The following is a 72,089-nucleotide window of genomic DNA, read 5'->3' as shown; positions in this document are numbered from 1 at the left end:
ATTACATATGTACCCTCAGTTTACATATAATTTCGGCACTACCCTCCGCTCTTCGTTTTCTTGATGATTTCTAACGGTTTCTCTTTGTGTACCGGCTCTTTTGATTGCTGCAGTTTAATTCGAGTTCTGTCATGTACATTGGTTTATGTGGCGTGGAGTAGGGTCTCAGTTCTATTATGAACTGGAGAAAGAACTTGAAGGGGAGAGATAGATTCTTTGTAGACAGGTATTTTGTTGTGCCTTTCGTATGTGTTCTTTATTTTTTTACTGTTGTTTGATATATGTGCTACCAATTGCTCTCCTTTGATTACTTAGCTGCTTCATCCTTGAAACTCTAAGATCCAGCTTGCATTGGACACATTCCATATATATCTATTGATATATCGGAAGTGTTTAAGAAATGCATATGTTCCTATATTGACCTCCATGGGTTTGATGAAAGTTTCGTGAGAGTTATTACACTATATGACAAAACTTATGCGTTATGCTCTTTATTGTCCTCCATGTGTTTGATGGAAGTTTCCTGAGAGGTACCTTCGTTAGCCTATTATAGAAGCTCCCTTTTCATTCCTATAATCACAGAGTAAATTATGTTGAAGCTTATGCAACTCCATCTTAATCCAACATAACAAACAAATAAATTATTTTATAATGGAATTCATTAGGAACTGAGTTCAATATTCTGTATGACATTGGTGGATTTACAGAGCATTATAGTTGCAATATGTATGATGATCTCTGCATTAGTTCTACAAGTGCCGACAGGACTGGTGAATAACATGTGCAAACAACCCTATTGCACAAGGCCTCAAAATGTAGAGGGCCTAAATTTTCAAGCGTACAACTTCTAGTTAAAAGCCAATCTGTGAAATATGTGTTTCCAAATGTTTCTATCCTGATAAGAGTATCTGATATTCTGAGACCAACTTGTTCATGTGGCTACAGGTCACGGATAATTCTGGAGGAGTCCTTTTTTTTTCACTCTTCAGACAACCTAAAAGGGACTAATCTCCATCAAAGGAAGCAGTTGCAGTAATTAAATAATCCTCTACAAGAATGGCAACTCAATCAGAACGCCTGGGTTATGAATTGCTAAGTGGCTAGGTGTCCTAACTCCTCAAGTCAGTGACCTGTACTAGAGTAATGACCTGATCCTTAGCATCTGGCACCTGTTTATGGCCTTCTAATATTGCACCATATCAACCTTGCAGGCTCGAGTTGTACACAATCTTAGTCATGAGTGGTTGCAGATCAAGGAAGCTGCAGAAAGGGTACGAGATGCAGCAAATGCAGATGGTGATAAATGGAGAAATGATATGTTTAGAACTATTAGAAGCTCTTGAGCTGAGCGATACCTTTTTCTTATGAAGTATGTTTAGAACCTGCTAAGTGATATCTAATGTCATTTAACAACTAAGCAATAATTTGTAACTTGCTAGGATTTATTACTTCTTTTTCTGGGTTCTTTCTCTGACCTTATAGAAAAGTCTGTTTTTGCAGCTACGCACATGGAAGTCCTCTACTGGAAAGTTCAATTGCATTTGATTTACGTGAAGGTGCTGCAAAAATCGCAGCAGCCCTGGGCCGAATTTTGCTGTTGGATCTTGTCATCAGAAATGAAGATAAACTTCCTTGTCAGCAGCTGAGTTGGCGTGGAAATTTTGCAAATTTACTGCTAGCTGACAAGATTGCCTCAGTATATGTTGATGAAATGAACGAACCCTTTGAATCCGTTATAAATAAATATAGACCAACTATAATCAAAGCCCTCCAAATAGAGCTAAGAACAACTTCAGTTGATGGCAGACTAAGCACTCATAATGCGGTACTGGTATCATAGAGCTCTGATCTTTCTGACATTATGGAATCTCCGAAATGAAGCAAAGAAATACCTAAAAGCCAAATTCAACAGAATTAGCACTATCGGACTTTCATATCGTGGCTGTTGATTCAGGTCTCCCCCGTCGACCCCCTGCGGGAAAACGTGCTAATGATTGGGCAAAGTATCCGAAGCTGGTGGAGCTTCTTATCAACAGTTCTTGATACGCAGCACAAGTTCTCTATGAGGTAAGTGGAGGAAAATTAGGCTCTTCCCTGGAGAACACTGATCCAGTGTCTGGTTCTCATTTGACTGACATGTCTTCAGTTGCTCATCATTTCCAGAGTGGATTCCGTGCAGCAGTTCGTGATTTGCAGGGATTTCATATATTCCTTCTTACTCTTCACCAGAAATTAGACAGCCTTCTAAAGATATTTGTTAATATAATAGACAAAACTGAGGTTAACAAAGAGGATATTGACACGTGGCTTCCGGATCCTCAGCTCAAGCTACAGGCTGTGTTCATTCTCCCTGTACTCCGAGTAAAGAACGTGCACCCATTGATAACCAATCAGATTTAAATCCAGAGGTGCAGAGAGGTACTCCTAAGGCGTCATCATCAGGGGCAAGGCTAGCTCTTCGGGTTCCCCCAAGTTTTGAGATGGTGTCCCTGGGAGGTTCAACAAGGGAAATTCAGAATCCCTTCGTAACATGCATTTCACATCCAAGCTACGTGACTTCCACAAGTTGCTAATTAAGGTCAGTATTTTTACCCGCCCTGTTAGATCTCATACCGGAGGAAAACCACAACACAAAAGTGCAATACGATGCAGTGTTACTAAGTCAATGTATGATACTCAAACTAAATTGTGTTTCCAGGATGATGTAGAACTAAACAAAGGAATCGAGCAGTGGGATGAAATGCTTAAAGTTGAAGCAGTAAAGCTGTGCCAGGAGAACATTTTCAGTACAGGGTTCTTTGAGAGTGGCGAGAGTAGTAATGTAATTGACGCTTATGAGTTAAAGGTACAATTTCACTTGTTATGCTTCTGTGGAAGGCTTTCTAACTTATGTTTCTCTTCCTTATGATTTATTATATTTGTTGCTACTTGCAGGTTAGGCTTGAGCACATTCTGGAGAGGATAGCATTAACATCTGATGCGGCCAACACAAAAAAGCCATCGTTGATTTCAAGTACACTGTTCATTGGTGGTGCCCTGGCTGCGAGGTCTCAGTACACGCAGCAACATTTAGGAATCACACATTTTGTGCCTGTGCTCTAATGAAATCGGCCAGTCAGATTCTCAGCATCCTGATATTTTCGAGTACAAAAGTTTCTCAGTAAGTGCTTTAGATTTTTATATACTGTTCCATTTTAGCCAACCTACATGGATTCTGTGGTTGAGTCACCATCTACCTCTCCATTCTTCTACAGAATAGATACTATGTATCTAAACTTATGTAAATTGATATTATATTCAAATGTCAATGTTTTATGTTAAATTTAATTATTATTTTTTGAATATCCAATTTGCCAAATATTTTATTGGATGATTAATTTATAATTTATATTTCTTAAAACAAATTATATATTATAATTATTTTTTTTCTATGTTATATACGTTAATATATTTAAAATTTATAATATTACCTTAAAATATTAATTGTTCAGATTTGCACAGGACCTCCGAGATAATTGAGCCGGGCCTGGTAGCCGAATACTCCTATTTCTTCGCTTTTGGACCATTGAATTAACTTCTCAACTGCTAATACTTCTTACACGTTATGTACGTAATTTAGAGTCATTAATTTATGATGTAATTTGTAGTCTGCAGATAAAATAATCAATCTTATCGGATACCAATTTACAATTGCCCTGAGACCGAAAGCTTCAAATATGAAATCAGTTGCAATTGTGGGAATTTGGTTGTTGTTTCCATCATCTACGGATGCCAATACTATAATTGCAAAAACTTTGGTTTTAGTAGTTCTACTCATTAGCATTATAACCAATTCAGCTTATATTATAAATACTCATTTTCTATGTATGAATACCATCTACTTATATATATTAAAGCAGGATCTAGGGCGAAAAATATCACATCAAATTAAAGCATGCCATCAGCTCTGCGATGTTTGCAAACTAGCGGTGCACATATATAAATAGTTAACTTTGATAAATATTAATTTGTTAGTATATAATAATAATTATTTGTGGGGAGTTGTGATAAATAACCACCAAAATCCAGTGCTTGTACTGGTGACAATAGTTTAAGATATGGTTAGCTAGCTCCACTATCCACTGAATGGTGCATTACATTATGAACATGCCTTTGACAAATTAATACCCCTTAATACAATCTTTTTAGAGTAGCAACTAATTGATGATGCTTTTGTGTTTTGGTAGTTGAATTTAGTTTTCTCTGCTCTATTATTCTACGTTGTTATTTTGTTTGACAACCTCTCACAATCTTTTACCCGAATGCTTTGTCTGTATTGTAGGTAAAATTCACCTGGTGTACTACCTATCCTGACATCATATATTTGGAAAAAATTAGCCGCTGAAGTTTGTTGTATATTCTGGTACTGGGACAACTACAGCTGGTTTATGAATTGCAACCTTATGTTTAGGGTAAATGAAAGGCATATGTTCAGCCTATTTGTATTTAAAGAGGTACAACTCAACTCAGATAAGAAAGCTCAGTAAATAGCAAGTCATCGGAATCAGTACGAAGAACGTCAAATGATTTATGGAAATCATATGTCAGATAAGTTCCAGGATGCTGCTGCACGCCACTGAAAGAAGTTCATTAATATGTTCAAGCCTCAGTGCACAAATAATCTTTTGTGGCACGTCCAGGAATTCAGAAGACATAAAGTTTCTATACTTTATTTCATCAGAAGATTCCATTTAATGAAGATGTACGTACAAGACGAAGACTCGACGAACTAACCAAATTCTTATTGTTTATTTGACGAAGAATATTTGATTTAACTAGATACAGATGAACCAGACAGTACATCTATGTATCAGTTATCCAAATTAAATATTTGAAGTCAAGCAGAAGTGGTAGTTCGCTCGTTCGACAAATCAAGAAGAAATTATTCAAGTTTAAAGAAGACCGGAAGTTGTTCTACTGAAGATTGTGTGATTAAATATTTTAATAGACTATTATTTCACTTCTCAAATAATTATATTAATTATGTAATTTATTTATTAAATTAATTCACTCTCGAATTAATTTAATTTATGAATTTATATGATTAAATTAATTAAGTGAATAATTTTCTATTTTAATATACCATTTTATTTCTTTATTTAATCACAAAAATCACCTCAGCAAGACAATTCTGGATTGTCTTGCCGAGTGGATTCATCATGCTTCCAAGACAATTCTTCATTGTCTGCATTAGCCTTGATTGAATCAGCAAGACAATCTCTAATTGTCTTGCCGATTCATTTCAATGGTGTGCAAGACAATCCTTGAAGATTGTCTTGCCGAAGGCATGTGTAAGTCTGCAAGACAATCTGTTTGTCTTGTCTTGCCGAGAGACACACTTCCAGCAAGACAATCTGTTTGTCTTGTCTTGCCGAATGCTTAAGGTGTGCAAGACAATCCTCCATTGTCTTGCCGTTTGTAGTGTTTGTCTTTCTGACAAAGGAATTGTCTTCCCTTCCCTTTTGATTGTCTTACTGACTTGGTTGAAGCTTGGTAGACAATCTGAGATTGTCTTCCCTTGCCCCTTATTGTCTTGCCCAAGCCTAGATTGTCTTACCCTTCTTGTAATTGTCTTTGCTAGCTTGTAATTGTCTTGTCTAGTGATTGTCTTGCATGTACAAAGCCTTGCCTATAAATATGGCTTGGTTTCTTCATTTGAAAGTGTTCATTCACTTTGTATTCAAAGCATTTGTAAAGCTTTCAAGTTGTTAGTAACTTGCTTGTTCGTTATATCCACAGTTTTCTGTGCTTTGATAACCCGGTTGTTTTAATCACTAAATCTAGAATATACCCTGTCGAATTTATTCTACGAACTTTAGTGGACATTAAAACTGAACCATATTAATTATATAACGACTTCAAACATTGTTATATTAATTAATTATAATCTGATTAACAAATCATATTCAATCAGATTCACTTCCGCGACGATTTGGTACTGATTGTATTCAACCCCCCCCTTCTACAATCATATCTGGACCTAACAGTAAATCTGAGTTTGTAGTATTTGTCCTCCCGTCAAATCTCATAAAGTCTCATACAGTCATATAGTTTGTAATTGTGTTACAAAATTTCCAAATGCGATTTTCCCGTGGGACATATAATCCATGTCCCTTTTTCAGGATTACATTAAAATAGCAAATAAGTCTGATATTTCAAGGAATTAACTTATCAAGGAACCTGAGTTGAGGAAGAACCAGATCCTTATGAACCAAAAGTCAAAAAACTCTTTATTCAATTTGTCTATACTCACTCGATGCCTGTGATTTGTGTTGCTAGGTTGCCTCTTCTCGCTTGAGTTTTTCTCCTGATTTGGGATTTAGGGGAAACGGATTCATCTTTGTGTGTATATCAATTGGATATCACGGCACACCTTCTTCACAACGGCGGTTCTCGAAAAAATGTGGCAGGCCGATGTTGTGCCTGACCAAAAAGAGGTTGCAGCAGAGCGCAGGGTGGTGAAGTGATTGCTGAGTGCTGCTCATAAGGATCAGGTATGGTTTCTCAGATTTTGGTTCATTGCCTACGTGTTAGTTGATATTATTCCTGACTGGGGCATTTTCCTTTAAGTTGTGTTACTTAAGAGTTGTCTATTATGTCTCAGATTACTATAGCTCCTTCCCCATTTTTACAAGCTAACCTTATATTTCTATCATGGCCTTTGTAGTGTCTAGCATTTTTTTATATAAGCTTACTTTGATTAGTGTAGCAAATTCAGATTAGTAGCGGAAAAAGAAATAAAACATAATAAAGACATATTTTATATATTAGTATAACGGCGCAACAAAAACTTGATAGATTTACCCTAATGTGATAACAAAATTTGAGTAGTTCAATAAAATAGCGCAAAGTTTATGCATATCAGGTTGACACAATATTAGAAGTAATTTATATTCGAAGCTTATGGGGACAAATTAAAACTGGAGGCCGTCTAGGTCGGACAGACTTTCAAAATGCAATTAAAAATTATTAACCATCATTTTGTAAATCATTACCTTTTAGTAAATTAAATGAAACAGGAGGAGACTCTTTAATGAATAGAATGTGATTCAGGGCTGAACTTACCGTCACCTAAAGCAACCCATAGGCTGGCAATAAATTTGTGTTTAGCAGCTGAATCTCCTAAGTGTAAATGTATATAGTTTATATATATATATATATATATATATATATATATATGTTTAAATTGAAATTATCTTGCTAAACTTAATATGATATTCTGACAAACAACCATTACTCAGATGTTAGCAGCTCTGTTTTGAATACTGTCTTTGTTTTTGCAACCTGAAGATATTTTGGGATGAGGTTTTCAGCCGTTAAAAAATATAGGAGAGAAGGCTTGACATGAGATGCAGTTTATAAACAATAAGACTTGATTTGATATAACAAAATTGAGGATAAAAGGCCGTACAACTTCTCTGTATAGTGTTAAATTTATATATTGTTGAAGTAACTTGACAGAATACTTGCAAGGTGTTTCTTTTATTAGTATGTCGCAATTGTTTGTTTTGTCCACAGCCTATGGTCATCAAATATCATTTTTATATTTATCTTTATAAATAATATATGATGTGTGTTGAGTCTTTTATTAATTTTTTGAATTACTCTACTAGACTTGGATGGAAAATATTCAGAAGATGATGCAAAGGAGTCGCAACCTTAAAGTTGATCTATCCTGAAATTTATTTACTTTAGTAACTTGTCATGTGAATGTTAAAGTTTTTACTGGCCAGGTAAGGATCATTCCGAATGATTCTTACAAGAATGTGTTCTTATTGTAACTCTAGGACATCATTTACTAATTGTATATAACATGTGTAGATTCAAAACTGAATGACATTGCGGAAGTGGTAATCTTATAGCACGGAGGCTGATGTATGGAGTACAGGTATACTTCTGTGCGGAAGTCGCTCATTTTGGGCCCAAAAGAAGTCTGGCATATATCGAGAAGTTGTTAAGGCTGATCCAGGTTTTGACTAAGAACCTTGGCCTTCAGTATCCTTAGAGGCAGATGATTAGCGTCTTTTGAATAAATACCCTATAAACAAATGACTGTTGCACGGGCTCTTAGTAAATCTCCCTCTCTTGAGATATATTTTATGATCCCCCCTCTACTCCCTCATTGTCACAAGACATTAGTTCAAATTTACAGAGTTGTTTTTTCCTTTCCTCTTCATTGTCTTATTCTTAAGTCATTCTTGTATAAGGAGTTACACAGACATAGAAGTCCCACTTGACATTAGTATATTCATATTTCATACTATTGAGGTTTACATGCGATCAACACCATCGCGCAAGACTGTCCTAAAGGTGTGTGTTTAATTTTAAATAGAAATGCATTACTTCTAAGCATGTTCCTTTCAAATTGAACAATACACCGCGCAATCTAGATTTTTTCTCTTTGTAAACAAATATGGTCAATATATTAAGAGAAAAGTATCCGGATTAGATTTTTATTGTCATTTGTTTTTTACCCGACTCGGGTATAAAAGAAATAAATAATATAGTTTTTGATTCTTTTTCCTTTGATGAAAGATGTATTTGGAGGTTTAAAAAAAATCTTAGAAGTGGCTTTGTAAAAGCTTGGAGTAATAGATCTTCTGAAACTCGATTTGGTTTTTTTAGAGTTGAAATTGTTTTACAGTACTCAACTACTGTAAAGATAAACTACAAATCACATGAAGTGTCATGTATGTGTGTTATTTTTTTGGTATATGCAATATTTGCTTCAAAACTGTAGTTCTATTTGCATTATCATGTGGATAGCCCATAATGTTAACTTCCTGTTTCGTCCTGTGCTTGAGCTTCAATTTTAGATTGAAGATAAAAATTTAATTTTTATGAAAGTAAAAGGTCTCAAAAAAGATTAATAGTCTTGAACTTCAATTTTGAGTATCCTTGAGAGAATATGTGTGTAGTGGGGATTGCGGATTTTATCATCCCATTAACATAATAAGGATGCATCAAATTTGACAACCATAAGCCTTAAAATGCCCTGTGACTCGCACGGTTGAGATCATAATTATTTTATGTTTGACATATTACTAGACTACTGTACAATACATGTTACTAAATTACCAAATTATTGTAGTTTGTCTATATGTTAGTTGTAAGGTCTCGTATACACTTAAATAAGACTTAAAGTTAATATCGTTTATTGATCATAATTTAATTTATAAATATGTTAATGTTATCTAATTCCTAAACTGGTTAATTCATAGTTTTTTCCTCGAAACATCTACACTATCAATGTAAATTGAATAAACAAATTCGATTAACCGGACAAAAATAATCAGCAGAAATCAATTCTTCACATTTAATATTTTCTCAGTGTGGGAAGAAATTGAAATCGTCCTCTTACTATACAAGTATGCATACTTGAAATAGGACTTCCTATCACACTGTTTTAGCAGTACTTTAGCACAAACATATTACTGAAATTTTTTTAATAGGCACATTGATTTGTTGAAGTTGATATATGAAACTCGAAAATATATGACAGTAATAAACAGGGCCCGTGCCTTGCACGGGCTTCTACACTAGTATTATTAAAAGAGTCACACTTAATTTTACAGAAAGCTTATAATACAATCCTTTTAGGGTCCAAAATGTTTTCGAAACTGCCACCCCTAGCTAAATGTTTCACAAAATGTTTTCCAAAATGTTTAAAGGTCTAAATTTCGTGAAAAGTTTCGAAATGTTTTCTAAATTGAATAAATTCGTGAAAAGTTTTATTTTTAAATACTCTTAAATATTTAAATTAAATTGTCCGAATAATTTTAAAGTGCAAATAATCAAAAATAATTATCTGCGAGATTTACAAATATTTTTGAAATCGGTTAAATCATAAAAATACCAAAATTGGAATATTCTGGTAATTTTAATTGGACAATATTTTGTAATATAAATGAACACGGATTATAATATTTTTAAACAAAAGGACAACTCTTATTTATAAAAATTTTAATAAGCTCGATTTCCTAATCTACTCACTCTGGTCGAGAATGAACAAGTATAATTATAAAATTTAACACGTACCACATTTAATCAATTTATGGCATCAATCAATTATTATTGCAATTAATCAGATAATTCATAAAAATTCACATAATCATAAAATTTGCAATTATGCAGGAATTCAATTTATTGACAATTAATAAAATAATCATGCTTCATGAAAATGACAATAATTATACATGGCCAGATAAAACATTTAACAATTATATATATATATATATATATATATATATATATATATATATGATTAAAATATCACAAAATTTTCCCGGGTATCACATAATACGTCATTATTAAATTATCGAATTCATTTTGTAAAATATTAAAATCATTTTCGTCTTTATCGAAATCCGAATCTAACAAGTTTAAGGAATGTATTATATGTATATGTATTTTGAGTTTGTTATAAATCTAACACGAATGTTTGCTAAAATGACAACAAACTAGAATTCTCACAAGCTCTTGCTTCTAAATATCTATCTCTTTCTTAGATAAGTGGGTGTTAGTGTTGTGGTGTGAGTTTGTGTGTTAGTTTAAATGAAACTGATTAGATCTATTCATGGGATTCCATTTTAACCATGGTTAAGCCACCATGCTCCAAGTATAGTGTGTGTATCAGTCTGAACCACTTGGCGCTTGATTACTTAGAATTCATGCATATCACCTAGGGTCAAATCTTCACTTGTATCGATCACCTTGCACTTTAACTTCTCTTTGATCCTCCTGTAAGACACCTTATGCCTCATATCTTCCCTGTATGGCGCAAGGTGATTTTTGACTTAGTTAAATTACATCAAAGAACCATCTGGAACCAACCATCTCCCATCTATGCAATATAGACGCACCTGGTTAGTTTACTTAGCTATTTCTTTAGTCATTCCTCCACCTAGCGCCATGTTATCACTTACAAACTAGTAGGAGCGCCAGGTCTCGTCCCTTAGATTATTTGCATCACCTGGAGCCATCCTTCTAATGTGAATATATTAGGATGCGTAAAGTGCCTTTATTTAGAGAATTTTTAAGTCGAATAGCTAGACACGTAGCGTAATACATACATATACATAGCTATTTGACGCAAGGCCTAATATTTAGACATGTTTAACCACCTTGCACTGATTACAAATACACACACACTTATATTATTTATTCTTTCCTTGGTGCCTTTTTTCGTCTTGAGTTCATTTGAATCTATTTACCCTGGGAAATAGAACTTAGTCTTTGCTTGACCCTGTCTTGGAACGAATAGTGAAAAGGAAATGTTATATCAAGAGCAAGTTTTTATATCAAGAGCTGAAAAAGTATAAAATGACGAAATTATCCCTCACATTGTTTTTTTTCTTTTGCTGTTATTGTGTATGCACGGGGTCAGTTTTGTCTTTTCATGTTTGTTTGCTCTGGATATAAAAATTTTGCTCTGGATATAGTATCAATTCTTTGATTAATAAATGCTACAAACAACTTGATACGTATTGATTTTTAGTGAACTAATCTGGTTCACAAACAATCATCACTGAAATCAAATTTCCTACCATCTTTATCAGCTAGCATTGATCAGTCCATTCCGGGTAAGAAATGCTTTAGTACTATTTGATTACGATTAATCATTCTAACAATCCTGAAATCCCTTGGTACTTCACTCTGAATCGATAGACAACTTCTGAACCTTCAAACACCTAAACACCTGTACTTTATTTGTAATGCCATCAAATGTTTTTAGTATTTTGTAAAAATAAATAAAAAATTTGATGTTTTCTGCCTGAAATATTGATAATTATTATATACTTATATATAATAAGCGTAAGCGAGATAATTTGGTCGCATGGTCATATGGTCCAAAATCTTATCATCCGTTGGATCGTATATTGAACAAATAAGCACCGTCAGATTGGAACAAAATTAACTTATGTGCTATAAGGCAACTGATATCTACTTGCATGTTTATAATTCTATTTCTGAATCCAAAACAATCTTTCACGTGTTTATGATTTTTTTAATACAAAATAAATATTTTCTACCAGTTTTATTTGTAGAATCATATAAATCGCACCATCACAATATTTTTATAATATATTTCAAAATTAATAAGCCGGATTTATGCGAGTAACGTATACAAAAACTTTTTCTTAATCCAAAATAGATTCATACCTTCTTATTGCATGTTTATATTCCTTTTCTTAATTCAAAACAAATTAAGTTTATAAATTTTAATCTAGAACCATATAATTTTTTGAAAAATATTTAAATCACATTATAATAATTCTAATATAAAATACATTTATAAATATAATCTAATAGGAGTTGGCGTAACGTATTCTACGCAAAATAAATTAAAATTTGATAGAAAAAATTTAATAATTTGGCATGATACATACGAGAAAAGGAATGACTTGATTAGAATAGTTTATTTGAAGCGATTAATGGCTGTGATGGTGTATTTCCAACAGTTCTAACTTACAAACAAATCATAATTTCGAATTTTATTTCATTGAAATTTTAATTTATTATTTATAAATTAAATTTTTTCACATCATTTAAAATATATTCAAAAAGTTTATAAATAATTGAAAAGCTCCTGTGCCTTGCACGGGCTATAAACTAGTATGATTAATTCATGAAGTAAAGTATCTAAGATGATGCGAATTGATTTATTTGCATTGCTGCTAGATATAGGTATTTCTCTCAAATTAGAATTCTGTATCACACAATTACTGAAAATTGATATTTGAAATTTTTATCGTGGTGGTTAATCTTTGAAAGTTTTGATTTATCTTTTATAATTAAAATTTTCGAATAAATAAATAGTAATGACAAATATTACATAAAATATTTTGCTAAAAAATATTATTTTGTTTTCAAAAACTAAATAATAATATTTCTTTTCTTAAAATATGCATGATTACAAAATAATCAATTTATAAAAATCTTTTAAATCCAATATGATTGAATTTTATCTTATCCAAAATTATGTAATTAAATTGTTTACTTAGATTTGTAAAAAAAAAAAAAATCTATTTTCAAATAAAACTTAGTTTTGATATTTGTTACCGAATTGACCTTACATATATTTTTCAATTATAAATTTTGAGAGAGGCTATTTGGTAATCACACAAATAGTTTATATAAATTTATAGTCAATTAAGGTCAAAACATCGTCCTTTCTTTTTCTCCCTTATTTCTCTTCTTCTCTCCCGAACTCTCTTTTTTCTTTCTTGACCTTCGACACATAATACATACAGACAGGCGCAAAGCATAAATAAAGCTGAGAAATTAAATCATTATGCAATAAACTCGATTTCTCAATTAATTTCAAGATTTAAAATTAATCTAAACATTTAATATTCAAACTAATTATGCATCAAAAATGCAAAATTAATTCTAGAAAGCATTTATACAAATATATTCTAGATAAATAAAACACTAAAACCAACTATGCTTCAACTAAATTTTAATAAAATCTAATTAGCGAATAACATGAAAATTATTTGAATTGCCTCAAATTCACCAATTAAATTAAAAGGTTAAATATCAAAGTGGTCACTGAAGTGGAGGTCATATATCATTTCACTCACTAATCTTAACAGGGTATCATTTCAATCTTTAAAGTCACAATAAATATCAAGTACCTCCAAATTTTAGTTGAAGGAGTAAAAATATTATTTATAAAGTTTGACACATTATTATCATAAATACTAGAAGTCATAATCTTTTACTTGGTTGTGGTAACATTTAAGAACAATGTGTAAAACTTTATAAATAATATTTTTACTCCTTGAACTAAAATTTGGAGGTACTTGAGTGATATTTATTGTGACTTTAATGATTGAAATGATACCCCGTTAAGATCAGTGAGCGAAGTGATATACGACCTCCATTTCAGTGACCATTTTGATATTTAACCCTTGAATTAAATTTAAATATAAACTAAATAATAGAATTCATTATTTGAATTATAGTAAATAATAAATTCAATAATTAATTCTAACTAACTACCATCTAAACATGAAAATTATATCTAGCTACAATGCAAACAACGCTTGATCTCTCTTCTCGCTCAATAACAACGCAAACAACGCTTGGTCTCTCTTCTCGCTCTTCAACAATCTTTTTGCTCTCCAACAAAACACGAAATTCAATTTAATTCGAGATTCAATTCGTCGGAACTTGGGAAGTACGGTGACTAGGCGATGTTTATATATGATTATTGATGTTATAACATATTTTTCTTTAACCTTTATTATTTGATGAATGTTTGTTGTGTGTATTTACACCACGATTGAGGTATGCTATCTTAAACTTTTAAGGATTTACCAATTATATTGATTTTGCTGGGTTATGTGTTTATAAGTGTTAGATGTAGACGTGAATATTGATAGTATTGAACTCATGTATCTGCTACTTTGTTATTTTTTTCAATCATTCTGTTATGAGATTTCAAGACGAGTATTGTAGTTGTTTTGGTTTATTGTTATAGTCTTTTGGAGTCTATTTTTTATTGTTTCTTGATTAAAATTTTAAGTTTCTTGTGCACTGTTTACACCTTAAGATCATTGTTTGATTTGATTAATTTATGATTGGTTTTGTAATCACTTGTTTGTTTCTTTTTTATCAAATTTGTCCAATAAAATGAGTGAATACTTTTTTAGTCAAATGTTGATTCATTAGGACAGCTCGTGCATGTTTCTTAATTCTAACTTGAATTATTTTTATTCATTTGTAGTTAATCAAAAGTTTCAATTTCGTAAGTTCTGTTTTGGAGATTAAATCGTCTTTGTAATATATGAACAATTTATTTATTCAATTTAGTTGCTACATTTATATTCACTAATTTCCTTTGACCGTCTTTGTAATATATGAATATTTTATTTATTCAAGTTTAATTGCTACATTTAAATTCATTAATTTTGTTTGACCGTAATAAATTCATATTATGGTGAAATATTACATTAAGTAGTGATTGACTCCTTTAAATTGAATTGATTGATGTCATTAATGTTTTTTTAAATGATTTAAATGTTAATTGTGCCTTGATTGAGGCGAATTTGTACCATTCATGGGTGGCCATAAATGATGGCGTATATTTTGTCTTGTAAGAAGCAATCAAATATTTTTTAATTATTTTAGTGTCTAATCAAATATCCTTTTTTTTATAGAACCAAAGATCCTTCTTTGGTTAGACTTTATTTTATTTTTCAACTTCAGAAATATAGACACACACACTTCTAAAAATACTTTATTATTGGATATATTATCCTTTATAATCTTTTATTCTTTTAATTTATATAATTTTGTATATGAACTTATGTTCTTCTTTTCTCGTGTATTTTTTGCAGGATCCTTGGAAGGTGTTGAATGGGTATTTTCCTATCAGACATTAAAGTATTATTATCTAAACGTCTGGAGATATCTTTGAATGTCTTTCGATTAGATGATAATCTTTTTTGAATGAATGAAATCCCTTGTAGCGGCTTATTGTATCTCGAGATACAACTCATCTACGAGTATGTAGACCTTGACAAAAAAAACATGAAAATTATATCAGATAAACATGGCCGTAAATTATATCATATTAGAACCTAGCACACAAGCAAGTTGCAATTATGATATTTGGCCCACTAGTAGTAAGATACAAAAGAGAGCCAATCATACCTCGATACCGTGATGTCAACAGGCTTACCAGACTTATCTTGGTCAAGCTTGACCTCAGTTGGCATCAGAGCTTTGGCAGGGGATGCTTCTTTTATTCTATACTTCTTCAGGAGATCCTTGATGTACTTTGATTGACATATAAAGATTTCATCATGAAGTCCAAGGAAGTAGGACAACTCACCCATCATGCTCATCGCGTATTTACTCTACATCAACTTAACAAATGTCTCTCATAGCTGATCATTAGTAGATACAAATATAAAATTATCTACACAGACTTGTACCATAATCATATCATTTTTATGCTTTTTGTGAAAAAAAGTCTTACCGACGACACCTCTTGTAAAATTGTTTTCAAGTAAAAACTTAAAGAGAATGTCATACCATGTCTGAGGGACTTTTTTGAGGCCATAGAGAGCATTGAAGAGGTAGTACACATAATCTTCAAATTTTTTGTCTTCAAACACATGGGGTTGTTCAATATAAACCTCCTCTTAGAGATCTCCATTCATGAAGGCACTTTTCACATCCATTTAGAATACTTTGAAATTGGAATGTGCAGCAAATGCCAAGAATATCCTGATTGATTCAAGCCTTGTAATTGGAGCATAGGTCTCATCATAATCTATTCCCTCTTCTTGAGAGTAACCCTTCACTACCCGTCGTGCCTTATTACTCGTAAAAATGTCATCTTCTTCTAGCTTGTTGGATAAACCCATTTGGTGCCAATTATAGATATGTCTTTTGATCTTGACACCAATTTATAAAGCTTCTTCCTTTCAAACTGATTGAGTTCCTCCTGCATTGCAGTTACCCAATCTGGATCTTTTAAAGCTTCGTCAACCTTTATGGGTTCAGTTAGTGACAGAAATTCGGCGAAGTTGCATGCATTCTGTGTTGTTCTTCAAGTCTGCACATCTTTCTCCGGATCACCAATGATTTTTTCGAAGGGATGTGCTCTACTCCATACCCTTTGTCTCGACAGATTAAAATTTGATGATTCCCCGGATTCATAATTGTGTTGAGTATTATGATTAGCAGATCCACTATTAGGTCCCATTTGTTTAGTTATTAAATGACCGAGATCTGAGCGCTTCATCTTGTTCAGTTTATTTGACAAATTCTTTTCTTGCTTTGAATCATTAATATATAGCTGAATGGTACAGGATAAAATTTGTAAATGAATCAGTCAGCTGAGACATGTTGTTGTTCCACGACATCGGGTTATACCAGATGCTCTTTCTATAGTCAACAATTTTGCTGGGTTAATATAATTTTAAAGAAAAACTTATATTCATCAGTTTGATGAATATTAATATTTATTTTTAGAGTGATTGACACTTTGCACCCCTTATGTTTAGGCGCTTTTTCGATTTAATTTCAAACAATTTTTTTTCGGTAGTATGCACCCTAAAGTTTGAAAAGCGCTTCGCTTTGCACCCCTTTGACCACTCTCCGTTTAATTGACCGTTAAAGTTAACAGATGCGGGGTTTACACTTTGCACCCCACATTTTGCACTTTGCACCCCACATTTGTTAATTTTTTTTCATGATTATTTTTTTCATGAGTATTTTTTCTGTTAACAGATGTGATTATTTTCCATGCTTTTTAATCAACATCTTTAAGGCTTGCTGTGAATTTTACAAATTCTCACCTCTGCTCAGTGGTGGAGCCAGTGATTTAATAGGAGTTCCCAGCTGAAGTTGCATCTGCTTCCTCTGTTTTTACTCGTACGTGTTCTCAGCTTTATCTGGTGACAACAATTCATTATCACCATGCAGTTTTGAAATCAGCCTTGAATACTGGTATAGGACCATTACCAACTCATAGCAAAGAAGGGGAAATTGCGGTAAACCAAGTGACAACATGGCACCTAATTTGAGCATGCTCAACTCAATATAGAAGCAATGTTGTCTACGATCGTATACCAACTGTACATTTCAAACTCATTTTACATGTTCATTAACTTTGATCAGTAAAAGATTTCTTGTTTGCTTAGCCCAAAGCAATGTCAGTCAAATAATAACGGTCCCTTTGAGTTGCAGCACTATAACACAGGATATCCAGATAAGTTTACTTGGAAAATGGCTGCGGGAATTATGATGAACAAATGTATTTTGCATTTAGAAGTACTGTGAATGCCCACAATGACACCTGTAAACAATAACGTGGGAAGCTATAACAAGAAAAATATAAGTTTGTATTATCAGAAATCTTTCAGAAACCACAAATTGAAACTGGTAGTACATAAAAAAAATTGCTCCAAGAAAAAATTGCTCATAAAAAAAAATTAACAGATGTTTAGGGTCAAAGGGGTGCAAAGCGAAGCGCTTTTCAAACTTTAGGGTGCATACTGGCAAAAAAATTGTTTGAGACCAAATCGAAAAAACGCCTAAACATAAGGGGTGCAAAGTGTCAATCACTCTTATTGTTATGATAATATATTATATATGTATTTGTCAAGCAATATTATTCATTCAGAATTCAGATGACTCATTGATTCAGATTATTCAGATATATTAATCATTCAATTCAGATTTATTCAGCTTTTGTCAAATGACCCCTTAGTATTTGCTCCCCCTGAGTTGTTTTAGGTATGTTTGATAATTCTCTACTTTGACCATCATGTTCAGAATGATTCTGAGAGTTCGCATTATTTATAACACTTTCTTGAGATGGTTCAAGATTAGTAGTTTATGTACTTGTATTAGAATTCCTAATGATAGCTTCAGGTTCATCTCCCCATTTGTAGATGTCCGATAGATTTTTAAATTTTAGAGTCTCGGACTCATTCTCTTTTTGGAGACTGGGGAGCTTGGTATCGTCAAACGTTACCCCCAACCTCATTAGATTTGATTGATTTTGTAAAGATATTATTTCAGAATACAATTATATTAAGATTCTTAACAATGGCAAATGTAGGAGTTCTCTCGGTTTTCTTGATAGTATGAGTTTTTCCAGGATATATATATATATATATATATATATATATATATATATATATATATGGATAGGATAAAATAAAAACTTTTTTAAGTTACAAACTTACAAAAAAAAATTTGAATTTTTTTAATTCTCCCAACCTGTTAATCCTTAGTTATAAAAAGTCTTTATGTTGAAAATTATTGAAAAAACATCACAATTATAAATATAACGTATAGATAAATCGTGCATTCAACACATTTGTAACTAGGGTTCAACATTGGGTGTAGAACATTAATTATCATTGTGTTGAATATATTTATAGAGATGCTTAAACTATACCTCTGGGGTTTGGGTAGACTCTAGAAAGATAAATATAGGTTATATAATACTTTTAACTTAGTTCTTATACAAAAATATTAGTTTATGTACTTCTCCAACACAATTTTAATCGATGTTCAACAAAATTCCTTAAAAAATGTTGAACTCAAGTTATATATTTGTTGAACAAAAAAAGTTTGTAAGTTTGTACCAGAACCCTCCCCTATATATATATATATATATATATATATATATATATATATATATATATATATATATATATATAGGGGAGTGATCAAATACAAACCAATTTTAAAATACAAACTACAAACCATATATAAAAATAACATAACTCAGTGCATACACGGTAGTTCATTCTCTCATTTTTTACTCAGATCTACTCTCTCTCTCTCTCTCCCTCTCTCCCTCCTCGTCTCTCTCACCTCCGTATTTCTCTCAACTTGTCACGCGGTAAATCAATATTACTTGTTACAACTGGATTTTGTTCCCATCGAGATAGATAGACACATATAGATATAATTTAGTGATGAAGCTGTGGTGCTTTTGGTGTTTGATGATGCTACATTTTGATAGTGGTGATGTTGGTGATGAGGTGTTAATGGTGGTGGTGCAATGGTAGTGGCAGAGGCTGTGCTATTCCCTTCAGCCCCGTCAGAGAACAAAGTTGCTACAGAATTCAGGATTTTCTGATATATATTTTGGTGATTTTCGTTGTGCCAATTAGTGATTTGTATTGTATCAATTAGTGATTATCACTTTAGAAATTAGTGAAACAGCGAGTACTGAACAGAACCTGGTGACAGTGACAATGGGATGCGAGATGTGGTTTCAGGCGACGGAGGTGAGGCTGGAGGCGACAGGGGTGAGGCTGGAGGTGACTGTGGTGAAAGTGGAGATGGAGGTGGAGGGGACGATGGAATGAATTTGGTGGTGATAGAACATATATGTGGACATGGAGATGGTGGTTACGGAGAAGCGGCATGGAGGTGGAGGTGGTAATGATGGAGATGACGATGGAAGCGGAGCTCAAGGAGGTGGAGACGGAAGTGGGGTTGGTGGAGATGGGATTGGTAGAGTTTGGTGACACTAAGCACTGCTAATCACTAAATATTATTGTCATAATCATTGGTTTGTATGTTTGTACCATAAGGAGTTTGTACTGGAGTAGGACCCTATATATATAAGTGATTTTGGGTCAGTTTCGGATAAATCGAATTGGACCCGAAAATGACTTCTTTTTTTAGATCAATTTTATGTCAACCCGAACCTGTAAAAATCGAACCCAAATTCTTTTTTTTTTTTATATCGAATTGTTCTAGTGTGGCTCCTCTTATAATTTAACCACCCTATGTGGTGTCTATGTACATTATTTTTACATTGTTTGCGTACAAAGTCCAAAAGCAACAAATTCTAAGAAAAAAAGTCCAAAAGCAACAAAATAAGAAATAAAGTTCGGATCGATTTTTCGGTGGGCAATAGTTTTTATTTAGATCATATGCTTTTAATTTTTATTAATTCTAATTTCATTAATATTAATAACGGTGAAATATCAAAATGTTCACTGAAGTGAAAATCATATATCACTTTGTTCATCGATCTTAACGGGATGTCATTTGAATCACTAAAGTAGTAAAGTCACAATAAATATCAAAGTCACAATAAATATGAAACAAATATTTCTAATATGTTACCTCCAACCAAGTAAAAAGTTATAATTTCTATTATATAACACTATATTTGAATTTTATCAATTTTATTTATTACTCCCTCCATCCCAAATTAGATGAGCTCGTTGAATTCGGGCACGCATTTTAAAGTCCATTGACCGCATATCTACATTACTTATTTTTAAAATTTTAATTTTGCAAATAAAAAATTTAAATATGAAATTTTCGTTTTCAAAAGAAAAATTGAAAAAACAAATTTCAGAACTAGACGGTCAATGCACCTTAAGTTACACGCTCAAAATCAACTAGCTCATCTAATTTAGAATGCAGGGAGTATTTATTTTTAACTTTGGATATATAAAAGTTTTCACATGACACCGAAAAGACCCTTCATAAATATGGGTGCTGGTCTCTGGCAGTCGAGTGCCAGGGACGTGGTAACTGGCATATGATTTCTGGGTCGTTGGATGAATATCCAGCGACCCCGATTATAACATTTTTTTTAACACATCTAGCGGTTTTTAACCGCTAGACGGGGAAAATGTGTCTAGCGCGCATTTTCCCCATCTAGCGGTTAAGAACCGTTAGACGTATTAAAATTTTGTTATAATCCTGACCGCTGGATATGCATTCAAACGGTCAGAAAACTGTGGGCGAATTAACCTGTCCACCAGGACCATCATAAATATAGCCATACAGCCATATAGAGACCAGAAATCTAATCCAGACTCAAAACCTTACCCTCAAACCCAAACATTGTCATGGCGACTCTCGGAGGAGCAACCCCTTCGTCTCAGAACTCTACTGAAATCGATAGTCTCGCTCGATTTGCTGTTGAAGAACACAACAAGAAAGAGGTTTACTCTCTTCTTTATCCTCATCATTGACCGTGCTATTTGTGGTTTTGCTATTTAATGTGAATTATGTTAGAATTGCAGCGTGGGTTTGATCTATTTGATGTAGTATTGCAGATTTTTTTGTATAATTTTGTAAATTGTGTGTATTTAAGTATGATGTTGATTGTAAACTAAGTTAACTTGACACTGGGATTTTTAGGATATATTAAGTTTAAATTATGTTTTAGGCTATTTGATGCCTAAGTTCGAAGGTGCTGGTCTCTGGCAGTTGATTGTCAGTGACGCGTTAACTGGCATCAAGTTCTTAGACCGTTGGATAAATATCCAGCGGCCAGGTCATTTTATTTTGTCAAGTGGTTAAAAAGCGTTGAACGTTTTGAAATTAACGCGTCCCTGCCAATCAACTGGCAGGGACCAATTATTTTGACTTATCTTGTGCATTCTTTAAGGCTGTGCAAACTGCAAATCAACTACCTAAATATTGTAGTAGACTCTTTTGTTAGTATTGTAGTTTGTAGCTTAGGTAGAGACCGGACTCCATTTTGTCACAAGAGTTTCAATGCTTTGCTCTGTGAGTATCTACTCTATTTCGGTTAGATATGTTACTTCATGCTTCACTAGGAGAATTGTTTCGTTCAAAGAGAGAGTACTCCTAAAACAATTACGTATATTCTGAATGAGTAAAAGCGAATTACGATCTTAATTGTGATAAACGTGCTTCTGTGGCTATCTGTATTGCTGAATCCATGTTTCTTTAATTTACCATACACCATACCAGTCCAACATGGTTGTTCATTGTGATATCTGGTTCTTACAATCTAAATCTAATGTCATGAGTAAGGTAAAGAAGAGAAATTTGTGACATAGGGTTGGGAAACTTGATAATAGAAGTAAGGTTGACGATTTACAGTATTCTCATGTTATATCATAGTTTTGCTTGCTTATTTAGGAGTAGTAATAATCCCCTTACGAATAATCTTCTAATGTTGATTGTTTCCTTTATATAAAGGTGCATTCCACTACCCACTGTCACAGCAGCAATTGAACTGCTTGAGCTGGGCAGGATATATTACCTTTTAAATCTATATGTTCTGTAAGTTTTATTTGTCAAATGGCAATTAAGATTTAAAATATGATTTACTAGGTAAAACTATCTATCACGACCTTTTGTACAGCAATGGATCCTATTATTTATTACTGGATTGGGGACTTGCATAAAATTAAATTATTATATGCACTTGGAAATTTTTGAAATAATGAAAGATTTCGCGTTGCCAAATCGAGTATGGTATAGTATTTATGTATTGAATACGAAATGAGTTATTGTCCTTAATTAACATCAAATTTAAAATTTTGGATTATAAAGTAGACTTTTTGAAATCAGATGTCACATTTTCTGGAATGGAGTGTGTGACATGTAGCTCAATCAAGTCAGACTTGACATGGCTTAATTGTACTTTTCCTGTTTATTGTTCTGTTTTTGAGTGGCTACTGATATTAAGTTTTTGGTGCAAGGGGACACTAGAATTAATTTTCCGGCCGTGTCTTTGAAAGTGAGTTCTGGAAAGTAATTCTGTTTCAGTTAAGATTTTATCAACTTTACAGTTTGTGTTTATAACGTTTTCATTGTTGAACTGGTTAGTGATTATCATTTTCTTACAAGTTTAATATGAAATATATGTGTTAGTATCCGACTTCTATGTCTTTGGTAGTATTTCATATTCTTCAATATCGCATACTGTTTCCTGACATGTTCTTCAATTTATCATAGAATGCGCTGCTTGAGTTTGCAAAGGTGGTGAAAGCGAAAGAACAGGTAGTGGCTGGTACGATGCATCATCTTACTGTTGAGGTTATTGATGCTGGAGCTAAGAAACTATATGAAGCAAAGGTCTGGGTCAAGCCATGGTTGAACTTCAAGGAACTGCAGGAGTTCAAGCCAGCTGGTGATTCTGCTTAACTCGCCTCTGATGTTGGTATCTGGAGTATAGTTTTTCTAATATAAGTTTCACCGGTCTCTTTACGAGATCGAGTTGCTGAAACATGAATGTTAAAACTCTGTGCTTACTAAATGTTTATAATCAATCCAGAGGCCAAACAGAGCGAACTAAATTGCTACTGTAGTAATATAATTATCACAGTTTTACTTCATGTTGGTTTAATGCATTTTCTTCTGTCAAAGCTGTAGTTTTATATCCTGAATTTTCTTCTGGTATATATTTCTTAAATTATTTTGGATTAACGTTAAAAAGCTATAGTTAAAAAGCTATAATCTTACATGTACGTGTGTGTCTCTTTACTTTATTAATTTTTGTGATTATAATGTTGTTGACATTTTTAATTTTTTAGTTTGGAATAATTTAGTGTGGTGCCGTTTTGGGAAAAAAAACTGTAATTTCCAAACAGATGAGAAGTTAACTTTTTGTTTTGGTAAAAGTGAAACAAATACTGAAGTAATTGAAGATGCCCCAAAAAAATATGGAAACTTCGTTAACATCAAAATCTAAGTTGAAGCTGATAAGTGATAATTATAAAGGTTTAAGAAATAAATTTAATTTGAAAAGAATATAACTGGAATAGAAATATTTGGGTTCTGAAAATAACTAGAATTTCAATTTATTTATATATAGATAAATTAGTGGACGTGTAATGCAAGTTCGCAGGTGCTCTTAAACACGTGTTAACAACTATTTTTTTATATAGTATAAAAAGTTTAGAGTTTTTTTTTAAATACAAAATTTAAAAATAAATAAATAGTCTGAAACTAGTAAAACACTAAAACTAAAGGAGCACAATATCCCTGACAAAAAAAGGAGAACAATAAAAAGACAGGAGTATCCGGGGGCGTCCACGCGTACACCACATGACACGCGTCAACTCGTCCATTTCTGCACACTAACGTTAGCATCTCTCATCCTCTGTTCAAGTGGGTGTCCAAGAGACGGAGTAAATGTAAGTGTGTGTTTACAACTTCCTCTTATTACAAATCTCGTTGTATTTTCTGTCCTTGTGTCTGTGTTTACAACTTCCCAACAAACACCAACCAGGCTTCTCTAAACAAGAAGAAGAAGAAGTGTCGAGTTGGACAGTCTCGCTCGTTTCGCTATCGACGAACACTGTTATACAATCTGTGCAATAAACTAGAATTGTGTACGTGTGTGTAAAATATTCAAAACAAAAAGAACGTAAGGAGACAGAAAATAAACGAAGGATATGCGGATGGAATCCGAGTCCATTGCGTAACTATCTTCTTAAAGCATATTTCACCCTCACCGTATGTGACGAACGATCGCCTCCCAGGATAAAACGGATTGACGATGTAAGAAGCACCTTCGACGAACTAGAACAAGACCGAAAACTGTCATTCGTGTCTATGCCGCCTTGGGCCGGGAGTATGACTTTTTAAGGGGCCAAAATGCAGAGATCCGGAGGCTTATGGACACACTACTTCAAGAGAGGAGAGTTCCTGTATGAGGACTGAGGATTATTGAGGAGGCTAAGCAAGCTGTGAGCATTGAGACTGACGCGGGAGGACGTCAACGCATCGTACATCACCAAGTCCATTCACCTGACCATTGGACCTGAGTCCCTGACGTACCCAGATCTATGAAGTATTGTTACATTACATTATTGTTTAACATTTACATTCATTCAACGTTCATCATTCTATCAGTATTATTTACTTTACAACATAAATACTATATCAATTTCAGAATCCCAACGGATGTGTTAGAACCTCTTTTTTCATTATCTGTTTAATCAGTTCCTCTCATGATTCTGTTTGGCGTCATATACAGTATTCCTACCTTCAACACACGCTCTTATGTTTTGGCACATGACTCTTTTTTGGATAATTTTAATTGTATTGTGTTGTTTATGAAGAATGCACTGCTGGAGTTCGCAAGGGTGGTGAAGGCGATTAGCGAAAGAACAAGTTGTTGCTGGTACACTGCATCATCTTACTCTTGAGGTTACTGAGGCAGGAAAAAGGAAACTATATGAGGCAAAGATATGGGTCAAGCCATGGATGAATTTCAAAGAACTGCAGGAGTTCAAGCATGTTGAGGAGTGCCCAACAATTACACCTTCAGATCTTGGCGTTAAAAAAGGTAGCTGACCTGCCTAGCTAAATTATGCCCTCTTAAGGTCGATAATAAAAGCTCTGATGTTTATGGTGAAATTACACACCTAGAGGGGGGGGGTGAATAGGTGTTATGGCTAATATGACCGATTTTTAATGTTACCGAATAGTTATACTGTCACAGACAGCTTGCTGTTAATTTCAGAGTAAACAGTCAGCTAGCTAACAATGCAGATGCAATGCAAAACAGATATAATCAGTAAGCTAGCAACACAGAGAATTTTAGCCAGGTTCGACCCCTAACCCTAATGGTCTACGTCCTGGTCCCCTACCAACTGGTAAGAGATTATATTATTAATCAATAATGATAACAATTACAATGATTCAATAATATAACTCCCTTTAACCCTTGTTCCTGTTATCAGCTTGCTGAAACCCTTGAACCACGAACCAAAAGCTCTCCAAGACCTATACTTCCCAAGTATACTCGATACACAGCAACAAAACATTACACCTTGAACAATACAATGTGTGAGTGTAATACAACCGAAACTATGAACTCAATATAGATATATAATCAAATATAAGCACTAGAGCTCAAGTAAAGATTTTGCAATGTAAGTGTGTTGTATTTCAGAAGCTTGAAGTGTGTTCTTCTTATTGAAAACGGAAACCACACTCAAGTATATATACACAAAGATCTAACGGTCAATTTGCTAACAAATTCAAACGTTCTTGTTCCAACCGAACTCACGCATAATTTGTTCCCAATTTGAACGTTTAATCTTGTGAAGTTTACTGAGTAAAAAGCGTCAAAACGTTGTGAGTATATCTCAGTAAAACGTTTATGTATAAAACCATAATTTGAAATAGGATAGGAGTTGCTTTAGATAAGATCGAAATAGAGAGAAACACTCCTATAAGTTAGGAAATCGTTTTTGCTTGAAATACTGATTTAAAAACTGAGCTCTAATATTTATATAAGTCATATATAAATATTAAAGTCCTTACAAATCGATTCCTAATAAATCTCCTTGTTTTTCGACTTCAATCCTTATCCATCTGTTATTCTGTTCATGCTGTGAGCTTGCTGATAAGCTTGAATAATGACCTGTAAGCTTGCTGACAGTTGAACATAATACTAAATCATATCAAGCTGTTAGCAGATGCATATATATCATTGATAGCTCGCTAACAAGCACCAGTTTTATGCTATTAGCTTGCTGGCAGTGTGATCATCAAAACACTGAGAGTATTAATCTCCCCCTTTTTGATGATTACACCATATTTAGGAAAAGTAATAATACTCCCCCTGAATACAGCAATCTAATATCATTAAAACTTAATAAATATATCAATTCAGCAAATAAAATCTCACATAACAGATATGATATGCAAGGCAGAAAATATATCACCAAGTTATGCAAACACAATTACTGAATCAAGTACTTGCATAGATAATTCAAATAAAATCCTAAACCAGGATAAACCACCTGGTATCCAACATTATCCAAACAAAACAAATTCAACTCAGGATAAACCACCTGAGGACCAAATCCAAATCCAACAAACAACTTAGTCTGAAACAAACATAGGGCCATAAAGTACTTAAGTAACCAGCAAACACTTAAGTAAAGTATTATTTAGATATTAAAGTTCCTAAATCTTCTCCCCCTTAATCATCTAAAAGGTAAGAAATTTAGGTTTCCTCATCGTCCTTAGCAGCAACATCCTTCGCAGCCAACTCCTTTGCAGCCACAGCAGCAAGAGCCTCCGCCACATTGATATTCCCAGCAGCATCATAAGTAACCGTTCCAGCAGCCTCCTTAAGCGCATCAAGAGCTGTTCGTGGCCTAGGACTGTCAGTGGCATCATCCTCAGATGTGAAGGTGAACTTCACGTCAGAAGAACCTGCAGAGCCAAACATCCGCTTACGGAGCTCATGAACAAAACTCCCAGAGCTACACTTCTCTGGAGTGTTTCCTGTCTTGCCTCCAAAAACTATATCTTTCCAAAACTGAAACTGGTTGGCCAAATCATCCATTTGCTCAGACAACAGCTTCTGACCCTCAACCAGCTGCTTATGGTTATCACGGAGTTCATCCATGAATTCCAGAATCTCCTTAGCAGAAATACCCAAATCTACACAAGCAGGAGCAACAGCAGGAGGTGGAGTAGCAACTGGAACCTCCATCACAGATAAACTACCATCTTTTTCAATCTTCAGGTTGGATTGACTGAGACATTTCACATCTAAAAATTCTTTGGCCGTGACAGATTCGACCCCATCAAGATCAACACCAAACCACTCAAACACACGGGTTAACAGCAACCCATAAGGTAACCCAGCAGTAGACTTCCCTTCAACAGCATTAACCATATTTTTCAAAACTAAATCACCCATGTCGAAGCTTTTGCCCGACATTAACATAGCACATACAACAACATCCTGAGCTGACAAATTAGACCTAGTTCCCAACCTAGGAGTAATGTTCTCAATTGACACTTTAAACAAGGCATGTGCAAGAGGAATTAACTGAGTGGTAGAAGGAAAAGTGTCATTGTCACATTCATAGCCAAGAATGGTCTTAAACTGATCCTTAATCCCAAAATTCACAACCTCCTTAAACCCACGCTTAGTGAAAATAGAGACTGGAGAAGGAGGAGTTTTCAAAATCCCATTGAGGAAAAGCGGTGAGAGAGTAATTTTAGTGTCTGACACAAAAGACACATATTGACCAGCCGGATTTTCAAACAGGTTCAAGTAAAATTCACGAACTAAATTAGGGTAACAAATTTTAGGGAGATCAACAAGAAAAGATTCAAACCCTAAATCAGCAAACAATTTGACTACCCCACAATTGTAAAAAGCCTTGCCAGAGAGGGGCTTACCCAGAATGATTTTGCGAGAGCCCAAATCACGTATCTCTGAACCAGCTTCAACAACTTGTTTCGCCTTCTTTGATTTTTCCGCTGCAGTTCCCGACTTACGAACCCCAGAGATTTCGTCACTGCTTTCGATATCCACCATCTTTGAATCCAAATCAAGCTCGTCTTCATCAATGAGCTTCCGCTTGGTAGCACTGGAAGTGGTTGCACGCATACTGGCTCGAGTTTTCTTCTTCATCGCTAGTCTGGCGCCGATAGTCGCTATTGTGAGGAGAGTGAAGCGATTGAGTAGAAGAGATGAAACCCTATTTGGAGGTTGAGGCGATTTAAAGAGGTAGCTGTAAAGACTCGGAGATAGGATATATCTCAAACACTTTTGAATCATATTCGGGGGAGGATTTTTAGGAATAAATCTAGTTAGATTTATTTTATTCAAACAATTCATTATTTATCCGAATGTGATCTAAACAAAATTAGTTACTATGACTAATCTCACTTCCACTTAAATAGCGATTAGATTTAAATTCAAATTTTAACCTAATCTTCAATAAACACATAGATTAGCACATAATCACGTAACACAAATTTCCACATAAATTCATATAAATCAGCACACAACGGATAGTTAATTTATGGAGTAAAACTAACTATAAACTCTTGAAATGACCTGCATGCAAAAATAATTAACAATATGTAAAGTACTAAGAGTAAGCTGATAATACCCGGACCAAGCTTATTAGCTTGCTGACTGCACATCACACATACCCAATTCCCTTCTCAGCACGACATATCGTTCTTCAGGAAGAGGTTTTGTGAAGATGTCAGCTAGCTGATCTGCTGTAGCCACAAAAATCAACTTGACAGCACCCTTTGCAACATTGTCTCTCAGAAAATGATGTCGAACATCAATGTGCTTTGTCCGTGAATGATTGACTGGATTTTTTGAAATGTTGATTGTACTTGTGTTGTCACAAAAGATAGGAGTTTGCTTGCATTTGATTCCAAAGTCCTTCAATTGTTGTCTCATCCATAGCATTTGAGAGCAACAGCTACCAGCTGCTAAATACTCCCCCATAGCCGTAGATAGAGCAACTGAAGTTTGCTTCTTGCTTAACCAAGAAACTAAGCTTTGACCCAAAAATGCACAAACACCACTTGTACTTTTTCTATCAGTTTGACTACCTGCATAATCTGCATCACTATACCCAACAAGATCAAAAGCATTTGTGATAGGATAGAATAAGCCCAAAGTAATGGTTCCACTTAAATATTTAAATATTCTTTTAACAGCTTGTAACTGAGAATCCTTTGGTTTTGCTTGAAATCTAGCACAAACACAAACACTATACATAATATCAGGTCTAGAGGCTGTAAGATAAAGTAAACTATCAATCATACCTCTATACATCCGAACATCAACATCTTTACCTTGCTCATCTGCTGTCAGCTTGCTGACAACGCTCATAGGTGTTGATTTCACCTTGATATTCTCATATCCAAATCTTTTGAGTAGATTCTTGATATACTTTGATTGATGCACATAAATTCCTTCTGGAGTTTGCTTAATTTGGAGCCCCAAGAAATAATTGAGCTCTCCCATCATGCTCATGTCAAACTCACTATGCATGCACTTTGAAAACCACTTACACAAAGAATCATTAGTAGATCCAAATATAATATCATCAACATATATTTGAACAACTAATATATCTTGACCTTTAAAGATAGTAAACAAAGTAGGATCAATTTTACCTCTAATGAAACCATTTTTGATCAAAAATTCACTTAACCTTTCATACCATGATCGAGGTGCTTGCCTTAATCCATAAAGTGCCTTCTTGAGCTTGTAGACACGGTTTGGATATTTTTCATCCTCGAATCCTGGTGGTTGCTTGACATAGACTTCTTCCTTTAGATATCCATTTAAGAATGCACTTTTGACGTCCATTTGATGTAACTTGAACTTCTTGTAGCATGCAAATGACAATAGCATCCTAATAGATTCCAATCTTGCAACCGGAGCATATGTTTGATCAAAATCAATCCCTTCTTGTTGATTGTATCCTTGTGCAACAAGTCTAGCTTTGTTTCGAGTGATAGTACCAAATTCATCAACTTTATTCTTGAATACCCATTTGGTTCCAACAATTGAAGCATCCTCTGGTGGATCTACAAGTTCCCAAACATCACATCTTTCAAATTGGTTGAGTTCTTCTTGCATTGCCATGATCTAATTTTCATCTTGTAAAGCTTCTTGAACATTCTTTGGTTCCTCTTGAGCTATGAAGGCAGCATAAGCACAAATGTTGGCTTGAGCTTTCCTTGTCTTGATTCCAGCTGATTTATCTCCAATGATCAACTGAGGAGGATGATTCTTCACTGTTCTAGTTGATTTTGATAGATTATGCTGAGCTATGACCTCTTCATTCCTTGTGGTCTGCCTAGGAGGAGTCTGATCAACAACATTTTGGCTTGCTGATGAAGTTTGACCTCTGGATTCATCCAATGTGAGCTTTGACATCTTATCCAAAGTTTCTTCAAGAGATGGAGTGGATTCTTTTGCCTTATCTCCTTCTGAAGTTGTGGCAGTTGACTTGTCAGCTTGCTGATTTCCAGTTTCCTTCACTGTCAGCTTGCTGTCAGTACCTGTACCTGCACATTCTTCCTCATCCCTTGCAAGATCATCAGTAGACTCTTGAAATGAAACATCAATAGACACTTCAACAGTATGTTTAGCAAGATTATACACTCTATAAGCACGACTTGTTAAAGAATATCCCAAAAATATAGCTTCATAAGATTTAGAATCAAATTTACCATCCCTATCAATGGTTTTGAGTACGAAGCACTTAGATCCAAAAACCTTGAAGTAGCTGATATTAGGCTTCTTTTTCCTTAGCAATTCATAAGGAGTCTTGTTGAGAATTGGCCTGATAAGCACTCTGTTAAGAACATAGCTTGCTGTGTTGACAGCTTCTGCCCAAAAACTTCTTGGCAGCTTGCTCTCCTGCAGCAGAGTCCTAGCTGTTTCTTGTAAGGACCTGTTCTTACGCTCTACAACTCCATTTTGCTGAGGTGTACGAGGTGCTGAGAACTCATGTGAGATTCCTCTTTCTTCACAATAAGTAATAAAGTCTCTTTGGAATTCCCCACCATGATCACTTCGAATACCTACAAGTCTTGTATCTAGTTTGTTCTCAAGCAACTTGATTAGTTTCTCAAATTCACTAAAAGCACAATCTTTAGTACGCAAGAATAATACCCAAGTGAATCTAGAATAATCATCAACAATAACAAAGGCATATTGTTTACCTCCAATACTCTTATAAGCTTCGGGACCAAAAAGATCCAAGTGAAGAAGCTCTAAAGGTTTAGAAGTAGATACCATTTTCTTTGCCTTATGTGGAGTCCTTGTTTGCTTTCCCAATTGACAAGCAGAACATGTCTCCATCTTGACATACTTAAGCTTTGGTAATCCTCGAACAAGCTTCTTTGCTGACAGCTTGCTGAGATGATCCATATGAGCATGTCCAAGCCTTCTATGCCAAATTTCTGGATTATTATCCACAGCTGCTAAACAAACACCTGCCTCCTGTTCTTCAAAGTTCAAAACATATATATTTCCTTCTCGTTTTGCAACTAGAGGAGTTTTGTTAGCACCAACAAGTATAGTACATTCATCCTTACCAAAGTTAACAATATGACCATCATCAAATAACTGACTTATACTAAGCAAGTTATAAGTAAGACCTTTGACATATTGAACCTTGTTATAGAAATGATACTATTACCTATAGTTCCTTTGCCAAGAATAGGAAGAGTTTTGCTATCACCGATTGTGACACGTCCACCCTTCTTCATCTTCAAGCTTAAAAACTGAGATTTGTCTCCACTCATGTGCCTAGTGCATCCACTATCCAATATCCATTGATTTGGCTTTACTTTAGACACGAGACAAACCTACAAAACAAACACAAGACACTCAACATTTTGGTACCCATATTTTGTTGGGTCCAGCAGTGTTAGATGATAAAACATATAGAACATTAAGATCAGATTTCTTGATCCACATTTGGACCACTTTAGAAGCCTTCTTCCATGTTCTGCTGGTCTTATCAGCATACTGTCTTGGAGATGTCTTCTGTCTGTTTCTGTTGTCAGCATACTGTTTGTGAGCTGACTTCCTTTTCCAGCTTGCTGATTGAGTATTCTTCATTGGACAATTATTAGCAAGATGGCCCTTCTTTCCACACTTGTGACAAGTCACCCAAGGCATGGCATAATTGTATGGAATGCCATTTTTCCCTTCATATCTCATTGAAGATGTGGATGTAGAAGCTGCACCAATGCCTCCTTTATCATGAGAACCTTTAGCTTGTTTCATCATAGATTTGAGACTTTCTTCTCCTTGAACAAACTTTCCCATGGCTATCTGAAGATCTTTGACTTCTTGCTCCAATGATTTGATCTTTTCAGCTTGAATAGAGATTTCGGCTAAGCTTTGGGTTTTGCTTAACTCGAATGCCTCCAAGCTTGCATCCTTAGCTTTAAGATCTGCTCTCAGCGAGCTGAGTTCCTTCATGAGTGTATCATTCCTTCTTTGAATTTGCATGTTATTCCCTTCAAGTTGTGAAATCTGTTCCTTGAGGGTAGCAATGATTCCACTACTAGCTTTGGCACTCTTTTCATTCAAGAAATCACCTATGACCTTCTTCAAATGGACATTTTCTTTCTCGAGCTCATAATTCTCATTCTTCAGATCAATGAGTTCCATTATTGATAAACAACTCTTATCCTGCATGGTTAGTTCACAAGTAGTTGTATCAATAGTATGTAATTCAGAATTAATAGAGTTTACCTCACTATTAGTGTCCGTATCTGAATCCGTTGTATCAATTGAGCCATCGAGACCAACAAGAGCCAAGTTCACCAACTCATCACTAGAATCATCAGAAGCTGATTCATCTTCATCATCACTCCAAGTTAGAAGTGCCTTGGATTTCTTTTTATTCTTGTAATCAGCTGGCTGTCTAGGCGGCTTTGACTTGTTTTTCAGCTTGTAGCAATCCCTTTTGAAATGCCCTTTCTTGCCACATTCAAAACATGCATCATCCTTTGGATCTTTCTTTGCACCAAAAGCTTTGCCCTTTTCTCGTTTCATTTTGTTTTTCTTTTCAATCATTCTCTTGATTTTCCTGGACATAAGAGCTAGATCCTCATCTGATTCTGTTTCCTCATCCGTTTCCAGCTTGCTGACAGAGGAGTGCAGTGCAAGATTCTTCATTTTCTCTGTTGGCAGCTTGCTGCTTTCTGAGCTGTTAGCTTCAATCTTAGCTTCAAATTGTTCCAACTCAGCAAATATAGCCAGGTGATCCATAGTATCAATGTTGAGGGCTGACTCCAATGCTGTGACCTTGGCACCATATTCGAATGGAGCTGCATTTAGAATATTCATGTTGATTTCCGATTGAGGAATCTTTTTGCCAAGTCTTTCAAGGCTGTTAAGAGTGACTTGGAATCTAGCTTGGCTTTCACGAATGGATTCTCCCTTCTTGATAGCGAAGCTTCCAAATTCTTTCATGAGCTTTCCGAGCTTGACCTTCTTTAGACCTTGTGAGCCTTCATGATATGTCTCCAATGCATCCCAAATTTCCTTTGCAGTTTTGAGAGATGAGACCTTGTCATATTCAGCTTGATTCAGCCCATTGATCAATGTACTCCTTGCTTTTCCATTGGCAGCAACCTTTGATAGCTCGTCCACTGTGAGAACATCAACGTCCTTGACTTCGCCATCTTTATCAAGATATTCATAAGGACCTCTTTGCACCACTCTTTGCATTAGGGGATCTCTGGACAGATGAGCCTCCATTTGGCCTTTCCACCAATTGTAGTTGTCAGAACCCGTGAGGAGAGGAGCTCTAAAATCGGACTTTCCCTGAAAGTTATCAGCCATATCGATCGATACTATTCCTGTTACAGAAGTATTAGTACAAACACAGCTCTGATACCAATTGAAATTACACACCTAGAGGGGGGGTGAATAGGTGTTATGGCTAATATGACCGATTTTTAATGTTACCGAATAGTTATACTGTCACAGACAGCTTGCTGTTAATTTCAGAGTAAACAGTCAGCTAGCTAACAATGCAGATGCAATGCAAAACAGATATAATCAGTAAGCTAGCAACACAGAGAATTTTAGCCAGGTTCGACCCCTAACCCTAATGGTCTACGTCCTGGTCCCCTACCAACTGGTAAGAGATTATATTATTAATCAATAATGATAACAATTACAATGATTCAATAATATAACTCCCTTTAACCCTTGTTCCTGTTATCAGCTTGCTGAAACCCCTGAACCACGAACCAAAAGCTCTCCAAGACCTATACTTCCCAAGTATACTCTTCTAGCTAACTAGTCCCCTTGTTCCCTTGTTTCACAAGCTCGATACACAGCAACAAAACATTACACCTTGAACAATACAATGTGTGAGTGTAATACAACCGAAACTATGAACTCAATATAGATATATAATCAAATATAAGCACTAGAGCTCAAGTAAAGATTTTGCAATGTAAGTGTGTTGTATTTCAGAAGCTTGAAGTGTGTTCTTCTTATTGAAAACGGAAACCACACTCAAGTATATATACACAAAGATCCAACGGTCAATTTGCTAACAAATTCAAACGTTCTTGTTCCAACCGAACTCACGCATAATTTGTTCCCAATTTGAACGTTTAATCTTGTGAAGTTTACTGAGTAAAAAGCGTCAAAACGTTGTGATTATATCTCAGTAAAACGTTTATGTATAAAACCATAATTTGAAATAGGATAGGAGTTGTTTTAGATAAGATCGAAATAGAGAGAAACACTCCTATAAGTTAGGAAATCGTTTTTGTTTGAAATACTGATTTAAAAACTGAGCTCTAATATTTATATAAGTCATATATAAATATTAAAGTCCTTACAAATCGATTCCTAATAAATCTCCTTTCTTTTCGACTTCAATCCTTATCCATCTGTTATTCTGTTCACGCTGTGAGCTTGCTGATAAGCTTGAATAATGACCTGTAAGCTTGCTGACAGTTGAACATAATACTAAATCATATCAAGCTGTTAGCACATGCATATATATCATTGATAGCTCGCTAACAAGCACCAGTTTTATGCTATTAGCTTGCTGGCAGTGTGATCATCAAAACACTGAGAGTATCATATGGTGTTCATAAATGGCCATTTATAATATTAAATTAATAACCAGTAAATTTTAATTCCATGCAACAATTAGCTAAAAGCCATGCATGTTTTAGCTGCTTTTATTTTGATATTTAGAAGCATCTCTTTATTGTTTTCTGTAGGTAATTTTAAAATAGAGAATATCAGATTATGGATTTCGTTTTAATATGCAAGTTTATGTTCTTTCAACCTCAATTGCAGTATTTTTTGTGATACAACAATCGTTGAGAGTTCACATTCTCATCGTCTTTGGTAAAATCAAGTCCACCGCGGAGACATTCATAAACTAAATGATCTGATCTTATGATACACATTGTTTGACTATTTATTTTGGTAGAAGTATTCAATTAATGTACAGCAAGAAAAGAGAATTCTAACGGAAAAAAAATGTAATATGACACAATGTTTACTACCTCTGGTGGTAGCATTAATTAGTTTAAAGAAAAAAAAAATTTAACTAAAAGAAAGATGATTTATTAATGCAGCATGAATGTATTTTCTTCGGTACTGACGATTTTTTTGGGTATAATCAAGGTGATCACCCTGCAGGGTGGCAATCAGTTGCAGTCCATGATCCTGTGGTACAGGATGCTGCTGATCATGCTATAAAAACTATCCAGCAGAGGTCGAACTCGTTGGTTCCATATCAGCTTCAGGAGATTGTGCATGCCAATGTTGAGGTGAGCTAAAAGTATAAGTTAATATGAAATACATGATTGTGTTCACTGTTCGGTTCTGCAGAGGCTATGGTGGATGTCGTTCACTTTTTGTACAATTTTCTTCAGCATTACATGATTTGTGTGTTAAGTTTGTTTTCTTGGACTGTTGTTATTGTTCTTCTAAATGGATGGGTTTTGGTTTTCATCCTGTGCTTAGAACTTAGAAGTCTTTGCCTGTGACAGAGTAGCAGCTAGCTTACTACATTTTCTGTTTCTTTTTCTATATGTTACCAGAATTTATCTTTATTTCTTAGGTCGTAGAGGAATCTGCAAAGTTTGATATCATTTTGAAGGTTAGCCGAGGTGATAAAGAAGAGAAGCTCAAGGTTGAGGTGCATAAGAGTGATGAAGGAGCCTTCAAACTGATTCACATGGCTCCTCATGATGAATGACTCCCTTTCTCAGAAAACATACTTGTGACAAAACATACCAATATGTTATAATTATGTTTTTGTGTAATTGGAGTCTGGATCAAGTTGAGGATTAATAAAGAGTCAATAAACAAGTTGGCGTTTAAAATGTGTGCACATAAATTGCAGTGCCTTGTTTTACAAAGTATTTTACTGTTTTATTTTATTTTGCGAGTACCTCTTGCAATCGAAAATTGTAGTTTTTTTAATCTCAATTAAATTTCGGTTGGGTTTAGGGTCTGATGTTTTGGAGTGTGGTTGGAAATTGTTGTGCGATGATGAGGTTCATCGTCGGAGTAAAGGTTCATCACGACAGAAGTGAGTGTGGTGGTTGAGTATATTTATGAATGGTTGATATTAAAGGGACGACTAATTAAAGGGATGACGTAAGTGAGTGTGGTGGTGGTTGAATATATTTATGAATGGCTGATATTAAACGGACGACTAATTAAAGGGACGACGGACGTGAGTGTGGTGGTTGAGTATATTTATGAATGGCTGATATTAAAGGGACGACTAATTAAAGGGATGACAGAAGTGAGTGTGGTGGTTGAGTATATTTATGGATGGCTGATATTAAAGGGATCGTATTAAAGGGACGACAGAAGTGAGTTGTGGTGGTTGAGTATATCTATCGATGGCTGGAATTAAAGGGATTCTAGGTTATTGGAGTAAAGGTTTATCGCGGTGATGGTTTGACACAAAATTTACCGGAGTAAATGTTATTCGCGGTGTGGTGGTTTGACACAAATTTATTAAGGTTTTTCACAATGTGGTGGTTTGACACAAAATTTACTGACCTGGCTGAGATTAAAATGATTGTTGGTTGTTTCATTGCTCTTCACTTTCAATCTCTTGAATGTGCCTACACTTAGAATGGTGATTGAGGATAGTGGTGGGACCTACCAAAATATAATGATAAATTTGAGATAGTGGAGGAAAGTAGTGGGTGTAATAGTGTTTCAATTTACATGTCCACTTTTAAGAAATTTTTTTGTTTCAAATTATTTGTCCACTTCAACTTTCAATGCAAAATTATATTTCAAAAGTTAATTCTACTCCACATATCTATCATTTATTTTTCCTAGATCAATCTCACTCCACATATTTTGATCATTTAATGCAATTAATTTGTGAACATTCACTTTTCTTAAACTGTGTGATTTTTTTAAAGTGGACATCTAATTTGAAACGGAGGGAGTATAAAATAGAGAAGTATGGGGTGTAACAGTAAAAAGTAAGTGTTCAAAATTAGTAAGTATAATAGGTTCATTCTTTTTGGGACGTCCAAAAATTGAATAAAGGTCATATAAAATGGTACGGAGGGAGTAACATATTAAAAGTATGTATTGCTCGTGTGTGCGCCCATGAGCACATGCTAAGCACTAATTTAAATTATTTTGATTGGTGTGGTAGTAAATGCAGGAGGTTCATCATTATTAAAAGAGAAAAGTGCACTATGTGTACCTATACTATGACCTATATAGCACTTGCGATACTGAAGTTTCAAATCCTACACCCGATATACTATACTTTCTAATTTTATGCAGTAGTGTACAACCGTCAAATAAACACTAACGCCGTTAGAGTACTTATGGAAATTATTATTTCAACGGCTCTTTATCATCTTTACAGATCTCCTCTACCCAGAACATTTGTGCACTCCTCTCCCAACATAAACCTTAATCCCAAACAGTGACCTAAATCATTTTCTTCTGAAATGGCCTCAAACAACGGTAGTGAGACAAAATCGAGTGATTCCGCTCCCTCCGGTGAGATTCCTGATCTCGATCTATGATCCGTGAATGATGATGCTGTGGAAATGAGTTCGCACTCTTGAAGATGTAACGATCGCCTTGATTGCCGCGTCTTTTTGTCTGCTTTGGGTGCTTAATATTTAAATGACTGAAATAACCATGACTTAAACTATTTAATCTCACGGCGTCAGTGTTTATTTGACGGTTGTACACTAACTGCATAAAATTAGAAAGTATAGTACATCGGGTGTAGGATTTGAAACTTCAGTATTGCAAGTTGTGTATAGGCCATAGTATAGGTACACATAGTGCACTTTTCTCTTATTAAAAAGTGTAACTCAATCAAAACAAGATAAACTTTTCAAATTTTGTGTTTATTATATGCGCATGGGCACAACATAGAAACCCGTATAATATAATATATGGTGTAATAATCGGGTCGGGGATCGGCCGACAATCGGGAAAAATCGGGTCGGGGTACGGGGATTGGCCAAGGGGAATGTGAGAAACCGTACCCCCGATTGCCGATTTTTTTCAAGATCGTCCTGTTCCCTGACTCATACCCGAAAAAATCCTCGAATCCCCGTACTATTTGGTTCAGGGATCAGGCGGGTCGGAGTTAATGTCCACACCTACGGTCACTTCTAATGTGCATGGACGAGTAAAATACCAAGATAAAGATACGTGATTATTCTCAATATTATCTGGAGGACATTTAACAAGAATCTTGATCACCTCAAACTGTATAGAATACCCTGACAGAATACATGGGATTATGAATCACATTGGATGGACTCCGAGTACCTAGTTATTCATATTCTTCGGAGGGAAAAGTCTTCAATTTTTTTATGTATCCAAATATGTTGTCCGATCAAATTCGGAATTTCATCCCAAACAATGACATAAATATAAATAATTAAGTGGACTTTTTTTTCCTCGAGAAAAACAATTAAGCGGACTTGTTAAAAAAAAGCTTAGAGAGTTGAAATGTGTATTTATATCATTAAATTATTCTGCTACAGCGATTTTAGAAAGTTTGATAAACGGTTAATAATGGAGGTTTGGCAGTCAAAGACAAACAGTCTCTACCAATCTAGTTTCCGGGTCCATCTATGTCATCATTCACAAGTAGTATCCAAGCACTGCAGGCTTATCTATCTCTATGTTTAAATTTTCTTTGTTGTCTCAGCCAAATGTCTGACATACTGACAGTAACACCAGCGTACCAGCTTCACTTCATTAGATCATCTAATGTATATTCAAACACATAGTTAATGCAGTGTATAGATATTTTAAGGTATCTAGATATTAGCTTAATATGGAGAGTGGTAAAGATGTTCTTGTGTTTGCAGTCAATGGGAAAAGATATGAAGTTTCATCTGATTCATTACATCCATCCACTACTTTACTTGACTTCTTGCGTTCTCATACCCCTTTAAAGAGTGTCAAACTTAGCTGTGGTGAAGGTATGTAATTCTGTTTATTTCATTTATGTATGCATGAGCATGATTCTTGGCTTTAGTTGCTGTAGCTTTTTTTTGTTGTGGAAGTAAATTTTAGGACATGGCTTAGTTTTGTATTGTATTTTATTATATCTCGTGCCCCTTGCTAGATCCGTCTGTTGACGTGATTATGATGGGAATGTGGGTGAGATAGTAGTAGGGATGGGGATATGATGTAGATTTTGCTTACTCTTTTGTGGTAGTTATTGATAAGTGGTTGAATGAGTTGGGCTTAACCGACGCTATAAGCCTATACCTATAGTGTCTCCTACATTTGCTAGGCCACTTAACCGCTGTTTTAGGGGTTATTTGACCGACGCTGAAAGTCTAGTTTGTACTAGTGAGTCATGTACGGTCTATATGTGGATGAGAAAGATTAAGTACTTTAGCAGTTGAATCATTGCAGGTGGTTGTGGTGCTTGTGTTGTTTTACAATCTACTTATGACCCGGTGAACAAACAAGTTGAAAGTTACACGGTTAATGCATGCCTCACACTTGTTCATAGTGTAAATTATTGTGCAATTACGACGACTGAAGGACTTGGAAATAGCAGGGATGGTTTTCACCCAATTCATGAGAGGTTTGCTGGTTTTCATGCTTCTCAGTGTGGTTTCTGTACTCCTGGGATGTGTGTCTCACTCTTTTCGGCACTTGTCAATGCGGAAGATAAGAAGGGGCCTGATCCTCCTACAGGGTTCTCCAAACTCACTGTTGATGAAGCTGAAAAGTCTATAGCAGGGCATTTCTGCCGTTGTACTGGATATCGACCCATTGCAGATGCTTGTAAAAGTTTTGCTTCTGATGTTGATATGGAGGATTTGGGAATTAATTCATTCTGGAAAAAAGGAGAGAGTGATGAGGCTAAAATCAGTAAATTGCCTTTTTATAATCCAAAAGATGACATTTGTGCCTACCCCGAATTTCTAAAAGTTGAAGTGGATGCTGCAATGTGCCTAAATGTTAACGGAAAATCTTGGCATAGTCCTCTCACTCTTAAGGAGCTTGAAAGCTCCATCGAAATAGACATGGCTGCCGATGGTACACAGACTAGGTTAGTAGTTGGTGATACAGGTATGGGCTATTACAAGGAACTGGACCACTATGAGAACTACATTGATCTGAAGAAAGTTCCTGAGCTCTCATCTATTAGAAGGGACCATACTGGCATTGTAATTGGTGCAGCTGTCACAATTTCTCATGCTATTTTAGCTTTGGATGAAGAAACCAAAGGTGTGCAGTCTTTTGAGGGGAAGCTAATCTACAAGAAAATTGCGAGCCATTTAAAGAAAATTGCTACAGAGTCTGTCAGAAACTCAGCAAGCATAGGAGGGAATTTGGTTATGGCACAGCGATTTTCTTTCCCTTCAGATATTGTAACTATACTTCTTTGTGTGGGTTCAAAAGTTAATTTAATGACAGATCTGAGACATGAAAATCTTACTTTAGAGGAGTTCTTGTCAAGGCCTTCATTGGACCAACGAAGCGTGCTTTTGAGTATCCAGGTACCATGTTGGGGGTCATTAACATATAATTTCTCCAGTGAAAATAAACCTGAAACTAGGTTGTTGTTCAAAACATATCGTGCAAGTTCTAGGCCGCTTGGAAATGCATTACCTTATCTTAATGCTGCTTTTATCGCTGTTGTGTCTTCAACTGATGATGGAGTTGTTATCAAAGAGATTCAGATGGCTTTCGGTGCTTTTGGCACCAAACATGCAAAAAGGGCAAGCGCGGTGGAGAACTACTTAGCAGGGAAAGTTTTAAGTGTTGGTGTTCTTTATGAAGCTGTGAAACTAATTAGAGACGATGTGGTACCTGAAAAAGGAACTTCAGATGCTCTATATCGTTCAAGCTTGGCAGTGTCGTATCTTTTTCAGTTTCTGTATCCCATGGTTGAAACTGGTACCATATTTTCCAACAGCTGGTTGACTGAAAACACTGAATTAGATTCCAAAAACAACAATAAAAAAGTGGACAACAAGTACCCTAGAATTCAGAAACCAACAATACTGTCTTCTGGAAAACAGGTGATACAATCAAGCAAAGAGTATTATCCAGTTGGTGAACCAATCACAAAGTCTGGTGCTTGTATTCAAGCTTCTGGTTAGTTGTGCTTACATTAGATAACTAATTCATATCAAATCCAAATTCCTCTCGTTAATTTCTTACTGTAGCAACTATCAATATTAAATCCCTTATTCTCTCTGTTTTTGCTGTATGTTTTCTTAGTCATTACCTGTATAAACTTCAATATAAATCAAGATTAAGTGACATCAGCAACACTATAAAATTAAATTAATATACTCTATGATTCCTCTGCTACCTTAGGTGAAGCTGTCTATGTCGATGACATTCCTGCACCAACAAATTGCCTTTATGGTGCATTTATTTATAGCACAAAGCCTTTGGCAAGGGTGAAGAACATCAGATTCAGTTCCAATTTGCTACCAAATGGAGTATCTTCTATTATAACTTGCAATGATATCCCACGAGGAGGTCAGAACATAGGGGTAAAGAGCATGCTTGGTACAGAAACATTATTTGCCGAAGATCTTATCGAGTCTACTGGTCAGCGGGTTGCATTAGTGGTAGATTTTTACTTTAGCTTTTTTTAATTGATCCCTTGCATAGTATATTTAACATGCATATTAAAACTGGATTTGGTTGTATAGGTTGCAGATACACAAAAACATGCAGATAGGGCCGCGTCCCTGGCTATTATTGATTATGACACTGAAAATCTTGAAGCGCCAATTTTAACTGTTGAAGAGGCTGTTGAAAAATCAAGCTTCTTTGAAGTCATTCCCTTCCTACGTCCAACGCAGGTTGGAAATTTCTCAAAAGGCATGGCTGAAGCTGATCACAGTATTCTCTCCACTGAGGTACGTTTCATAATATGATCTCTGTTCCAGCTTTAATGTGGTACAGCAATTTGATGTGTATTTGCTTGATTTTGTAGTTTTGACTTTCCTCTTGCCTTTTCATGTGTTAATATGTTAATTTAACAATTGAACTACAGATCAGGCTTCCGTCACAATATTACTTTTATATGGAATCGCAAACTGCCCTTGCTATCCCAGACGAGGACAACTGCTTAGTAGTGCACAGTTCAAGTCAGTGCCCTGAATTTGCTCACAAAACGATAGCAGTATGTCTTGGTATTCCTGAAAATAATGTTCGTGTAATTACAAGAAGGGTTGGAGGAGGCTTTGGCGGCAAGGCATTCAAATCTATGCCAGTGAGTACAAATTTTCTTAGAAATTACTATATATTGTTCACTCAATAATTCTTCTTTTTTTTTTTTTGTAGTCATGTATGAGTGGATAGCATGAGAATGATGACACCAATCACTATTTCTGTTTCTTTCGGTTTATGAATGTCTCTATTTAATCGTGATCACTAAATAAATGTATACGCTTGTATCTAGAATCATTTAGATCCCTGAAATATGTAGTATGTAGGAAACATTTGTCACCAAAACCTTGAGGAACATCAGTACAAATAGAGTGACTGTAACTAGAAAGTGCTGGTTCTGAGAGGAAGATCTCGGACAAGTGCTAAAAGACTACCTCAAAGACCCACAGTAGGTAGAAGAAATCAGAGCACTTAATAGAACTCTAAAGATATACATTTTGGCTATAAATTTGTATACTTTCCAAGACTAACTCAAGCCTCAAATTAAGTCCTCTTTCTACTATATACATTTGTAAATTCGTTATCTGTATATGATCTGTAAAGATCCTTAGATTGTTTGAACACGACAATCTAATGCTGATGGGTGGTTAACTATAGTTCAAAGCTTTTCATTCCTCCAAAAATTCCTTGTGATCGCACTTTTCTATCATGATGAACTGCTAAAGTTCAGGCTGAATGTCAAGTGATTGTTACGTATAACTGTTCCTAATGAACTTCTCGGACCCCAATTTAAGAATATTTACTGGCACTTTCATCACACTGAATGACACACATGCAAGTACACTTTTACTAGAGTTTGATGTTTATAGATACATCTTTTTCTCCGTGATTGAAAGATCTGGTCCTCTAATTTTAGGTTGCAGCAGCATGTGCACTTGCAGCCCACAAATTGTGTCGTCCTGTTAGGATGTATCTTAATCGCAAGGCTGACATGATAATGGCTGGAGGACGGCATCCGATGAAGATAACATACAGTGTTGGTTTTAAGTCTAATGGGAAGATTACAGCTCTGCACCTTGATATTTTAATTAATGCAGGTTTTTCCCCAGATGTAAGTGTCATAATTCCAGGGAATCTGATCGGTGCCCTTAAAAAGTATGACTGGGGTTCTTTATCTTTTGACATAAAGCTATGCAAGACAAATCATTCCAGTAAATCTGCAATGCGAGGACCTGGAGAGGTTCAAGGGTCTTATATTGCGGAGGCTGTAATAGAACATGTGGCATCCACTCTTTCTATGGAGGTGGATTCTGTTAGATACCGAAATCTTCACACATATGACAGCCTAAAATTGTTTTACGAGCTAAGTGCAGGAGAACTTGTAGAGTATACTCTGCCTTCTATCTGGGATAGATTGGCGGTGTCATCATGCTTTGAACAAAGGACTGAAATGATTAAATTATTTAACAAAAATAATATATGGAGGAAAAGGGGACTATCTCGTGTTCCTGTTGTGATGAAAGTAATGCAAAGACCATCCCCTGGAAAAGTGAGCATTCTTTCAGATGGATCTGTTGTTGTGGAAGTTGGAGGGATTGAGCTTGGGCAGGGGCTATGGACAAAGGTAAAACAAGTGACTGCATATGCTCTCAGTTCGATCCAATGTGATGGAACTGCTGACCTCGTGGAAAGGGTACGGGTTGTGCAATCAGATACTTTGAGCTTAATTCAAGGGGGAATTACTTCTTCGAGCACTACGTCTGAATCAAGCTGTGAAGTGGTTAGAATTTGCTGCAACATCCTGGTCGAACGACTTGTCCCTCTTAAGGAGAGGCTGCAGGTTCAAAGGACTTCTTTAGACTGGGAGTCTTTAATTCTTCAGGTAACTATCATATATTCGTAAATAATATTCTAAGCCTTATAATCTCCACTATGTTGACGAGTACATAAGTTTGCTGACAGTTTCTATTACCTTTATCTGCTGATGCATATCGATTTTGCTTGGATTCTATAACTTGTCTGCATGTTCTTCTCTAAATGCATGCATATGGAAGAAAGCTATTAAATACTTTATATAGAGCGTTCGAATAAGTAAATTGAAACTTAAGATAAAACCCTGTCTTGACATATAAGGCACAAATGACAATGGGCAGAACCGAGGGTGGGGGGCGTAGGCTGTAGCCCCGGCTGACCTTTAAAAACCAACAAAGAATTATTAGGCGTGATTTTCAGTTAAAAATCGGTAAAAACTTTATTTGAACCCCGGATAACATCCAAAAATGAGGGGTCTTTTACTTTAGCCCTCCATTTAGAATTGGTTCTGCCACTGAATACATATTCACTTATACTTTTCTTCCCAGCAGCATCTTGAACTTGAATATATATAATAATGACAACAGAGTAGAACTTATCTTCATTGTTCAAAATATATTATATGACTAACAGAATGAACTCAGTGATAGTATGATCCCTAGCACATACATTAATAGTTTTACGACTTTTGTTAATGTTGTTATGAGAAAACTTATACACAGAACTGTGTGATCCTGCAAGTTCAGTAATGTAGAAGAACCATCTAAGTAGAAGTTTAGGTTGAATCAAAATGAGCAAGAATATTTTGAAATATCTGCCACAGGCGCCAGAGCTGCTTTATCTAGACTGTTGGGTAAATACTATTGACATTTCATCATTATGCAGGCACATTCAGGAGGTCTAAGCTTGTCAGCAAGTTCGTATTTTGTACCTGACTCCATTTCTAGACAGTACTTGAATTATGGGGCAGCAGTATGTGAGGTGAGTCTGATCCACCCAATTTTTTCATCTTCTTATAATAATATATTTGAGACCAATGATTCAGGAAAATTCCGATTGGTTCACAATTTGATATTTGTCAACTCTCAAGATAATGCTCTTTGTGTTTACAGATGACCTATACACTGTCAATTGCTCATAGAATGTCTCCTACATAGCAGTTTTTATTATTTATTCACCGAGGACAAACCTATGTGTATTGCAGGTGGAAATAGACATGTTAACTGGAGAAACCACTATCCTCCAAGCAGATATCATCTATGATTGTGGGCAAAGTATGAACCCTGCTGTAGATATGGGACAGGTTGCAAACTTTAATTATGATTGAACGAATTAAGAATTTTCTTTCACTCTCATACATGATTCCAATGTTATTGGTACTTTTGATGAGACCCTGCTCTATCATTTTGGCTTGACTGTTAAATTTTAGCCAAATGTTTCCTGGTATAACTTTTCTAGTCATGTAATAAGAAGTTTACTTTCATACAGATTGAAGGAGCTTTTGTTCAAGGAATTGGATTCTTCATGTCTGAAGAGTACCTTACCAATTCAGATGGATTGGTGGTTTCGGATAGCACATGGACATACAAGATACCAACAATAGACACCATCCCCAAACAGTTCAATGTTGAGGTACTCAACAGCGGACACCATGAGAAACGTATTCTCTCATCTAAGGGTATGTATGCGTTCTTCACTTTCTAAAAAAAACCCTGATAATTTTGTTCTGCATTTGGTTGCTATTTCTAAAGCCTGCAGAAAAATGACGATTAAGATAAAAAAACAGCAAAAAGTTCTAGCCAAACTTGAATGCTGGATAAAGCTTAGGTTTTGGACTTGAACTCTGGATCACTCACTTATTCCTAGACAAAAACAAGTTCTAATATAACAGGCTGTTGCATGAAATATTTCTGAAGTCCTGTAAATTTCTGCAGCTTCGGGTGAGCCACCGTTACTTCTGTCAGCTTCTGTACACTGTGCCACAAGAGCCGCGATTAAGGAAGCCAGAAAGCAGTATCATGCTTGGAGCAGTTTAGTTACGTTTGATTCAATGTTTGATCTGGATGTTCCTGCTACAATGCCTGTTGTCAAGCAACTTTGTGGATTGGATAGTGTTGAGATTTACTTGCGAAGGTTGCTCTCAACTTCCGGAAAGAATTAATCAGCTTTCATAATTTTCACTTATAATCATACTTGGGTTTGTGTCAGAAAATTCGAATAAGATTCGAGATCGAGTTCATCTATGCAATCACATCAGGTCACTGCATATACATTAATTTGACTTCTACAAGACACGACACCCCTTGTGTTTATTTCATGGGGAAATATTAATAAAGATTTTATTATGTAATCCATATTCAATTGTTGAAATACATTGTAAAGTCTTTTTGAGCATAAATAGAGTGAGTCTTGATTACGTGTTTATCACCCGTCATGCTTATGTTGAGTTCTCCATTTTAGAATCACTCAAAATGATCAATGTGATAAGATGATACAAAGATGTTCTCTTAGAGGTGGAAAGTGCCTTCCAAGACTTTATGTAGTAAAACATTTTTATAGTGTTCAAATGTGTTACTTGTATTGCTCCACTGTCTGCATGCGCACAAGGATGTATATCACAGGTCCAGAGGGTTTACAAGCTTTTACAAATACACAATCATCACACCTCTTCTCTATTTCCACAACACCATCTTGATTCATTGTATCCCGAGAAGTGTCCGTTCCACACATACGGTGAGTGGATAAATACGTTTTAAGAACATAATTTTACCATGCTTTCCTAAGACAATTCTTGATCAAGATTATAACATTCTCAAATCTGTTTATATAAGAATTAAAAAAAGAGGCGGTTTCAAATGCACAGCCTAAATTAAAATCTGCAATAAAAATTTGGGTTTTTTTTATTCATAACCACGTTTTCAATCTTATTTTCAAAAATACTACCTTCTCCAATTTTATTTTCAAAAATACTACCTTCTCTAAAATATTTTCAAAAATACTATGGTTGCATATGCAACCATATATGCAACTGAATTCCTGATTTCAAGTTCCAATTTTCAAATGTCATTTTCGACCTCATATTTGGAATCCATATATATATGGATCACTACAAGAAAATGGGCTAAAAGCGACCGTCAAAAATTGGTGGCTTTTACATAAAAGCGACCATATGTGGTTGCTTTTAATTAAAAGCGACCGCAAAGAGTTGGTAGCTTTGAAGAGGGTCGCTTTTATTGATTCCGGTCGTTTTTATATAAAAGCCACCGCGCTGGCGGTCGCTTTTGTTAAAAATTAAATTCCTTTATGCCACTTCAAATTTTTGGCCAAAATTTGAATTTCCCGCCCCTGAAAAATAAAAGCCACCAATGTTGGTGGAATTTGAAAAGCGACCATAATTCTTTTCGGTCGCTTTTATATGGTTATTTCTCAAAAAAATCAGATCTTTTTGGTTGCTACCCCCTGTTTATTGCACAACTCAATAGACCATTCAAATAATCAACACCATCTAATTATCTAATTACTGGGGGGAGGGGTGTGAATAAAATACAAATTAATAAGCATAATAAGAAGCTTTCATAGATCCGTTAAAAATTCACAGTAATACATAATCTAATTAAGTTCTGATTTTGTTCGAGTTACAATACCATACCATGCACGAAAATATCATTCTAGCAGCCTACACATACTGCCATTACTGAGTACTGCCAAAAACTTATCATAATAGACTATTTAACTAAGGGTAAAGGGGACAGTGATTTAAAATCCTGTCATCATCATCGGCCTCAAAATCCCCATCCAGTAAGAAATCAGTTTCATACATCGGAACATTAGAATTGTTATCCTGCACAAACAAAACATATATTCAGGAGGAGAAATGGTGAATAATTCCATAACAAACACACAAACCAGGTGACCTGGGCACAAACCAGACCTATAGTACCTAATTAACAAACACACAAGTATACACCACTCAGGCTGTACTCCATTTTAAGCTGATTTTGTTGCTAAAACAGAACTTCTATACTCTGTAACATCTATTTTGATCCATTTGTACGTGGCTCTGCATTGTATTAATCATTCCTATATCTGGTTCACAATATAGTTATATAGCTATAGAGCCAGTTTTAGTACTGAATAAGATTTAGTATCATTAATCCGGCTCTAGTAAAGTTAAGAAACTAGAACCTAATACAAGGCAATACCATAATTAAGCCAAGCAGTAAGCCATCATAAATGTAATACAACCAACAAATAATCTGCATTTATACAAACTTCCAGAAGCCACAAGTTTAGCAACCAAACATGTGCCGACATAAATGTAGACAACAAACCGTGCAACTGAACTTAAAATTCTACACAAGCTCTACGCAAAACACTGCAATCAGCTCAAGCATTAAACAATCACCAGCTAACTCATTTTGTAGGGTTCTTGTGTCTATGACAGTCCATAAAATTAATTCACATACAAATAGAAGAACCAACACCTTTTGGTACAAGTACAACACAGAAAATAATATTCTGACATTCCAAATAAATTTATAATAGACACAACCATAACAAGCCTACAAAATCTACCATCACAAACGATTATAAAGATTGACATCGAGAACAAATCAGCAAAAAATAGAGCACAGCAAAGTCTCAAGAACAGCAGAACTGAGCAAAACAGAGTAAAAAACAGGTCAAAAAGAAACAAAAAGCGAAGAGTAGTGATGGCAGTAAATTTCGAATTAAATGAATAGAAGAGCTTTTTAATTATTACCTCCACTATAACTTTTTTAAAGTTCTCCATCACCTGACCAATGACTTCACGCGCAATCCGCATATATTGATCCCATGAACAAAAGCGACTGCATTATAAGTGGTCGCTTTTAACAAAAGCGACCGCAACACAGGCGGTCGCTTTTGTACAAAAGCGACCAACAATGTTCTGCGGTCGCTTTTGTTTGAACTTTTGCACATCCCACCGCGGGAATTTTCCCGCCCTGTACATTAAAAAAATAAAAGCGACCGCAGCACACTCTTGGTCGCTTTTGAATTTAAAAGCGACCAAATAAAAGCCACCAAATGCAAAAGCCACCAAACAAAAGCGACCGACATTAAAAGCCACCGTTAACGGTCGCTTTTATTAGTCAGAAAAAGAAAGTTTGAACTTATGTTAAAAGCTACCTGTTAAAAGCTACCTGTTTTGGTGGCTTTTATTTGTGGTCGCTTTTATTTGGTCGCTTTTAGCCTTTTTTCTTGTAGTGGATTCAGTTGATTTTATTGCAATCTAATGGCCCCGCCAGGGCACCCATACATCAGTTATGCAACTTACAGTTTTCCGTTGTATATGAGGTTGCATGCAACCTCATATGCAACTAAATGCAACTGAAAACTGTAAGTTGCAACTGATGTATGGGTGCCCCTGGCGGGGCCATTAGATTGCAATGGAATCAACTGAATGCAACCTCATATGCAATTAAATGCAACTGAAAACTGTAAGTTACAACTGATGTATGGGTGCCCCTGGCGGGGCCATTAGATTGCAATGGAATCAACTGAATACAACCTCATATGCAACTAAATGCAACTGAAAACTGTAAGTTACAACTGATGTATGAGTGCCTCTGGCGGGGCCATTAGATTGCAATAGAATCAACTCAATACAACCTCATATGCAACCATATATGCAACTACAATTCCTGATTTCAAGTTCCAGTTTTCAAATGTCATTTTCGACCTCATCTTTGGAGTCGATATATATACCGTATTTTTGGAATATATTTTCAAAAAGATAATACTTTTGAAAATATTTTAGAGAAGGTAGTACTTTTGAAAATAAGATTGGAGAATGTAATATTTTTGAAAATAAGATTGGAAAAACAGTATACAAGATAATTCCCCTAAAAATTTTGAAATCAAAAGGAGGAGTTCTGCAGAAAACTTGTGAAAGACTCACTATTCCATACACAGGGCAAAAAATTGCAACGGTGCTTGAGAAATTTATTTCTATACATATTATCTACGAAAAAGAAAAGAACTATAATCAAATCTGACTATTTGTCTCCGAAATTTAATGTAACTAGCTTATAACCCGTGCAACGCACGGGCGGTTATAATATTTGTTATTTTATTGTATATATTTTAAATTTAACTAATTTTAATATGATTAAATAAAATTTTATTTAACAGCAGAATAAATTTTTAGTAGTTAAGTCTGTCAAATAGATAATTAAAAATTACGTCGAACATATATATTTTAGTGAAGATGTTAAAATATATTTTTTTATATGTCATAATTTAAGAAGACCTGTAAACCCAGATATATATCAAGTAATCAATATTTCGTTATTAATAATTAATAATATCGTATAGAATATATTATAAGTTAAAGAGATGCGTAAATCCAAATATCGACCCATCATACTGATCTAATTTATAATATTTTAGTCTAATAGAAAACAAAAAATATATTATAATATGTTATAAATTAAAGAAGTCCGGAGGCCGAATACCAACCGGCTCGCCAAACTCAACCGACCGACTAACTGAACTTTTCCTATTTCGGCTTTAGTGATATAATAATATAAGTATAGTATAGATTTATAATATTACTTTTAAAGTGAGATAATTAGAGTATTTAAAAATAATGTTAATGTATTTTAATTGAAAAATATCACCGGTTATCTATTAATAATTATATATAATAATTTTATAGTGTTATGTATGTGTTGTCCGTGTTAATTGTATTAAATCCATCTTTTTAAGTTAGAAAATCTAAAAAAGATACTCCCTCCGTTTCAATTTAGATGTCCACTTTCAAAAAAAAAATTTGTTTCAAATTACTTGTCCACTTCAACTTTCAATGCAAAATCATATTTCCTAAGTCAATTCTCCTCCACATATCTCTTATTTATATTTCCTAAATCAATCTCACACCACATATTATGCTCATTTAATGCAATTAATTTGTGAACAACCACTTTTCTTAAACTGTGTGATTTTTTGAATGTGGACATCTAATTTGAAACGGAGGGAGTAATGTGTTTTAGTTAGAAAGGTAATTACCATGTTGCTCTATGTTATTTTAGAAGATTGAGTTATTTTAGTTAGAAAATATAAAGAAGATAATTTATATTAGTTAAAAAGAATAATTTGTTATATAGATAGGCCGTATTTTGGCCCATGTATCGACTAATGTTTACTTTTAATAATATAGTATACATATATATATTAATATTGCTTTTTTATACGTATGTTCCATGTGTTATGTTTAGAAAAATCTGTTTTCAGTTAGGAATGTGAAAAAGATAATGTGTTTTAGTTAGAAAGGGTAATTACAATGTTGTCCAATATTATTTTTAAAAAATTAAGTTTTTTTAGTTAGAAAATATAAAAAAATTAATAATTTTGGTTAAAAAAAAAGGGATCTTTTTAAAAATACCCATCTGTAAAATTAGTTTTTTAAAAATACTACCATCTTTTTCATTGTTTTTAAAAATACCTTTTCATAAATTTTTTTTTTCAAAAATACGATTTGCAACTTTTGCAACCTCATTTGCAACCTTGGGCGGCGCAGCCGTAAAAGTTGCAAATGAGTTTGCAAAAGTTGCAAATGAGGTTGCAAAAGTTGCAAATAAAAATGGAAAGTTGCAACTGTTGCAACTGCAATTGCAACTAGTTCAACTGAAAACTGTAAGTTGCAAATGAGGTTGCAAAAGTTGCAAATGAGGTTGCAAAAGTTGCAAATGAGGTTGCAAAAGTTGCAAATGAGGTTGCAACTGCAGTTGCAACTTTTGCAAATGCAGTTGCAACTTCATTTGCAACTGAAAACTATATATAGTTGCAAATGAGGTTGCAAAAGTTGCAAATGAGGTTGCAACTGCAGTTGCAACTTTTGCAACCTCAGTTGCAACTAAATGCAACTGAAAACTGTAAGTAACAACAGATGTATGGTGTGCCCCTGGCGGGGCCATTAGATTACAATAGAATCAACTGAATGCAACCATATGCAACTGAATACAACCATATATGCAATTACAAATCCTGATTTCAAGTTCCAGTTTTCAAATGTCATTTTCGACCTCATTTTCGGAATCGATATATATATATATATATATCGATTCCGAAAATGAGGTCGAAAATGACATTTGAAAACTGGAACTTGAAATCAGGTTGCAACACGGCTGGCGCCGCCTGTAGTTGCAAATGAGGTTGCAAAAGTTGCAAACAGTATTTTTGAAAAAAAAAATTTATGAAAAGGTATTTTTAAAAATAATTCTGGAAGGTAGTATTTTTGAAAACAATAAAAGAAAAGGTAGGTAGTTTTGTAGATTTCCCTAAAAAAAATGCTTGATTATATAAATAGACCAATAACTCGCCCAAGTACTGACCGATCAATTTAGTATAGTATAGATTTTATATGCACACCGAACACCGTATAGAAACACAGGTCGGCAGCAAACAGTAAGCGACCACCTTAAGAAAACTTAATCGACAAGTGATACTCATAAATAAATAAATAAATAAATGTATAAGGAATAAATTGACAGAGAGAGGAATAAAGAAGAGTCGGGGCGTACACCACACGCCACGCGTCAACGTTATATCATCCTCCATACACATCACCCCTCGCCCCCTTTGTATATAAATATTTGTATCGAACCAGAGAGTAAATGAAACTGCGCAGCGTCTTTTACCTCTCACTACAAATCTCTCTGTATTTCTTCTCATTCTGCTCGTGTTTTCATCTTCCCAGCAAGCATCACCTGGGCTTCTGTACTCAACAACAAGATCCGACAATAATGGCAACACTGGGTGGAATCAAAGATGCTTCAGCCTCTTCTCAGAACAGCGTCGAGTTGGAGAGTCTCGCTCGCTTCGCTGTCGATCAACACAACAACAAAGAGGTACTCAGATACTCTACTCACTCAATTTCTGCTTGATTTTGCTTCAATTTGTGTAATTACGTGTTTAGGTTAAAAAATCCGTAATTTCTACTTGATTCTGCTTCGATTTGTGTAATTAAGGGTTTAGGTTAAAAATATCTGTAATTTTTACTTGATTTTGCTTCTATTTGTGTAATTACGTGTTTAGGTTAAAAATATCTGTAATTTCTACTTGATTTTGCTTCGATTTGTGTAATTACGTGTTTAGGTTAAAAATATCCCTGATTTCTACTTGATTTTGCTTCAATTTGTGTAATTACGTGTTTAGGTTAAAAATATCCGTAATACACACAATTAATATTAAAAAAAATCGGGTCGGATCCACCTAGTCAGCAGCCACTAGCCGTTGAATTGCTAACAAATCACGACTTGCTTCATGGATGCTGTCTTCAAAATTTGTGAAGATAATGGCGGTGAAAATGTTGATATCATTAAATCTTTGAGTGAGACCGGGGGAGATGAGTGACGGAGTTGATATCATTTAACGACTTCAGTGATCGGTAATTATCCCTTTTTAAGTTTAGATTGGAAGTTCCGTGTTGCTGTGGTGATAGTCACACTTGGTAGTGAATAAAAATGGACTGCTGCAGTTTCTGCTCAGGAACATCACAATGACGTTAAGTTATTTTTTAGAGGCTCTTATTCAAGTCCAGACACGAACTTATCAGGAATAATGCTCGGTAGGACACATTTTTAGTGTTATCTACCTAATTAACTTATATGTCAAAACCATTTACTTGATCAATGGTCTTTACGGGACCAAATTTATGAAGTACTGTTACATACTAGTACTTGTTTAACATTTACATTCGTTTAACATCATCGTTTCGTTATTATATATCTTCCAACATAATACAATATTTATTTAGGGACTGCCAACGTATGTGTTAGAAAGTCTTTGTTCGATATATGTTTAATCAGTTCCTATCATTCTTGTGTTTGGTGTCATACAGTATTCTTCATTTTGATCATTGCTTCATATCCTTTAACACACACTCTCATGTTTTGGCACATAACTCTTTGTTCAATGAACTTCACCTGTATTCTGTTGTTTCTGTAGAATGCACTGTTGGAGTTTGCAAGGGTGGTGAAGGCGAAAGAACAAGTTGTTGCTGGTACAATGCATCATCTTACTCTTGAGGTTACTGAGGCAGGGAAAAGGAAACTATATGAGGCAAAGATCTGGGTCAAGCCATGGATGAATTTTAAAGAACTGCAGGAGTTCAAGCATGTTGAGGACTGCCCATCAATTACTCCTTCAGATCTTGGTGTTAAGAAAGGTACCTGACAAGTTATGCCCTCTTCAAGGTCGATAATAAAGTGCTGTTTAGGGTTTGCATAAATGGCCATATATAATATTAGGATGTTGACTCGTAAATTTTAATCCTGTACAACAGTTCACTACAACAATACTTCTTTAGATGCTTATATTTGATATTTAGCAGCATCTTCTTATAGTTTTCTGTCAATTGTTAAAAATGGAGAAAATTAGATCATGAATTTTGTTCTTAATATCCAAATTTATGTTCAGCTAACCTTAACTGTAGTATTAAAATATGTTCTATGATACAGCTGATCATATGATAAACAATGTTCGACTATTATTTCTGGTGGTAGCATTGATTAGTGTACAACAAGAATATTAGAATTTTAACAGATAAAAGTTACCCCTGCACCATAGAACTTAGTTTTTTCAGTGCTGACTGTTAATTTTTCTGTTCAATTTAGGTGATCATCCTGTGGGGTGGCAATCAGTTCCAGTCCACGATCCTGTGGTGCAGGATGCTGCTGATCATGCTATAAAGACCATTCAGCAGAGGTCGAACTCGTTGGTTCCATATCAGCTTCAGGAGATTGTACATGCCAATGTTGAGGTGAGTTCAAAGTTTTAGTTAATATCAATTACTTGGTCTAGTGTTCATTGTTACAGTTCTGCAGAGGTTATGGTGGATGATGCAAGTTCCTCTTTACACATTGGTTGGGAACGTGTAACTTTTCTTTTAAATGAAATATCTACATTAACAACCGACACATTGATGAATCGAAACAGGGTTGTAAACCTACTACATCGTCCTGTGGGTTGACGTATATTTAGCACATTTGTTTGAAACTTGTCCATTTTCATAAATTAAAAAAAAGAAAAAAGTTTAACTTGTTACTATGGGTTTATCCACTTCTCATGGAGGTTTTTTTTTTTGTTTTTCATTTCATTCCATTGCTTCACATCTTCTAGGAATTGGGGTTTTAATATTTGTTGTCTCTTCTATACCAATCTTTTCCTAATCCTCCCTTCAACATCCAATTTTCCGACTTCACAACTTTTCTTCCTTAGTATACAACTATACAAGGATATAACTTCTCTTAATAGAACACCAAAAGTATCATTTATGGTTTTTGATAAATACCTAGATACAGTTTTATTGGCCTGATCCTACATGGTCCTGTATCAATAGAGGATAAGTGCATGTGCTCATATAACTATAGTTTGTTTCAGACTTCTTATTGTCTCTATGTTCCTCTTTTTGAATCTTCTAGTAGTTCATGTACTTCAAAGTCCAGCTCTGGCATATTTAATATACTGAACGACATTGTCTTGGTAGCAGCTAGCCTAATACATGTAATATTTTGGTCTCTCCACGAATTAATAAGATTCATCTCTTGCGCTTCAGGTCATAGAGGAATCAGCAAAGTTTGATATCCTTTTGAAGGTTACCAGAGGTGATAAAGAAGAGAAGTTCAAGGTTGAAGTGCATAAGAGTGATGAAGGAGCTTTCAAACTGAATCACATGGCTCCTCATGATGAATGACTACCTCCTTAACAGAACCTACTAATATGTTATAACTGTGTTATCGTGTATTTGAAGTCTGGGTATGTTGAGGATTAATAAACAGTCAATAAACAAGTCAGGTTCCTCGTATGTGCATATGAGTTTCAGCTTTAACATATGTGCACGAGAGGTTCTGTATTAGCATGTGCACGAGATTCGGTATTAACATATGTGCACATGAGTGTGTAATTATCCAAAAAAAAGAAAAGAAAATCGCAGTGCCTTACTTCGCAAAGTCTTTGTGGGTTTTATTTGTTTGACTAATTATCATGCATGTCAATTGTTGATTACTCTGTGGTTGAGTTTAAGGGCATAACCGGGGTGGCTGGAGCCTGGATCTGCATCTTTTCAACTCAGTACGAATGATACTATTCTCTGGTTTTTTGTGTCATTTCTAACTCAAGTAGTTGGTAATCATCGTCTGGATGGCCTTCACAATACCTTCAGGAAGAGTAGAAAGGGTGGGAGCAATAAAATTATAGAAGTAATTAGCTGAATACAATTCCACACTCTTTTCAAGAAGCAACAAGAGTGAATATTATTTTCACTTGGATGGAATAGAATGGAAAGTTTATAAACAAATTTTATGAAGAAAAAAGAATTAGACTGTGTTCGCTTGTATGGAAAGGAATGAGGGGGAATAAAATAAAAAATTATAAATAAATGAAGAAAAAGAATAAATAAATATTATAAACAAATGAAGGAAAAATAATGAACGAAAAAATATTGACTCGATATGAATGAATCTAAATTTTTTCATAACGAAGATTGTTATAAAACATGACGAAGTAGTGGAATGGACATTTCTTTCGGAACATGTGGTTTAGATATCTACTTCAAATAACTTGGAATGAAATGATTAATGAAATAAAAATTATAGACATTTTGTGTACTAATTCATTTCATTCTCCCTCATTCCATTAAATATTATAGACATTTTCTGTACAAATTCATTTCATTCTTCCTCATTCCATTCACCGTCCAAGTAAACACAACTTTAGTGCTAAAGGAATAACTGTTTGGTTTTCCCAAGATGCTGAATTGCATTAACATTCCAACAAGCAAAGACGTCCAAGCAACAGTTATAAATATAAAGAGGTACAACTTCATATGTGTTCCAAGAGTAAACTCCGGGCTAGCTGATTTCGATTGTAAATGTGAAACAACTCCGATGAGAAGAAAAAAGATCCTACCATACTACACAGTCTCCTAATACCACAACTAAACCTAATACAGCAGTAACAACACCGCTAGCCTAATTAATAAAATTTCATATACCTTAACATAAGCAAGTTCACATTCCAAGAACTTATACTATAGTTGGGCGATGAGTCCGCAAGCTGCCATTGTCATCTACATGTCATTGTCAATGATATCCCTCATCATTTGTATTGGAATGAGCCCTTCAGCTCTGATTGCATCTTTATTTGGATCTGGACTAATAAAATACACTGTTGGCAAACCCCGTACCTGAAACGATATTTCAATTTCAGATATAGTTTCTCATATGGTATCTGTTTTTGTTCCATTTATTTGCAAACGTAAAACAGAAACGGAGTGAAGAAAGGGAATAAGAGGGTGTCAACTGCGATGGATTTGAGTATAGGAAAGGAGATTCAGAAGAAGTTTACAAACTCTCTCTTACAAGACACGATGAGTTGAAAGAAGTTATAGAACTATTTACTGATGGACCCAAATAATAAATTGGAAAATTTTATGTAGGAAAGATAGCAGAAACAGAAAATGTTCTGCGAAAATGAATAAGCGGGAAGAATGAATGTTATGTTCGTATGTATGTCAAACAGCTTTAGAAGTTTAATTTATTCTTTCCCACCAGAAGAAAGTTAACAAACTGTAAGTTCAGTCTATGAAGTGCACTCGGATCCCATAAGACATTAATTAACCAATCAATTTCTAAGCCTTTTATTTGCATCACGAAAGCAAAAACTGATCTGCATTACATGCTAAAGCTGGAAAAGTGTAAATATCATTATCATAAATTGATATGTAACGAGAAGTAAATCATCAACTTGATAAAATTAAATCCCCAGGCAGTTTTGAAAAGCTTCAAAAACAAAGCATCAGACTGAAACAGTCTACTTCTTGCACCAGTTTTCTTGCACTAGGAAGGAAAATTTTGATATGAGTAAACAGAAAATTACCTGCATATCTTGTGCAAATTCATATTCGTCGTCTGTGTCAACCTTCACAATCAAGGCATTGCTTTCATATTCAACAGCCAACTGTAAAAAAATTAGTTAGTTCTACTTCTAAAAATGACATCTCAATCATGTATGGAGCTTTACCATGCTAATTCACTTTCTGAAAATGACATCAGCAACCATGTATGGACCTATTCAAGATGTTGTGAGGTTAAAACTTCAATATGTCTTTTTCTGTTTCCCTACTAAATAATACAACTGGTAACTTGATCAGTGCGTAGCTTCCTATTATCACTTATCTTCAAGAACCAGTTCAGGGTGCCAAAAGCTTACAGAAGATGATAGGATATTTAGTTTGGTCATTGGTAACGACTAATGGCAGGAACATTTCTGGGGTTGAAACAATATCTAAGACACAAATTCAATCTAAGGTTTAGTAGTTACAAAGATGCGTTGTGATGCAAAACATGGTGACCAAAACTATACTTCATCAATCTTGACGAAGAAAATCCTCTTGCACTGCAAGCCTTTTATACATCTTGCCCAAAAGCTCTACCATACATGTAGAGCCTATTTTGATGTTATAACTTGCATGGAAGATGAGGTTCAAACAGGGGCCAGTGTGAAGATGATCAAGTTCTCTTTTCGCACCAGGGAGTAGCTACCTACCTCGATAAATAACTATGCTTGGGACTGCAAAGATATATTCATTGAGCGAGATTATCTATTTATCTATTTATTGATAAATGAATAATATATTTATTTATCGATAAACGAATATTTATTCATTTAAATAATAATTTACATTTTTTACAAGGTTATAATGTTTATGTAATATACATTGAAGGTAAATGCAAAAAATTCTTATCAAAAAGTTCTATAAGTTCTTTTAATTTAAACTCTAAGTCAGTAATATACACACTACATTACTGCTCATACTTTAATATATGCAGAACACTTAACATCAATATATTGACATAAGTACGAATTATACAAAATTCTAGAATTATAATTCGACTAAACATTACAAACAAATATATATTCATATATTGTATATTAACTCTATTAATCTTAATATAGGCAACATACATTTGTATATCATATAAGAAATTTAGAGTATATATATGTTTACAATGGGTCTTCATTATTATTCGTTAATGCATTTACTGAGACTATTCATTTAACCCATTTTCCCAGGTTGAGACCGAATAAATTTATTTATTTGACAAAGTAATCCATTTATCGAAATTTTACTGTATCATTAAGTCACTATTATAAAGAAAAATGGAAGAACTAAAATATTCTTATCTTTAAGCTAGATCACTGTACAGACTTCTTGTATACTCTGTAAACAAATGTACTAAGCTACGTTGAATACAAATTGATCCTTTATCATGTTATGATTATGATCTTAAAATCAACACAGGCCCAATGAAAGAGTAAAATTAGACAATGCCATTACTCATCTGCTAGGGAGCAGGGATTCTTGCTAATTATTTAATGAAGTAATTACTCTATTACCCAAGCACTTAAACTAACTTATAATGCATAATTGTGTTCTTAAGTAAATATTATATACATTATTCAACACAATGAACTTATTAACTTTAAATATAACTGTAATTCTTAGATATACATAATATATATTTTTCCTATTCAAATACTAATTGAATCCAATCCCCATATCTTCAGATTTGCTAAATTTCCATATCCCCGAACTACGCTCCTCCGGACTTGCACCGGCACTCATTTTTCCTTGCACACCAGCCTAGAAAGGCTTGTACGTTAGAATAAATCTTCACATTGAAATGTTTATCTATGAAAACTCTTCTCAAGATTAAGAAGCTTGACAAATTAATGACATGATAAAAGATCAGTCAGATGAAGACATCAGTCACATAATACATCAAAATAAAACTCCTCTTCTAAATCAAACCTTTTAACATTTTGGTATCCATATTATAAACTGAAATGCCTATAAATTTGTATATTTAGAAAATTGAAGCAAGGACAGTGATGTAAGTAATTGCAAATAGTTAATTATGAAGATTTTGTCTTGTAATTAGGTGCAAGTTAAGGACTATAAGAAAATCAACTGTTTCTTATTGATATTTTCAGCATGTTTGTTGCTAACTTTACTATAATATAGGTTTTGATAAAAAAAAAATATCGTATACATGCTACTTTGATAAGCATACAAAACAATTTAGCATCCATAGCAAACTATAACTGACTCCAAGCTTGGGACTGTTTGAAATATTACTAGTAAGTAAGTTATATCTTTTTCAGAATCCTAGGCCTAGGGTTTGTTCAGTGGTTCAGCTAGAACAGAATGAAAAATGCGAAGAATATAGGAATGTAAGAGAAGGATCAAGCGCATATAAACGGTAGTAGAAGAATTTTACTGTAAACTTTTTCTGAAAAGATTTGTTTAGAACATGGGGCTCTGAAACTCTAGGTTAACCTTTAAACTTGCAATGGCTGAAAGAATGAATTTTTCGCATGAATGTTAAAGAAAATGGGCTTAAATTCTTTAAGATTCATACCGCATCGAATTCCAGCTGACCCAAACTAGCAGATAGAAATAAAAAATGATAAGGGTGAGCTATATAGTCAAATCATTTCTCCAAAGTTAACTATTATACATGCAAATGCATCTATAAAGTATGGAGGCGTCTATCAATTGCATGCTTGCGTAATCTGGGATATCTTTATCCCGATTGTTTTACATACCAAGAAGTTTTCCTTCATATTGGGGGATGAGCCTTGTGATATTTTGGATCTAAACTTGGTTACATTCTTCAAACATTAGGAACAAAACTCATAATAACTATTGAAATGAACCAAAAAATGTAAATTGTAAACAGTTCAAGTCGTATGTAAATGTACCATTTCAAGTTCTTGAGCCATCAAGATACAAGGCCCACACCAAGTTGCATAAAAATCAATTATGAGTGGCACATTTCTTTCTCCCTTAACTAGCTCTTGGATCTCTGTCGCAGATAACTTTTTCTGCAGCACCAAACCATAAAGCAACCAAATGAATACCTCAAAATTCATAACAAATAACTATCACGACAGCTAAAACAATTAAACAAAAAAAACTCGAATAAATGTTGCCACGCAGTATTCCTTCAATTAAACTTCATGAACAATCTTGTTCGTCAAAATTAAGCACAAAAAGTGATAAAATAATTCCGGATATTAGTTTAGCTTTCCCAGTTCATTTTCACATAGTACACCTAAGAAACCAAACTCTTTTTTCCCTTAATTGAAGGAATTTTCAAACATTCAAGGCCAACAATTCAATAAATTGTGTACATAAAAATACAATTCACTTCAAATAAATTGGAGCTATCATTTCGAATTCTCAAACTTAGGCTTTCAATTATCATAGAATTGAACTCCAAATTTGTACTGAAATGCAAACATATCATTTCGACCAAACCAAATAAAATCCTAGTATCTAAACATGGTACAAGTAGACATTTGAAAAGAAACATACCACAAGGTAGTCTTCTCTGACATGTTTTCCAGAAGGGGGTTTACAGACCAATCTTCTAGTGGATAAAGTGGAGGTTTTGAAAGGTGTGGGTGAAATCAACCAGTTGGGTCTGTTTGTTTCCGACCGCAACTGGGAGTTGCAGAGTGGCGGCGGTGAGAAAAAGGGAGCTGCCATTTGCATTTTTTTTCTCTACGTATCTAACACAATTTGCAGATATGGTTTCTACTTTATAGAGAGACAAAGAGATACAGGGAGATCTATGGAGGGTTTTACACTATTGTGCAGAAGAAGATGATAAGTCTGCAAGTACTCTCATATTTTATATGTTACTCTATATTTTATATTAACGTTATTATTATTAAAATAAACTAGCTTCTTAAGCCGTGCAAAACACGGGTTGCTTTAAATTATTTTTTTGATATATTATTATATTTTTAAAAAAATTGAGATTATTTATATTATAAAAATAATTTAAATTTTATATGTACTTATATTTTAAGTCATATTATCTTGATGTCTAAATGTACATATATCCTTACTATGATGATATTTATTAAAATATAAACATAAAAAAATATACACTATTTAAAATTTTATTATATAATTAAATTATCATTCACCTAAAATTATTGAAAATTTGAAAAAAAAATAATAAGATTTTTGTCGAATCAGAGTCTTTGTCGTACAGTTAAAAAATCATATATATAATTTTATTAAATCATATATAATTTTATTAAATCACAATAATTAAATATTCTAAGAATCGACCGATTAACCAAATAATCGATAACCAGACGAATTTTTAATACGATTTGGTGAAATCGATTAAATCGATGATTAATTAGTCAAAATTAGATTAATCAGTCAAAAATCAGGTAGAATATTAAAATTTACAAAATTTGTGTGGAAAATTTAAAATTTTAAAAATGATATATGTTATTTATATGTATAATATTAAAATAATTCATTCATGTTATAATTAATGTATATTAATGCTTAGACATTAATGTATAATAAATACGTTAGTGTTAAAAGTCAATAATAACCTTTATATATATTAAAATATGTGTAATAAGCAAAGGGTATATTAGTCATATTGAATTAATTTACTCAAGGTTGTTGTATTAGATATATAATAATAGATAATAGATTAATCTCCACAAGAAGACAACTTTCACGCACAGTAAAATTTTTGTACATTCGTACTCATATAATTTTGTGTTGAATTGGGATGAATGAAAATAGAGGGAATAAAATAAAATCTGAATTATAATTTAATTCATTATATTTAATAATTTCATTCTTTTCGTTATTAGAGCAAGTTGAAGACTGTTCCAGTTAAAGGCTCAAATATAATATAAAAAATTATGTTTTAGTGATTTACAGTATGACATAATTAACTAAGTTAAACTCTAACAATGTGGCTTATCCTCGTTATGTATCTAAAATTTTATTATTAAAAGTTTTCCTTCATCATTAAAGGACAATATAAGTAGATAGAGAAAGAGAGTGTGTGTAATATTTAATTATAAAATCTAGGATAGACTAAGGAAGGAAGTGCCTTGAATATAAGGTTCGAAGAAGTTGTACTCGTGATACAAGGCATCAAGTGGACATTGTGGGATCAAGGTTTTTCATCAAATACCTTAAATTATGACATCATATAAGGCATCTCTAGGCATCTCTTGGACTTTGCTCTTGTAAGTCTAAATGTAAAGACAACCCTATCTGTTACATAGGGATGATAACTCAACAATAGAACAGGATAAGTAAATAACACTACGCCTGCACCGGAATCGGAAGATACGAAGACAAAGGTTGAAGAAGCCATCTACAGTCTTGAAGGAATAAGTTCACTGGAAGAAGTTCATTAATATGTTCATGCCTCAGTGAAAAATAAAGATTGAAGTATTCAAGATTGTGGAAGCAATGAAGATGTTGTCCAAGTACTCGAAAGATTTCAGTGCAACCCCTGAAGCAAGATATTCTATATATCTTGGTTGGTTATTTACAATCAACAAACTGAAGCATAAACTAACCCGGAACAGACTGATCAATGTTTGCTGACAAAGACGGTACAATGTTTAACTTCAGTGTTAGTCGCTTGTGAACCAGACCAGTACACTAAGCGTCAGCACGTACGGAGCTTTGCAAAGTATTTATCGATCGAAGAATTGATCCAGTCATAACAAGTCATTTGTTCCAAAGCCAAGCCAAGCCAAGCCAAATGCCTAGCCTCTGCAAGCTATGCCAAAGTGACCTATCTTTTATATGTGTGCACTTATATATTTGTATATGTACAAATATAATTATATATGTATATATGTATATTTAATTAAATATAATATATATAGTATATATGTATATATGTTTTTAAACATATGTATATGTATATTTATATGTATATATATTTAAATAAATATATATGTATATAATATATGTATTTATATTTTACATAAACATTTATATATTTAAGTGTATATATATATTATATTATGTGCATAAATATATCTATATTTAGAGAGAGTAATATATATCTTTATATATATATTTATATTTATATTTACACATAGTTATATGTATATTATATATATTTAAATATATGAGAATATATTTAAATATATGTGTATATATTTATTACTATATGTTTATATAAATATTATATATATGTATATATTTATATATACTTTTTCTATATATATTTATGTTTATATTTATATTTATACATAACTATATATATCTCTATATATATTTATATATATATATTTACATTTGTATTTACATATAATTATATATTATATATATTTAAATATATGAGAATATATTTAAATATATGTACATATATTATTATATGTTCATATAAATAATATATATATGTGTGTATATATTTATATATACTTTTATTTATTAATATAATAACAACATAATATATTATATTATATATATTATGAATGCATGTGATGATGTCAGGTGTCTACTACAACCTAGGGTTTGCATGTGTCATGTGTCTGCACCTAATGTAAAAAGCTATACACACCGCGTGTATATGCATGGCTGAGAGCAAACTAGGCTACACAAAGAAGAAAAAGAAATAGTAGCGCCACTTGCTTTTACAGGAAGGAGGAAAGATAACAGTGGCAAATACAATCCTTGAGGCGCCAACTTGAAGCTTTGCGGATGAAATGACTAAGTAAGAATTGGGTTGGCGCTATACATACCCACTGTATGTATGGAAGCGCCAACTGGGGTCAACCATGGTCCAATGTGAGAGAACAGAGGGGTGGCTTGTACAGTGGCGCAAGTATTGACTAGAAATGTCAAAGCGCAGAGTTTGACTCCTTTGAAGTGAAGTGGCACAAGTTTTATGTGATGATATTTGTCTAAGTGCCACACATACAGTATACTACACTGGAAGCTCACTTGGAGCGCAACCATTGACTAAGTCAAAGGTTGCGACTCCAAGCCATATACTCTCAAGGCGCAAACTCCTCTCCAACTTAGAATTTTGTCTAAGTTACAATCTCTACTGGGAAGCAGTGTAAGGCGCAAGATTTGACTAAATTCCAGGCGCCAACTTTGACTTCTTATATATGCACACATATGTACATATCCAAGCGCAAGTTTGTGATACATATATATGTGTATATATAACTGGCGCCACTTCTTGTGCTGAGGAGTTAGATTTATTTTGTTAAATCGAATCCGTCCAGGACGAACTCAAGTCGTCCAGGACGAACTCGTTAACCATGGTTAGTTTATGAAAGCCTATAAATATGTGATTGTGGTTCTCACAATTTACAAAACATCCTTCGGGATGAAATGGCCAAGTGCTCTGCACGGCTACTCCCACTATATATACACTCTAGTCTAGCTTTGTAATAGAAATATCCGTAGCGGTTAGAGTTTGTAATATTGAGAGTAGTGGCCATTGTAGCCGAACCTTCGGGTTTGGATTTGTAGCACCTTTCGAGGTATTTATCAATATACAGATATACCTTGGAAAATATTGTGTGTTGGTTTAATATTTTCATATCCTCAGAAACCGACCCAATAAATATCCGGAACACGAAACCCATTACAGAACTGCAATTTGTTTATCCGCAAGATTCGAAAGAATTTTAAATTGTAGTGAGTATCGTATTCAACCCCCCCTTCTACGATACTTTGGACCTAACAATTGGTATCAGAGCCAGGTTGATTGATATACAAATCAGGATCCTAATCGTACGGAAAATCAAGAACCTAGCTTTTGATATTTGATTAGGGGAAATGTTCTTCCGGTTTGTGTTGCTGAATTTGTCCGTAGGCCTAAGCAAGGATTATCTGTCGGATACTGAACTTTGGACCGGGACTTATAAATTTATACTTTAAATTTTAATAAGTTTATTTTATAAATTTGACTTAATTTATTTTAAACTTATTAATTGAGTTTATTATGAATTAATTAAATTTATCTTATAAACTTAATTAAATTTACTTTATAAACTTTACTAAATTCAATTATAAAATTTGTTTAAATTTATTTTAGACTTGTAAAGTTTACTCTTAGACTTTATCAAGTTTATCATAAATTTTTATAAATTTATTATTTAAATTTGTATAGTTTATGATTTAAATTTAAGTTAAAATCTAGAATATAAATTTAAGAGGATTTAACTGATTATGGATATAAGTTCAAGTTCAAGGGTTCAATTTAGTTTGTTCTGGAAGCTATGATTTAATTGGAGACGAGACACTTGAATATTTTCAAAAATTAAATCTATCTAATAAATTTTAATATATTTACTAAATGAATTTGAAATAAATTTGTTCTAAACTTATTCAGTTTATTATGAATTTATTTGAATTTATTTTTTAAATATAATTAAATTTACTTTATAGATTTAACTAAGTTTATTTTATACTTTATTTTCTTTCTTCTTTTAAAAACTTATTTTTAAATTTATTTTCTTTGTAATTTAAACTTAGTTTAAATAATCAAGTGTCCCGTAACCTTTTTAAATTATTCTACTCCAAGACAAATCAGATTGACATTTAGTTGAGACAGATCAGGCTGACAGATTACAAGACAAACACCGGGCTTTCAAATACCAGATTCTCAGAACCGGTAATGGAAGTACATTGATGACCCAATCCAATTGATCACTCAAAGGATTATTAGAAGCAGTTTTCTATGTTCGACAAAGCTGATTGTGATTCGAAGAAGATTCTACTGAAAACTGATTGGACACTACTGACAGTGAATTTTGAAGAAGGTACTTCAGGCCTTGATCTGAGTAATTACTCCTACTTGATTATCAGATCACCAGATCAGGATGGGAATTTGCTACATCTGCAATAAAGCATCTTTCCAGGGCTCGGAATGTCAACTTTGAATGGCACCACTGCCAGTAGGAAAAGAGAAGTTTTTACGGACGAATCTTCAAGGGATTTCAATCTAACTCAGTGATTCAGGGATATACAATTACACATTGAATTGTACCAATGCTAAATTTATCTGGAATCAGTTAAGATCAAAGACAGAGAACTGTGGAGGTTTATGGATATAATTATCGAGTTACTACCGCACCAAATCGGTTTCGTGCATTTATGTCAGAACCTTAGGATTGAACAGAAGAGTTTGTAACTGCTGAATTTGAGGAAGCTCAAGTCGACGAAAGTTAACACTTTTGAAGAATGTGAGGACAGAACTTCAAGGATTAGCATAACACTGTCTGAGAGGTTTAGTCATGTCAGATTCAGATGGAATCTATTGGTTTTAATTGGAGACTCTTCAGGGTTCAGTTCGACAGGTTGTTTGAAAACTGAGTTGGTCAGTACACACAATATTGATTGGTATCTTTATCAAAGAAGGGTTGCTATATATATATTGAAGCCTCGACAAACAAGGATGATAGGGCTTGTCTGAAATTCAAGTGGATGTTTTGAAAGAAGCATCACAACAAGTTCTTATGCTACTTAAGGAAAGGTGTGAGATGGATCAGTTGTTGATGAGAAGGATGATTATGGTTATCTGGTTATCCTAGCATTCTCTAAAGATGACTCACCTCGCACTTCTCAGGTACGAATTCTTTCTAACTATGCAATACTTATTTCTTTATATTCAAAGCATGTTATAAATCTTCGAGTAGAATTGTTTAACACACAAGCACAAGCATGATTGCATCACAATAGATAATGTTGAACTAGTATGCTAGATCACTCTTCTGGTAACTAGGATTGATGATAATCTTGTGCATGTGTCTTTAGCAGATTCTTAACATGTGTATGAATATATAGGATTTGATTATTTGCAATGGTGAGATTAGAAGCTTTCCTTTCCAAAACAACTCTTAGTTTTAGGGGTTATGATCCTAGCATGTATAACTTTGTTAAAACACTTACTTTCAGATTCCCTAGTACAATTAGATTTTCTTATCTAATCTGAATTGTTTGTTAAGGAATTTACTTGTTCTATGATGGAATGTCTACCTTGTGTCAGTAGAACTTTTAGAACTTCATGTTAGATCTAAAACTGACTTAGGTAATAGAGATAGTATAATGCCATATAACAACAGATTGGAATCAGATTCTTATGCTCTTAGAAGATTATTAAATATATGTAATTCTACTTGATACCTGTTGCACTTGTGTTAATTGGTTTAAGTAGAGAGTACTGAATCTTCTGAATCGCATAACTGCCTGTCTTGCTCTTGTCTTATCTTTGACTGTTTGCCATGTGTACTCAACATCATGTCTGTTTATTTTCATGTCATGAATGCATGTCTTTGTACTTGCATTGATTTTAGAAAAGCATGTTTGAGAATCACATTAGGGCAATGTCTAGATAAGAATTAGCATGTTAAGGTTGCTTCTGTTGTTACCATTGTTAAAGAAAAATCTCTAATCCATCCGGACCCAGTTATGATTGGGGACCATAGAACTCTTTCCATTTGTGATTGCAGGTTACATATGATCCATATGATTTTTGGTGCACTCTATTTTCTGAGTAGCTGAAATCATATGATTCACAAAAGTACCCTGTTAGCAAATGTGATCGTGTGAGCAGTTCCGTCAATAATCTTTGGAAGATGACAACGAAGATTCTCTTACGGGACATGCATGTTTTATGGAATGTCATCAGGGAAGCATATCTTTCTTGAAAAGAGTCAAAGCACACAAATTCTGAGTATCAGACTGTTCTCTGACAAATGACATTTTGTCAGTTCATGGAACAGTGCTTTATCTCAAATCAGGAAAGATGTGAATCTGCTCGTAGCTAATATGGAACTACAATTGAAGATGGAGTGAGCTGTTTCGATAGTGAAGCTTCATTAGATGAGTATTAGCTATGGCACTTGAAGCTCTCAAACTTGTATGTCAAAACAAGGAGCTCTTTTTATTAGTGAGAAGAGATTTGGTGAGAGGACTGCCTCATCTGGATTTCATTATGGATAAAGATTATGAGGTATGTCAATAGGGAAGTCAAAGGAGCATCGCACAGAAGCAAAGATATGATCAATATTACTGAGCCGCTTCAGATGATACGTATGGATTTCTACGGATCAGTTAATGTCATGTCTACAACAAAGCCAAATATCTTTTTGCGAAGATCATTGACTACTCTAGATTCTTTCGTGTTGTTCGTATGTGTTCGAAGGACAAGACGTCACAAATGAAGGTTGATCAAGATGAACCCTGATCATTGATAAATCCAGAAAGACACCATTCTTGTCAGTGGCCAATCAGAAGCAAACACTAACTCTTGGTATGTGTTTGGAGGAAAATGCCTCTTTGCAAGTCTTGCATTTGAAGCTCAAAGAATATTTTCCTCGGCTACTCAATGGAGTCTACAGTCTACAGGGTGATTGTGATTAATCAACAGAAGGTGATTGTAAGTCTGGACAGGACATTGAACGACACTTTGCTCCAAGCTGTTAAAGGTGATATCATTGGTATTATGATGATTCAAATCCAAGCAGAATCTCTTTGCAAGGATAAGGATTGTTAAGAAAATCCCAGCAACAGCTTAGGGGGAGCATTTGGTGGATCCACTAGTCAAACTCAACACCACATTGAAGATGAACAGGACATATGAAGAACGTATCTGCTTAGACAAAGGGTTTGAAGTCAATATCATTCCCGGGTTCTAGCTCTTAAATGTTCCTAATGGTGAAGTGAAGACTGAGAGAGCTATTGTCAAAGAATGTTGTTTCTTTAGGTTTCAATCTGAGGTGAAACTTGAGGAATATTCAGAAGCTCTTAAAGGGATCCAGATTGAGTGATTGCACAGCAAGATGATCTCAATCAGTTTGAAAGCAGATTGTGCGGATTCTAATACCTGACCTAATGACAATTCAGTACTTAGTACTTGTCGGGTATTTAGATTCCAACTGGATGTTTTTGGCTCTGTTATGAGGGACAAGCCAATTTGGTTGCTTAGAGTTACTTCAAAAGAGAAGGTTATGAAGATGATGGAAATAGAATCTTCAAGTTCAGGACTCTACATCTTAGAGGACTCAACGACCTTCATGATTGAACTAAAGCACCATTGACGAGACTCGGGTTCAGGATATTACAGTGAGCTAGAAGATGAAGCTTCATACAACATTTCAAGGACTTTACAGTTGCAGATCCAACGGAATTTGTATATCTCTTTCTTCATCAGCTCTCATTGAGTTGCTATCCAACACCTGATGATCGTCACAGACATGGTATGACTTCTGACTAGCATATTATTTTAATATCTGTTTGCTAGAGTCATATTTGGTATCCAAATTATTACCTCTCATGATACAAGGCACACACAATACAACTATCTGTGCTGTGATACCATGATTATATTATATGTGGACTAACGTCACTTGTGCAAGATAATTGCTAAGTGAATGCAGATTAGTGATATGATGAGTTTGTTGGAAAGTTGCAATTCTTTCTGGTCTACTAGCTAGTCTAAAGAATGATGGCAATAAAAGGAAGTCAAGGATCTTTTGAATATGCGCAATTTGGAAGATTCTAGATCTGCCAAGACTTATGCCAACAACCACTGGACTTGATCAGTACAAGAGAGGTACATCAACTGAAATGTCAAGTCTAAGAGGTATTCAACTTATCACTTTACTTAACTGCAAGTAGATCACATACTATATTTTCTATAAGGTATTGCTTCTTTCATGAGCATGTCTATCGTATCTCTTGAATGAATTCATGAGTATTAAATTGTCTATACATAGGATTTGTGAATTTATTTAAAATCCAGTACCTCGTGCTTTTTGCTATTATATGTGATTGCCATGTTTATTGCTTTGCATGCTTAGATGGTGATTATATGTTTTAGCATGAGTGTTTGTTATTTCAATTATTTAAATTGTGTTGCATGACAATTAAGTGACTTATTTGTTCATGATTTAAATGATTAGGGATGACATGAAGCATGACTTAATTATGTTATTTTTCTTGATCTATACCTCTTCAACAATTGGTATCTAGTAGAGAAATTTATCATAATCTAGTTGCGATATATCTGTATTTGTGAACACACTTAGGATTATCTTCTAGCTTGAACTCACTTATATTTGTATATGATCTGTAGCATGACTTATTTGTTTCTAGACTTATGACTTGTATCAGTAATTGGTATGTGGTTAGAAT

General features: G+C 34.3%; 4 protein-coding genes and 1 pseudogene across 4 annotated transcripts; 4 read left to right on the top strand and 1 right to left on the bottom strand.

Annotated features, from left to right (window-relative positions):
• Positions 1–686: 686 nt before the first annotated feature.
• Positions 687–8,209, top strand: LOC108201279 (dual specificity protein phosphatase PHS1-like; annotated as a pseudogene).
• A 13,088-nt stretch (positions 8,210–21,297) lies between these two features.
• On the top strand, positions 21,298–36,950 carry LOC108201757 (cysteine proteinase inhibitor 6-like). Its single transcript, XM_064084358.1, has 5 exons — positions 21,298–21,491; positions 23,263–23,382; positions 25,501–25,600; positions 36,233–36,378; positions 36,672–36,950. The coding sequence occupies exons 1-5, from the start codon at positions 21,396–21,398 to the stop codon at positions 36,807–36,809; spliced, it is 600 nt and encodes a 199-aa protein (XP_063940428.1). The 5' UTR covers positions 21,298–21,395; the 3' UTR covers positions 36,810–36,950.
• Positions 36,951–39,740: 2,790 nt separating this feature from the next.
• On the top strand, positions 39,741–47,461 carry LOC108201744 (abscisic-aldehyde oxidase). Its single transcript, XM_017370030.2, has 10 exons — positions 39,741–40,050; positions 40,493–42,190; positions 42,416–42,675; positions 42,760–42,969; positions 43,107–43,325; positions 44,139–45,104; positions 45,920–46,015; positions 46,239–46,337; positions 46,523–46,712; positions 46,969–47,461. The coding sequence occupies exons 1-10, from the start codon at positions 39,903–39,905 to the stop codon at positions 47,193–47,195; spliced, it is 4,113 nt and encodes a 1,370-aa protein (XP_017225519.1). The 5' UTR covers positions 39,741–39,902; the 3' UTR covers positions 47,196–47,461.
• Positions 47,462–53,527: 6,066 nt separating this feature from the next.
• Positions 53,528–57,027, top strand: LOC108201753 (cysteine proteinase inhibitor 6). The gene is made up of 4 exons (XM_017370041.2): positions 53,528–53,925; positions 55,025–55,244; positions 55,693–55,838; positions 56,634–57,027. The coding sequence occupies exons 1-4, from the start codon at positions 53,692–53,694 to the stop codon at positions 56,769–56,771; spliced, it is 738 nt and encodes a 245-aa protein (XP_017225530.1). The 5' UTR covers positions 53,528–53,691; the 3' UTR covers positions 56,772–57,027.
• An 835-nt stretch (positions 57,028–57,862) lies between these two features.
• On the bottom strand, positions 57,863–62,771 carry LOC108201755 (thioredoxin-like protein CITRX2, chloroplastic). Its single transcript, XM_017370044.2, has 4 exons — positions 62,460–62,771; positions 61,844–61,966; positions 58,955–59,035; positions 57,863–58,262 (listed from the first exon to the last, which is right to left on the bottom strand). Exons 1-4 carry the CDS (start codon positions 62,637–62,639, stop codon positions 58,146–58,148), a joined length of 501 nt encoding a protein of 166 aa, XP_017225533.1. The 5' UTR covers positions 62,640–62,771; the 3' UTR covers positions 57,863–58,145.
• Between the last annotated feature and the right edge of the window lie 9,318 nt (positions 62,772–72,089).

This window comes from Daucus carota, chromosome 9, assembly GCF_001625215.2.
Source record: "Daucus carota subsp. sativus chromosome 9, DH1 v3.0, whole genome shotgun sequence".
Taxonomy (NCBI): domain Eukaryota; kingdom Viridiplantae; phylum Streptophyta; class Magnoliopsida; order Apiales; family Apiaceae; genus Daucus; species Daucus carota.
Note: the sequence above shows the minus strand (reverse complement) of the source record. Positions and strands in the feature narration are given on the sequence as shown.

What these genes read in the sequence shown, in the direction of transcription:
- LOC108201757 (XM_064084358.1), top strand. Translation starts at nt 21,396, where the DNA reads ATGGCGACTCTCGGAGGAGCAACCCCTTCGTCTCAGAACTCTACTGAA. An exon ending in AGATCTTGGCGTTAAAAAAG is followed by an intron (nt 25,601 to 36,232) that starts GTAGCTGACCTG and finishes GGTATAATCAAG; the next exon opens with GTGATCACCCTGCAGGGTGG. An exon ending in TTGTGCATGCCAATGTTGAG is followed by an intron (nt 36,379 to 36,671) that starts GTGAGCTAAAAG and finishes TTTATTTCTTAG; the next exon opens with GTCGTAGAGGAATCTGCAAA.
- LOC108201744 (XM_017370030.2), top strand. Translation starts at nt 39,903, where the DNA reads ATGGAGAGTGGTAAAGATGTTCTTGTGTTTGCAGTCAATGGGAAAAGA. An exon ending in TGCTTGTATTCAAGCTTCTG is followed by an intron (nt 42,191 to 42,415) that starts GTTAGTTGTGCT and finishes CTGCTACCTTAG; the next exon opens with GTGAAGCTGTCTATGTCGAT. An exon ending in ATGGGGCAGCAGTATGTGAG is followed by an intron (nt 46,016 to 46,238) that starts GTGAGTCTGATC and finishes TGTGTATTGCAG; the next exon opens with GTGGAAATAGACATGTTAAC.
- LOC108201753 (XM_017370041.2), top strand. Translation starts at nt 53,692, where the DNA reads ATGAAACTGCGCAGCGTCTTTTACCTCTCACTACAAATCTCTCTGTAT. An exon ending in ATCAACACAACAACAAAGAG is followed by an intron (nt 53,926 to 55,024) that starts GTACTCAGATAC and finishes TTGTTTCTGTAG; the next exon opens with AATGCACTGTTGGAGTTTGC. An exon ending in TTGTACATGCCAATGTTGAG is followed by an intron (nt 55,839 to 56,633) that starts GTGAGTTCAAAG and finishes CTTGCGCTTCAG; the next exon opens with GTCATAGAGGAATCAGCAAA.
- LOC108201755 (XM_017370044.2), bottom strand. Translation starts at nt 62,639, where the DNA reads ATGCAAATGGCAGCTCCCTTTTTCTCACCGCCGCCACTCTGCAACTCC. An exon ending in TCAGAGAAGACTACCTTGTG is followed by an intron (nt 61,967 to 62,459) that starts GTATGTTTCTTT and finishes TTGGTGCTGCAG; the next exon opens with AAAAAGTTATCTGCGACAGA. An exon ending in AATTTGCACAAGATATGCAG is followed by an intron (nt 58,263 to 58,954) that starts GTAATTTTCTGT and finishes ATATCGTTTCAG; the next exon opens with GTACGGGGTTTGCCAACAGT.